At 42.8% G+C, this 72,089-nt stretch overlaps 1 protein-coding gene across 1 annotated transcript; it reads right to left on the bottom strand.

The window, feature by feature from the left end:
* Positions 1-41,484: 41,484 nt before the first annotated feature.
* LOC121445223 (phosphorylase b kinase regulatory subunit alpha, skeletal muscle isoform-like) lies at positions 41,485-71,259 on the bottom strand (the record flags this gene model as incomplete). Its single annotated transcript, XM_041647249.1, has 12 exons — positions 41,485-43,890; positions 44,608-44,808; positions 48,310-48,363; positions 51,260-51,430; positions 57,023-57,073; positions 60,332-60,370; positions 60,659-60,774; positions 63,625-63,726; positions 69,699-69,828; positions 69,954-70,032; positions 70,732-70,811; positions 71,103-71,259. Coding segments are annotated over 12 exons (1,354 nt in total), but the record flags the coding sequence as incomplete, so codon positions are not given.
* Between the last annotated feature and the right edge of the window lie 830 nt (positions 71,260-72,089).

Here is a 72,089-nt window from a genome sequence, read left to right as displayed (position 1 = left end):
CTGACATGATACACACGCACCTGACATGATTCACACGCACCTGACATGATACACACGCACCTGACATGATATACACGCACCAGCATGATACACATGTACCAGCAAGATACACATGCACTTGACATGATACACATGCACTTGACATGATACAAATGCAACAGCATGATACACATGCAGCAGCATGATACACATGCACCTGACATGATACACATGCACCTGACATGATACACATGCACCTGACATGATACACATGCACTTACATGATACAGATGCAGCAGCATGATACACATGCACCTGACATGATCCACATGCACCTGACATGATACACATGCACCTGACATGATACACATGCACTTGACATGATACAGATGCAGCAGCATGATACACATGCACCTGACATGATCCACACGCACCTGACATGATACACACGCACCTGACATGATACACACGCACCTGACATGATACACACGCACCTGACATGATATACACGCACCAGCATGATACACATGTACCAGCAAGATACACATGCACCTGACATGATACACATGCACTTGACATGATACACATGCAGCAGCATGATACACATGCAGCAGCATGATACACATGCAGCAGCATGATACACATGCACCTGACATGATACACATGCACTTGACATGATACACATGCACCTGACATGATACACATGCACTTGACATGATACACACGCACCAGCATGATACACACGCACCTGACATGATACACACGCACCTGACATGATACACACTCACCAGCATGATACACACGCACCTGACATGATACACACGCACCTGACATGATATACCCGCACCAGCATTATACACATGCACCTGACATGATACACACGCACCTGACATGATACACACGCACCTGACATGATATACACGCACCAGCATGATACACATGCGCCTGACATGATACACATGCACCTGACATGATACACATGCACTTGACATGATACACATGCACCCGACATGATACACATGCACCTGACATGATACACATGCACCTGACATGATACATATGCACCAGCATGATACGCACCTGACATGATACACACGCACCTGACATGATACACACGGACCAGCATGATACACATGCACCTGACATGATACACACGCACCTGACAAGATACACACGCACCAGCATGATACACACACACCTGACATGATACACATGCACCTGACATGATAAACACGCACCAGCATGATACACATGCACCTGACATGATACACATGCACTTGACATGATACACATGCACCTGACATGATACACATGCACTTGACATGATACAGATGCAGCAGCATGATACACAGGCACCTGACATGATACACACGCACCTGACATGATACACACGCACCTGACATGATACACATGCACCTGACATGATACACATGCACCTGACACGATACACACGCACCTGACATGATATACACGCACCAGCATGATACACATGTACCAGCAAGATACACATGCACTTGACATGATACATATGCACCTGACATGATACACATGCACTTGACATGATACATATGCGCCAGCATGATACGCACCTGACATGATACACACGCACCTGACATGATACACACGGACCAGCATGATACACATGCACCTGACATGATACACACGCACCTGACAAGATACATATGCACCAGCATGATACGCACCTGACATGATACACACGCACCTGACATGATACACACGGACCAGCATGATACACATGCACCTGACATGATACACACGCACCTGACAAGATACACACGCACCAGCATGATACACACACACCTGACATGATACACATGCACCTGACATGATAAACACGCACCAGCATGATACACATGCACCTGACATGATACACATGCACTTGACATGATACACATGCACCTGACATGATACACATGCACTTGACATGATACAGATGCAGCAGCATGATACACAGGCACCTGACATGATACACACGCACCTGACATGATACACACGCACCTGACATGATTCACATGCACCTGACATGATACACATGCACCTGACACGATACACACGCACCTGACATGATATACACGCACCAGCATGATACACATGTACCAGCAAGATACACATGCACTTGACATGATACATATGCACCTGACATGATACACATGCACTTGACATGATACATATGCGCCAGCATGATACACATGCACCTGACATGATACACACGCACCTGACATGATAAACACGCACCAGCATGATACACATGCACCTGACATGATACACATGCACTTGACATGATACACATGCACCTGACATGATACACATGCACTTGACATGATACAGATGCAGCAGCATGATACACATGCACCTGACATGATACACATGCACCTGACATGATACACATGCACCTGACATGATACACATGCACTTGACATGATACAGATGCAGCAGCATGATACACATGCACCTGACATGATCCACACGCACCTGACATGATACACATGCACCTGACATGATACACACGCACCTGACATGATACACACGCACCTGGCATGATATACACGCACCAGCATGATACACATGTACCAGCAAGATACACATGCAATTGACATGATACACATGCACCTGACATGATACACATGCACTTGACATGATACACATGCAGCAGCATGATACACATGCAGCAGCATGATACACATGCAGCAGCATGATACACATGCACCTGACATGATACACATGCACTTGACATGATACACATGCACCTGACATGATACACATGCACTTGACATGGTACACATGCACCAGCATGATACACACGCACCTGACATGATACACATGCACTTGACATGATACATATGCGCCAGCATGATACACATGCACCTGACATGATACACACGCACCTGACATGATAAACACGCACCAGCATGATACACATGCACCTGACATGATACACATGCACTTGACATGATACACATGCACCTGACATGATACACATGCACTTGACATGATACAGATGCAGCAGCATGATACACATGCACCTGACATGATACACATGCACCTGACATGATACACATGCACCTGACATGATACACATGCACTTGACATGATACAGATGCAGCAGCATGATACACATGCACCTGACATGATCCACACGCACCTGACATGATACACATGCACCTGACATGATACACACGCACCTGACATGATACACACGCACCTGGCATGATATACACGCACCAGCATGATACACATGTACCAGCAAGATACACATGCAATTGACATGATACACATGCACCTGACATGATACACATACACTTGACATGATACAGATGCAGCAGCATGATACACATGCACCTGACATGATCCACACGCACCTGACATGATACACACGCACCTGACATGATTCACACGCACCTGACATGATACACACGCACCTGACATGATATACACGCACCAGCATGATACACATGTACCAGCAAGATACACATGCACTTGACATGATACACATGCACTTGACATGATACAAATGCAACAGCATGATACACATGCAGCAGCATGATACACATGCACCTGACATGATACACATGCACCTGACATGATACACATGCACTTACATGATACAGATGCAGCAGCATGATACACATGCACCTGACATGATCCACATGCACCTGACATGATACACATGCACCTGACATGATACACATGCACTTGACATGATACAGATGCAGCAGCATGATACACATGCACCTGACATGATCCACACGCACCTGACATGATACACACGCACCTGACATGATACACACGCACCTGACATGATACACACGCACCTGACATGATATACACGCACCAGCATGATACACATGTACCAGCAAGATACACATGCACTTGACATGATACACATGCACCTGACATGATACACATGCACTTGACATGATACACATGCAGCAGCATGATACACATGCAGCAGCATGATACACATGCAGCAGCATGATACACATGCACCTGACATGATACACATGCACTTGACATGATACACATGCACCTGACATGATACACATGCACTTGACATGATACACATGCACCAGCATGATACACATGCACCTGACATGATACACACGCACCTGACATGATACACACTCACCAGCATGATACACACGCACCTGACATGATACACACGCACCTGACATGATATACCCGCACCAGCATTATACACATGCATCTGACATGATACACACGCACCTGACATGATACACACGCACCTGACATGATACACACGCACCTGACATGATATACACGCACCAGCATGATACACCTGCCCCTGACATGATACACATGCACTTGACATGATACATATGCACCTAACATGATACAAATGCACTTGACATGATACACATGCAGCAGCATGGTACACATACACCTGACATGATACACACGCACCTGACATGATATACACGCACCAGCATGATACCCATGCACCTGACATGATACACATGCACCTGACATGATACACATGCGCCTGACATGATACACATGCACCTGACATGATACACATGCACTTGACATGATACACATGCACCCGACATGATACACATGCACCTGACATGATACACATGCACCTGACATGATACATATGCACCAGCATGATACGCACCTGACATGATACACACGCACCTGACATGATACACACGGACCAGCATGATACACATGCACCTGACATGATACACACGCACCTGACATGATACATACGCACCAGCATGATACACACACACCTGACATGATACACATGCACCTGACATGATAAACACACACCAGCATGATACACATGCACCTGACATGATACACATGCACTTGACATGATACACATGCACCTGACATGATACACATGCACTTGACATGATACAGATGCAGCAGCATGATACACATGCACCTGACATGATACACATGCACTTGACATGATACACATGCACCTGACATGATACACATGCACTTGACATGATAAAGATGTAGCAGCATGATACACATGCACCTGACATGATCCACACGCACCTGACATGATACACACGCACCTGACATGATACACACGCACCTGACATGATACACACGCACCTGACATGATATACACGCACCAGCATGATACACATGTACCAGCAAGATACACATGCACTTGACATGATACACATGCACCTGACATGATACACATTCACTTGACATGATACACATGCAGCAGCATGATACACATGCAGCAGCATGATACACATGCAGCAGCATGATACACATGCAGCTGACATGATACACATGCACTTGACATGATACATATGCGCCAGCATGATACACATGCACCTGACATGATACACACGCACCTGACATGATAAACACGCACCAGCATGATACACATGCACCTGACATGATACACATGCACTTGACATGATACACATGCACCTGACATGATACACATGCACTTGACATGATACACATGCACCTGACATGATACACATGCACTTGACATGATACAGATGCAGCAGCATGATACACATGCACCTGACATGATACACATGCACCTGACATGATACACATGCACCTGACATGATACACATGCACTTGACATGATACAGATGCAGCAGCATGATACACATGCACCTGACATGATCCACACGCACCTGACATGATACACATGCACCTGACATGATACACACGCACCTGACATGATACACACGCACCTGGCATGATATACACGCACCAGCATGATACACATGTACCAGCAAGATACACATGCAATTGACATGATACACATGCACCTGACATGATACACATGCACTTGACATGATACACATGCAGCAGCATGATACACATGCAGCAGCATGATACACATGCAGCAGCATGATACACATGCACCTGACATGATACACATGCACTTGACATGATACACATGCACCTGACATGATACACATGCACTTGACATGGTACACATGCACCAGCATGATACACACGCACCTGACATGATACACACGCACCTGACATGATACACACGCACCAGCATGATACACACGCACCTGACATGATACACACGCACCTGACATGATATACACGCACCAGCATGATACACATGCACCTGACATGATACACACGCACCTGACATGATACACACGCACCTGACATGATACACACGCACCTGACATGATATACACGCACCAGCATGATACACCTGCCCCTGACATGATACACATGCACTTGAAATGATACACATGCACCTAACATGATACACATGCACTTGACATGATACACATGCAGCAGCATGGTACACATGCACCTGACATGATACACACGCACCTGACATGATATACACGCACCAGCATGATACCCATGCACCTGACATGATACACATGCACTTGACATGATACACATGCACCTGGCATGATACACATGCATTTGACATGATACACATGCAGCAGCATGGTACACATGCACCTGACATGATACACATGCACTTGACTTGATACACATGCACCTGACATGATACACATGCACCTGACATGATACATACGCACCTGACATGATACACATGCACCTGACATGATATACACGCACCAGCATGATACCCATGCACCTGACATGATACACATGCACTTGACATGATACACATGCAGCAGCATGATACACATGCAGCAGCATGATACACATGCAGCAGCATGATACACATGCACCTGACATGATACACATGCACTTGACATGATACAAATGCACCTGACATGATACACATGCACTTGACATGATACACACCCACCAGCATGATACACATGCACCTGACATGATACACACGCACCTGACATGATACACACGCACCAGCATGATACACACGCACCTGACATGATACACACGCACCTGACATGATATACACGCACCAGCATGATACACACGCACCTGACATGATACACACGCACCTGACATGATACACACGCACCAGCATGATACACACGCACCTGACATGATACACACGCACCTGACATGATATACACGCACCAGCATTTTACCCATGCACCTGACATGATACACATGCACCTGACATGATACACATGCACTTGACATGATACCCATGCACCTGACATGATAAACATGCACTTGACATTATACACATGCAGCAGCATGATACACATGCACCTGACATGATACACATGCACTTGACATGATACACATGCACCTGACATGATACACATGCGCCTGACATGATACACATGCACCTGACATGGTACACATGCACTTGACATGATACACATGCACCCGACATGATACACATGCACCTGACATGATACACATGCACCTGAAATGATACATATGCACCAGCATGATACGCACCTGACATGATACACACGCACCTGACTTGATATACACGCACCAGCATGATACACATGCACCTGACATGATACACACGCACCTGACTTGATATACACACACCAGCATGATACACATGCACCTGACATGATACACACGCACCTGACATGATACACATGCACCAGCATGATACACATGCACCTGACATGATACACATGCGCCTGACATGATAAACATGCACCTGACATGATACACATGCACCTGACATGATACACACGCCCCTGACTTGATATAAACACACCAGCATGATACACATGCACCTGACATGATACACACGCACCTGACATGATACACATGCACCAGCATGATACACATGCACCTGACATGATACACATGTGCCTGACATGAGACACATGCACCTGACATGATACACATGCACTTGACATGATACACATGCACCCGACATGATACACATGCACCTGACATGATACACACGCACCTGACATGATAAACACGCACCAGCATGATACACATGCACCTGACATGATACACGTGCACTTGACATGATACACATGCACCTGACATGATACACATACACTTGACATGATACAGATGCAGCAGCATGATACACATGCACCTGACATGATCCACACGCACCTGACATGATACACACGCACCTGACATGATTCACACGCACCTGACATGATACACACGCACCTGACATGATATACACGCACCAGCATAATACACATGTACCAGCAAGATACACATGCACTTGACATGATATACATGCACTTGACATGATACACATGCAACAGCATGATACACATGCAGCAGCATGATACACATGCACCTGACATGATACACATGCACTTGACATGATACACATGCACCTGACATGATACACATGCACTTGACATGATACACATGCACCAGCATGATACACACGCACCTGACATGATACACACGCACCTGACATGATACACACGCACCAGCATGATACACACGCACCTGACATGATACACATGCACCTGACATGATATACACGCACCAGCATGATACACATGCACCTGACATGATACACACGCACCTGACATGATACACACGCACCTGACATGATACACACGCACCGGACATGATATACACGCACCAGCATGATACACCTGCCCCTGACATGATACACATGCACTTGAAATGATACACATGCACCTGACATGATACACATGCACTTGACATGATACACATGCAGCAGCATGATACACATGCACCTGACATGATACACATGCACTTGACATGATACACATGCACCTGACATCATACACATGCACTTGACATGATACGTATGCACCAGCATGATACACACGCACCTGACATGATACACACGCACCTGACATGATACACATGCACCTGACATGATACACATGCACCTGACACGATACACACGCACCTGACATGATATACACGCACCAGCATGATACACATGTACCAGCAAGATACACATGCACTTGACATGATACATATGCACCTGACATGATACACATGCACTTGACATGATACACATGCAGCAGCATGATACACATGCAGCAGCATGATACACATGCAGCAGCATGATACACATGCACCTGACATGATACACATGCACTTGACATGATAAAAATGCACCTGACATGATACACATGCACTTGACATGATACACACCCACCAGCATGATACACATGCACCTGACATGATACACACGCACCTGACACGATACACACGCACCAGCATGATTCACACGCACCTGACATGATACACACGCACCTGACATGATATACACGCACCAGCATGATACACATGCACCTGACATGATACACATGCACTTGACATGATACACATGCACCTGACATGATACACATGCACTTGACATTATACACATGCAGCAGCATGATACACATGCACCGGACATGATACACAGGCACTTGACATGATACACATGCACCAGCATGATACACATGCACTTGACATGATACACATGCACCAGCATGATACACATACACCGGCATTATACACATGCACCGGCATGATACACATGCACCTGACATGATACACATGCGCCTGACATGATACACATGCACCTGACATGGTACACATGCACTTGACATGATACACATGCACCCGACATGATACACATGCACCTGACATGATACACATGCACCTGACATGATACATATGCACCAGCATGATACGCACCTGACAGGATACACACGCACCTGACTTGATATACACGCACCAGCATGATACACATGCACCTGACATGATACACACGCACCTGACTTGATATACACACACCAGCATGATACACATGCACCTGACATGATACACACGCACCCGACATGATACACATGCACCTGACATGATACACATGCACTTGACATGATACACATGCACCTGACATGATACACATGCACTTGACATGATACACATGCACCAGCATGATACACACGCACCTGACATGATACACACGCACCTGACATGATACACACGCACCAGCATGATACACACGCACCTGACATGATACACATGCACCTGACATGATATACACGCACCAGCATGATACACATGCACCTGACATGATACACACGCACCTGACATGATACACACGCACCTGACATGATACACACGCACCGGACATGATATACACGCACCAGCATGATACACCTGCCCCTGACATGATACACATGCACTTGAAATGATACACATGCACCTGACATGATACACATGCACTTGACATGATACACATGCAGCAGCATGATACACATGCACCTGACATGATACACATGCACTTGACATGATACACATGCACCTGACATCATACACATGCACTTGACATGATACGTATGCACCAGCATGATACACACGCACCTGACATGATACACACGCACCTGACATGATACACATGCACCTGACATGATACACATGCACCTGACACGATACACACGCACCTGACATGATATACACGCACCAGCATGATACACATGTACCAGCAAGATACACATGCACTTGACATGATACATATGCACCTGACATGATACACATGCACTTGACATGATACACATGCAGCAGCATGATACACATGCAGCAGCATGATACACATGCAGCAGCATGATACACATGCACCTGACATGATACACATGCACTTGACATGATAAAAATGCACCTGACATGATACACATGCACTTGACATGATACACACCCACCAGCATGATACACATGCACCTGACATGATACACACGCACCTGACACGATACACACGCACCAGCATGATTCACACGCACCTGACATGATACACACGCACCTGACATGATATACACGCACCAGCATGATACACATGCACCTGACATGATACACATGCACTTGACATGATACACATGCACCTGACATGATACACATGCACTTGACATTATACACATGCAGCAGCATGATACACATGCACCGGACATGATACACAGGCACTTGACATGATACACATGCACCAGCATGATACACATGCACTTGACATGATACACATGCACCAGCATGATACACATACACCGGCATTATACAAATGCACCGGCATGATACACATGCACCTGACATGATACACATGCGCCTGACATGATACACATGCACCTGACATGGTACACATGCACTTGACATGATACACATGCACCCGACATGATACACATGCACCTGACATGATACACATGCACCTGACATGATACATATGCACCAGCATGATACGCACCTGACAGGATACACACGCACCTGACTTGATATACACGCACCAGCATGATACACATGCACCTGACATGATACACACGCACCTGACTTGATATACACACACCAGCATGATACACATGCACCTGACATGATACACACGCACCCGACATGATACACATGCACCTGACATGATACACATGCACCTGACATGATACACATGCACTTGACATGATACATATGCACCAGCATGATACACATGCACCTGACATGATACACACGCACCTGACATGATACACACGCACCAGCATGATACACATGCACCTGACATGATACACACGCACCTGACATGATACACATGCACCAGCATGATACACACACACCTGACATGATACACATGCACCTGACATGATAAACACGCACCAGCATGATACACATGCACCTGACATGATACACATGCACTTGACATGATACACATGCACCTGACATGATACACATGCACTTGACATGATACATATGCACCAGCATGATACACATGCACCTGACATGATACACACGCACCTGACATGATACACATGCACCTGACATGATACACATGCACTTGACATGATAAAGATGCAGCAGCACGATACACATGCACCTGACATGATCCACACGCACCTGACATGATATACATGCACTTGACATGATACACATGCAGCAGCCTGATACACATGCAGCAGCATGATACACATGCACCTGACATGATACACATGCACTTGACATGATACAGATGCAGCAGCATGATACACATGCAGCAGCATGATACACATGCACCTGACATGATACACATACACTTGACATGATACAGATGCAGCAGCATGATACACATGCACCTGACATGATCCACACGCACCTGACATGATACACACGCACCTGACATGATTCACACGCACCTGACATGATACACACGCACCTGACATGATATACACGCACCAGCATAATACACATGTACCAGCAAGATACACATGCACTTGACATGATACACATGCACTTGACATGATACACATGCAACAGCATGATACACATGCAGCAGCATGATACACATGCACCTGACATGATACACATGCACTTGACATGATACACATGCACCTATCATGATACACATGCACTTGACATGATACACATGCACCAGCATGATACACACGCACCTGACATGATACACACGCACCTGACATGATACACACGCACCAGCATGATACACACGCACCTGACATGATACACATGCACCTGACATGATATACACGCACCAGCATGATACCCATGCAACTGACATGATACACATGCACTTGACATGATACACATGCAGCAGCATGATACACATGCAGCAGCATGATACACATGCAGCAGCATGATACACATGCACCTGACATGATACACATGCACTTGACATGATACAAATGCACCTGACATGATACACATGCACTTGACATGATACACACCCACCAGCATGATACACATGCACCTGACATGATACACACGCACCTGACATGATACACACGCACCAGCATGATACACACGCACCTGACATGATACACACGCACCTGACATGATATAAACGCACCAGCATGATACACACGCACCTGACATGATACACACGCACCTGACATGATACACACGCACCAGCATGATACACACGCACCTGACATGATACACACGCACCTGACATGATATACACGCACCAGCATTTTACCCATGCACCTGACATGATACACATGCACCTGACATGATACACATGCACTTGACATGATACACATGCACCTGACATGATAAACATGCACTTGACATTATACACATGCAGCAGCATGATACACATGCACCTGACATGATACACATGCACTTGACATGATACACATGCACCTGACATGATACACATGCGCCTGACATGATACACATGCACCTGACATGGTACACATGCACTTGACATGATACACATGCACCCGACATGATACACATGCACCTGACATGATACACATGCACCTGAAATGATACATATGCACCAGCATGATACGCACCTGACATGATACACACGCACCTGACTTGATATACACGCACCAGCATGATACACATGCACCTGACATGATAAACACGCACCTGACTTGATATACACACACCAGCATGATACACATGCACCTGACATGATACACACGCACCTGACATGATACACATGCACCAGCATGATACACATGCACCTGACATGATACACATGCACTTGACATGATACACATGCAACAGCATGATACACATGCAGCAGCATGATACACATGCACCTGACATGATACACATGCACTTGACATGATACACATGCACCTGACATGATACACATGCACTTGACATGATACACATGCACCAGCATGATACACACGCACCTGACATGATACACACGCACCTGACATGATACACACGCACCAGCATGATACACAGGCACCTGACATGATACACATGCACCTGACATGATATACACGCACCAGCATGATACACATGCACCTGACATGATCCACACGCACCTGACATGATACACACGCACCTGACATGATACACACGCACCGGACATGATATACACGCACCAGCATGATACACCTGCCCCTGACATGATACACATGCACTTGAAATGATACACATGCACCTGACATGATACACATGCACTTGACATGATACACATGCAGCAGCATGATACACATGCACCTGACATGATACACATGCACTTGACATGATACACATGCACCTGACATCATACACATGCACTTGACATGATACGTATGCACCAGCATGATACACACGCACCTGACATGATACACACGCACCTGACATGATACACATGCACCTGACATGATACACATGCACCTGACACGATACACACGCACCTGACATGATATACACGCACCAGCATGATACACATGTACCAGCAAGATACACATGCACTTGACATGATACATATGCACCTGACATGATACACATGCACTTGACATGATACACATGCAGCAGCATGATACACATGCAGCAGCATGATACACATGCAGCAGCATGATACACATGCACCTGACATGATACACATGCACTTGACATGATAAAAATGCACCTGACATGATACACATGCACTTGACATGATACACACCCACCAGCATGATACACATGCACCTGACATGATACACATGCACCTGACATGATACACACGCACCAGCATGATTCACACGCACCTGACATGATACACACGCACCTGACATGATATACACGCACCAGCATGATACACATGCACCTGACATGATACACATGCACTTGACATGATACACATGCACCTGACATGATACACATGCACTTGACATTATACACATGCAGCAGCATGATACACATGCACCGGACATGATACACATGCACTTGACATGATACACATGCACCAGCATGATACACATGCACTTGACATGATACACATGCACCAGCATGATACACATACACCGGCATTATACACATGCACCGGCATGATACACATGCACCTGACATGATACACATGCGCCTGACATGATACACATGCACCTGACATGGTACACATGCACTTGACATGATACACATGCACCCGACATGATACACATGCACCTGACATGATACACATGCACCTGACATGATACATATGCACCAGCATGATACGCACCTGACAGGATACACACGCACCTGACTTGATATACATGCACCAGCATGATACACATGCACCTGACATGATACACACGCACCTGACTTGATATACACACACCAGCATGATACACATGCACCTGACATGATACACACGCACCTGACATGATACACATGCACCAGCATGATACACATGCACCTGACATGATACACATGCGCCTGACATGATACACATGCACCTGACATGATACACATGCACTTGACATGATACACATGCACCTGACATGATACACATGCACTTGACATGATACATATGCACCAGCATGATACACATGCACCTGACATGATACACATGCGCCTGACATGATACACATGCACCTGACATGATACACATGCACTTGACATGATACACATGCACCTGACATGATACACATGCACCTGACATGATAAACACGCACCAGCATGATACACATGCACCTGACATGATACACATGCACTTGACATGATACACATGCACCTGACATGATACACATGCACTTGACATGATACAGATGCAGCAGCATGATACACATGCACCTGACATGATACACATGCACTTGACATGATACACATGCACCTGACATGATACACATGCACTTGACATGATAAAGATGCAGCAGCACGATACACATGCACCTGACATGATCCACACGCACCTGACATGATACACACGCACCTGACATGATACACACGCACCTGACATGATACACACGCACCTGACATAATACACACGCACCTGACATGATATACACGCACCAGCATGATACACATGTACCAGCAAGATACACATGCACTTGACATGATACACATGCACCTGACATGATATACATGCACTTGACATGTTACACATGCAGCAGCCTGATACACATGCAGCAGCATGATACACATGCACCTGACATGATACACATGCACTTGACATGATACAGATGCAGCAGCATGATACACATGCAGCAGCATGATACACATGCACCTGACATGATACACATACACTTGACATGATACAGATGCAGCAGCATGATACACATGCACCTGACATGATCCACACGCACCTGACATGATACACACGCACCTGACATGATTCACACGCACCTGACATGATACACACGCACCTGACATGATATACACGCACCAGCATAATACACATGTACCAGCAAGATACACATGCACTTGACATGATACACATGCACTTGACATGATACACATGCAACAGCATGATACACATGCAGCAGCATGATACACATGCACCTGACATGATACACATGCACTTGACATGATACACATGCACCTATCATGATACACATGCACTTGACATGATACACATGCACCAGCATGATACACACGCACCTGACATGATACACACGCACCTGACATGATACACACGCACCAGCATGATACACACGCACCTGACATGATACACATGCACCTGACATGATATACACGCACCAGCATGATACCCATGCACCTGACATGATACACATGCACTTGACATGATACACATGCAGCAGCATGATACACATGCAGCAGCATGATACACATGCAGCAGCATGATACACATGCACCTGACATGATACACATGCACTTGACATGATACAAATGCACCTGACATGATACACATGCACTTGACATGATACACACCCACCAGCATGATACACATGCACCTGACATGATACACACGCACCTGACATGATACACACGCACCAGCATGATACACACGCACCTGACATGATACACACGCACCTGACATGATATACACGCACCAGCATGATACACACGCACCTGACATGATACACACGCACCTGACATGATACACACGCACCAGCATGATACACACGCACCTGACATGATACACACGCACCTGACATGATATACACGCACCAGCATTTTACCCATGCACCTGACATGATACACATGCACCTGACATGATACACATGCACTTGACATGATACACATGCACCTGACATGATAAACATGCACTTGACATTATACACATGCAGCAGCATGATACACATGCACCTGACATGATACACATGCACTTGACATGATACACATGCACCTGACATGATACACATGCGCCTGACATGATACACATGCACCTGACATGGTACACATGCACTTGACATGATACACATGCACCCGACATGATACACATGCACCTGACATGATACACATGCACCTGAAATGATACATATGCACCAGCATGATACGCACCTGACATGATACACACGCACCTGACTTGATATACACGCACCAGCATGATACACATGCACCTAACATGATAAACACGCACCTGACTTGATATACACACACCAGCATGATACACATGCACCTGACATGATACACACGCACCTGACATGATACACATGCACCAGCATGATACACATGCACCTGACATGATACACATGCACTTGACATGATACACATGCAACAGCATGATACACATGCAGCAGCATGATACACATGCACCTGACATGATACACATGCACTTGACATGATACACATGCACCTGACATGATACACATGCACTTGACATGATACACATGCACCAGCATGATACACACGCACCTGACATGATACACACGCACCTGACATGATACACACGCACCAGCATGATACACAGGCACCTGACATGATACACATGCACCTGACATGATATACACGCACCAGCATGATACACATGCACCTGACATGATACACACGCACCTGACATGATACACACGCACCTGACATGATACACACCCACCAGCATGATACACATGCACCTGACATGATACACACGCACCTGACATGATACACACGCACCAGCATGATACACACGCACCTGACATGATACACACGCACCTGACATGATATACACGCAACAGCATGATACACACGCACCTGACATGATACACACGCACCTGACATGATACACACGCACCAGCATGATACACACGCACCTGACATGATACACACGCACCTGACATGATATACACGCACCAGCATTTTACCCATGCACCTGACATGATACACATGCACCTGACATGATACACATGCACTTGACATGATACACATGCACCTGACATGATAAACATGCACTTGACATTATACACATGCAGCAGCATGATACACATGCACCTGACATGATACACATGCACTTGACATGATACACATGCACCTGACATGATACACATGCGCCTGACATGATACACATGCACCTGACATGGTACACATGCACTTGACATGATACACATGCACCCGACATGATACACATGCACCTGACATGATACACATGCACCTGAAATGATACATATGCACCAGCATGATACGCACCTGACATGATACACACGCACCTGACTTGATATACACGCACCAGCATGATACACATGCACCTGACATGATACACACGCACCTGACTTGATATACACACACCAGCATGATACACATGCACCTGACATGATACACACGCACCTGACATGATACACATGCACCAGCATGATACACATGCACCTGACATGATACACATGCGCCTGACATGATAAACATGCACCTGACATGATACACATGCACCTGACATGATACACACGCCCCTGACTTGATATAAACACACCAGCATGATACACATGCACCTGACATGATACACACGCACCTGACATGATACACATGCACCAGCATGATACACATGCACCTGACATGATACACATGTGCCTGACATGAGACACATGCACCTGACATGATACACATGCACTTGACATGATACACATGCACCCGACATGATACACACGCACCTGACATGATAAACACGCACCAGCATGATACACATGCACCTGACATGATACACGTGCACTTGACATGATACACATGCACCTGACATGATACACATACACTTGACATGATACAGATGCAGCAGCATGATACACATGCACCTGACATGATCCACACGCACCTGACATGATACACACGCACCTGACATGATTCACACGCACCTGACATGATACACACGCACCTGACATGATATACACGCTCCAGCATAATACACATGTACCAGCAAGATACACATGCACTTGACATGATACACATGCACTTGACATGATACACATGCAACAGCATGATACACATGCAGCAGCATGATACACATGCACCTGACATGATACACATGCACTTGACATGATACACATGCACCTGACATGATACACATGCACTTGACATGATACACATGCACCAGCATGATACACACGCACCTGACATGATACACACGCACCTGACATGATACACACGCACCAGCATGATACACACGCACCTGACATGATACACATGCACCTGACATGATATACACGCACCAGCATGATACACATGCACCTGACATGATACACACGCACCTGACATGATACACACGCACCTGACATGATACACACGCACCGGACATGATATACACGCACCAGCATGATACACCTGCCCCTGACATGATACACATGCACTTGAAATGATACACATGCACCTGACATGATACACATGCACTTGACATGATACACATGCAGCAGCATGATACACATGCACCTGACATGATACACATGCACTTGACATGATACACATGCACCTGACATCATACACATGCACTTGACATGATACGTATGCACCAGCATGATACACACGCACCTGACATGATACACACGCACCTGACATGATACACATGCACCTGACATGATACACATGCACCTGACACGATACACACGCACCTGACATGATATACACGCACCAGCATGATACACATGTACCAGCAAGATACACATGCACTTGACATGATACATATGCACCTGACATGATACACATGCACTTGACATGATACACATGCAGCAGCATGATACACATGCAGCAGCATGATACACATGCAGCAGCATGATACACATGCACCTGACATGATACACATGCACTTGACATGATAAAAATGCACCTGACATGATACACATGCACTTGACATGATACACACCCACCAGCATGATACACATGCACCTGACATGATACACACGCACCTGACACGATACACACGCACCAGCATGATTCACACGCACCTGACATGATACACACGCACCTGACATGATATACACGCACCAGCATGATACACATGCACCTGACATGATACACATGCACTTGACATGATACACATGCACCTGACATGATACACATGCACTTGACATTATACACATGCAGCAGCATGATACACATGCACCGGACATGATACACAGGCACTTGACATGATACACATGCACCAGCATGATACACATGCACTTGACATGATACACATGCACCAGCATGATACACATACACCGGCATTATACACATGCACCGGCATGATACACATGCACCTGACATGATACACATGCGCCTGACATGATACACATGCACCTGACATGGTACACATGCACTTGACATGATACACATGCACCCGACATGATACACATGCACCTGACATGATACACATGCACCTGACATGATACATATGCACCAGCATGATACGCACCTGACAGGATACACACGCACCTGACTTGATATACACGCACCAGCATGATACACATGCACCTGACATGATACACACGCACCTGACTTGATATACACACACCAGCATGATACACATGCACCTGACATGATACACACGCACCCGACATGATACACATGCACCTGACATGATACACATGCACTTGACATGATACACATGCACCTGACATGATACACATGCACTTGACATGATACACATGCACCAGCATGATACACACGCACCTGACATGATACACACGCACCTGACATGATACACACGCACCAGCATGATACACACGCACCTGACATGATACACATGCACCTGACATGATATACACGCACCAGCATGATACACATGCACCTGACATGATACACACGCACCTGACATGATACACACGCACCTGACATGATACACACGCACCGGACATGATATACACGCACCAGCATGATACACCTGCCCCTGACATGATACACATGCACTTGAAATGATACACATGCACCTGACATGATACACATGCACTTGACATGATACACATGCAGCAGCATGATACACATGCACCTGACATGATACACATGCACTTGACATGATACACATGCACCTGACATCATACACATGCACTTGACATGATACGTATGCACCAGCATGATACACACGCACCTGACATGATACACACGCACCTGACATGATACACATGCACCTGACATGATACACATGCACCTGACACGATACACACGCACCTGACATGATATACACGCACCAGCATGATACACATGTACCAGCAAGATACACATGCACTTGACATGATACATATGCACCTGACATGATACACATGCACTTGACATGATACACATGCAGCAGCATGATACACATGCAGCAGCATGATACACATGCAGCAGCATGATACACATGCACCTGACATGATACACATGCACTTGACATGATAAAAATGCACCTGACATGATACACATGCACTTGACATGATACACACCCACCAGCATGATACACATGCACCTGACATGATACACACGCACCTGACACGATACACACGCACCAGCATGATTCACACGCACCTGACATGATACACACGCACCTGACATGATATACACGCACCAGCATGATACACATGCACCTGACATGATACACATGCACTTGACATGATACACATGCACCTGACATGATACACATGCACTTGACATTATACACATGCAGCAGCATGATACACATGCACCCGACATGATACACATGCACCTGACATGATACACATGCACCTGACATGATACATATGCACCAGCATGATACGCACCTGACAGGATACACACGCACCTGACTTGATATACACGCACCAGCATGATACACATGCACCTGACATGATACACACGCACCTGACTTGATATACACACACCAGCATGATACACATGCACCTGACATGATACACACGCACCCGACATGATACACATGCACCTGACATGATACACATGCACCTGACATGATACACATGCACTTGACATGATACATATGCACCAGCATGATACACATGCACCTGACATGATACACACGCACCTGACATGATACACACGCACCAGCATGATACACATGCACCTGACATGATACACACGCACCTGACATGATACACATGCACCAGCATGATACACACACACCTGACATGATACACATGCACCTGACATGATAAACACGCACCAGCATGATACACATGCACCTGACATGATACACATGCACTTGACATGATACACATGCACCTGACATGATACACATGCACTTGACATGATACATATGCACCAGCATGATACACATGCACCTGACATGATACACACGCACCTGACATGATACACACTCACCAGCATGATACACACGCACCTGACATGATACACACGCACCTGACATAATACACACGCACCTGACATGATATACACGCACCAGCATGATACACATGTACCAGCAAGATACACATGCACTTGACATGATACACATGCACCTGACATGATATACATGCACTTGACATGATACACATGCAGCAGCCTGATACACATGCAGCAGCATGATACACATGCACCTGACATGATACACATGCACTTGACATGATACAGATGCAGCAGCATGATACACATGCAGCAGCATGATACACATGCACCTGACATGATACACATACACTTGACATGATACAGATGCAGCAGCATGATACACATGCACCTGACATGATCCACACGCACCTGACATGATACACACGCACCTGACATGATTCACACGCACCTGACATGATACACACGCACCTGACATGATATACACGCACCAGCATAATACACATGTACCAGCAAGATACACATGCACTTGACATGATACACATGCACTTGACATGATACACATGCAACAGCATGATACACATGCAGCAGCATGATACACATGCACCTGACATGATACACATGCACTTGACATGATACACATGCACCTATCATGATACACATGCACTTGACATGATACACATGCACCAGCATGATACACACGCACCTGACATGATACACACGCACCTGACATGATACACACGCACCAGCATGATACACACGCACCTGACATGATACACATGCACCTGACATGATATACACGCACCAGCATGATACCCATGCAACTGACATGATACACATGCACTTGACATGATACACATGCAGCAGCATGATACACATGCAGCAGCATGATACACATGCAGCAGCATGATACACATGCACCTGACATGATACACATGCACTTGACATGATACAAATGCACCTGACATGATACACATGCACTTGACATGATACACACCCACCAGCATGATACACATGCACCTGACATGATACACACGCACCTGACATGATACACACGCACCAGCATGATACACACGCACCTGACATGATACACACGCACCTGACATGATATAAACGCACCAGCATGATACACACGCACCTGACATGATACACACGCACCTGACATGATACACACGCACCAGCATGATACACACGCACCTGACATGATACACACGCACCTGACATGATATACACGCACCAGCATTTTACCCATGCACCTGACATGATACACATGCACCTGACATGATACACATGCACTTGACATGATACACATGCACCTGACATGATAAACATGCACTTGACATTATACACATGCAGCAGCATGATACACATGCACCTGACATGATACACATGCACTTGACATGATACACATGCACCTGACATGATACACATGCGCCTGACATGATACACATGCACCTGACATGGTACACATGCACTTGACATGATACACATGCACCCGACATGATACACATGCACCTGACATGATACACATGCACCTGAAATGATACATATGCACCAGCATGATACGCACCTGACATGATACACACGCACCTGACTTGATATACAGGCACCAGCATGATACACATGCACCTGACATGATAAACACGCACCTGACTTGATATACACACACCAGCATGATACACATGCACCTGACATGATACACACGCACCTGACATGATACACATGCACCAGCATGATACACATGCACCTGACATGATACACATGCACTTGACATGATACACATGCAACAGCATGATACACATGCAGCAGCATGATACACATGCACCTGACATGATACACATGCACTTGACATGATACACATGCACCTGACATGATACACATGCACTTGACATGATACACATGCACCAGCATGATACACACGCACCTGACATGATACACACGCACCTGACATGATACACACGCACCAGCATGATACACAGGCACCTGACATGATACACATGCACCTGACATGATATACACGCACCAGCATGATACACATGCACCTGACATGATCCACACGCACCTGACATGATACACACGCACCTGACATGATACACACGCACCGGACATGATATACACGCACCAGCATGATACACCTGCCCCTGACATGATACACATGCACTTGAAATGATACACATGCACCTGACATGATACACATGCACTTGACATGATACACATGCAGCAGCATGATACACATGCACCTGACATGATACACATGCACTTGACATGATACACATGCACCTGACATCATACACATGCACTTGACATGATACGTATGCACCAGCATGATACACACGCACCTGACATGATACACACGCACCTGACATGATACACATGCACCTGACATGATACACATGCACCTGACACGATACACACGCACCTGACATGATATACACGCACCAGCATGATACACATGTACCAGCAAGATACACATGCACTTGACATGATACATATGCACCTGACATGATACACATGCACTTGACATGATACACATGCAGCAGCATGATACACATGCAGCAGCATGATACACATGCAGCAGCATGATACACATGCACCTGACATGATACACATGCACTTGACATGATAAAAATGCACCTGACATGATACACATGCACTTGACATGATACACACCCACCAGCATGATACACATGCACCTGACATGATACACATGCACCTGACATGATACACACGCACCAGCATGATTCACACGCACCTGACATGATACACACGCACCTGACATGATATACACGCACCAGCATGATACACATGCACCTGACATGATACACATGCACTTGACATGATACACATGCACCTGACATGATACACATGCACTTGACATTATACACATGCAGCAGCATGATACACATGCACCGGACATGATACACATGCACTTGACATGATACACATGCACCAGCATGATACACATGCACTTGACATGATACACATGCACCAGCATGATACACATACACCGGCATTATACACATGCACCGGCATGATACACATGCACCTGACATGATACACATGCGCCTGACATGATACACATGCACCTGACATGGTACACATGCACTTGACATGATACACATGCACCCGACATGATACACATGCACCTGACATGATACACATGCACCTGACATGATACATATGCACCAGCATGATACGCACCTGACAGGATACACACGCACCTGACTTGATATACATGCACCAGCATGATACACATGCACCTGACATGATACACACGCACCTGACTTGATATACACACACCAGCATGATACACATGCACCTGACATGATACACACGCACCTGACATGATACACATGCACCAGCATGATACACATGCACCTGACATGATACACATGCGCCTGACATGATACACATGCACCTGACATGATACACATGCACTTGACATGATACACATGCACCTGACATGATACACATGCACTTGACATGATACATATGCACCAGCATGATACACATGCACCTGACATGATACACATGCGCCTGACATGATACACATGCACCTGACATGATACACATGCACTTGACATGATACACATGCACCTGACATGATACACATGCACCTGACATGATAAACACGCACCAGCATGATACACATGCACCTGACATGATACACATGCACTTGACATGATACACATGCACCTGACATGATACACATGCACTTGACATGATACAGATGCAGCAGCATGATACACATGCACCTGACATGATACACATGCACTTGACATGATACACATGCACCTGACATGATACACATGCACTTGACATGATAAAGATGCAGCAGCACGATACACATGCACCTGACATGATCCACACGCACCTGACATGATACACACGCACCTGACATGATACACACGCACCTGACATGATACACACGCACCTGACATAATACACACGCACCTGACATGATATACACGCACCAGCATGATACACATGTACCAGCAAGATACACATGCACTTGACATGATACACATGCACCTGACATGATATACATGCACTTGACATGTTACACATGCAGCAGCCTGATACACATGCAGCAGCATGATACACATGCACCTGACATGATACACATGCACTTGACATGATACAGATGCAGCAGCATGATACACATGCAGCAGCATGATACACATGCACCTGACATGATACACATACACTTGACATGATACAGATGCAGCAGCATGATACACATGCACCTGACATGATCCACACGCACCTGACATGATACACACGCACCTGACATGATTCACACGCACCTGACATGATACACACGCACCTGACATGATATACACGCACCAGCATAATACACATGTACCAGCAAGATACACATGCACTTGACATGATACACATGCACTTGACATGATACACATGCAACAGCATGATACACATGCAGCAGCATGATACACATGCACCTGACATGATACACATGCACTTGACATGATACACATGCACCTATCATGATACACATGCACTTGACATGATACACATGCACCAGCATGATACACACGCACCTGACATGATACACACGCACCTGACATGATACACACGCACCAGCATGATACACACGCACCTGACATGATACACATGCACCTGACATGATATACACGCACCAGCATGATACCCATGCACCTGACATGATACACATGCACTTGACATGATACACATGCAGCAGCATGATACACATGCAGCAGCATGATACACATGCAGCAGCATGATACACATGCACCTGACATGATACACATGCACTTGACATGATACAAATGCACCTGACATGATACACATGCACTTGACATGATACACACCCACCAGCATGATACACATGCACCTGACATGATACACACGCACCTGACATGATACACACGCACCAGCATGATACACACGCACCTGACATGATACACACGCACCTGACATGATATACACGCACCAGCATGATACACACGCACCTGACATGATACACACGCACCTGACATGATACACACGCACCAGCATGATACACACGCACCTGACATGATACACACGCACCTGACATGATATACACGCACCAGCATTTTACCCATGCACCTGACATGATACACATGCACCTGACATGATACACATGCACTTGACATGATACACATGCACCTGACATGATAAACATGCACTTGACATTATACACATGCAGCAGCATGATACACATGCACCTGACATGATACACATGCACTTGACATGATACACATGCACCTGACATGATACACATGCGCCTGACATGATACACATGCACCTGACATGGTACACATGCACTTGACATGATACACATGCACCCGACATGATACACATGCACCTGACATGATACACATGCACCTGAAATGATACATATGCACCAGCATGATACGCACCTGACATGATACACACGCACCTGACTTGATATACACGCACCAGCATGATACACATGCACCTAACATGATAAACACGCACCTGACTTGATATACACACACCAGCATGATACACATGCACCTGACATGATACACACGCACCTGACATGATACACATGCACCAGCATGATACACATGCACCTGACATGATACACATGCACTTGACATGATACACATGCAACAGCATGATACACATGCAGCAGCATGATACACATGCACCTGACATGATACACATGCACTTGACATGATACACATGCACCTGACATGATACACATGCACTTGACATGATACACATGCACCAGCATGATACACACGCACCTGACATGATACACACGCACCTGACATGATACACACGCACCAGCATGATACACAGGCACCTGACATGATACACATGCACCTGACATGATATACACGCACCAGCATGATACACATGCACCTGACATGATACACACGCACCTGACATGATACACACGCACCTGACATGATACACACGCACCGGACATGATATACACGCACCAGCATGATACACCTGCCCCTGACATGATACACATGCACTTGAAATGATACACATGCACCTGACATGATACACATGCACTTGACATGATACACATGCAGCAGCATGATACACATGCACCTGACATGATACACATGCACTTGACATGATACACATGCACCTGACATCATACACATGCACTTGACATGATACGTATGCACCAGCATGATACACACGCACCTGACATGATACACACGCACCTGACATGATACACATGCACCTGACATGATACACATGCACCTGACACGATACACACGCACCTGACATGATATACACGCACCAGCATGATACACATGTACCAGCAAGATACACATGCACTTGACATGATACATATGCACCTGACATGATACACATGCACTTGACATGATACACATGCAGCAGCATGATACACATGCACCTGACATGATACACATGCACTTGACATGATAAAAATGCACCTGACATGATACACATGCACTTGACATGATACACACCCACCAGCATGATACACATGCACCTGACATGATACACATGCACCTGACATGATACACACGCACCAGCATGATTCACACGCACCTGACATGATACACACGCACCTGACATGATATACACGCACCAGCATGATACACATGCACCTGACATGATACACATGCACTTGACATGATACACATGCACCTGACATGATACACATGCACTTGACATTATACACATGCAGCAGCATGATACACATGCACCGGACATGATACACATGCACTTGACATGATACACATGCACCAGCATGATACACATGCACTTGACATGATACACATGCACCAGCATGATACACATACACCGGCATTATACACATGCACCGGCATGATACACATGCACCTGACATGATACACATGCGCCTGACATGATACACATGCACCTGACATGGTACACATGCACTTGACATGATACACATGCACCCGACATGATACACATGCACCTGACATGATACACATGCACCTGACATGATACATATGCACCAGCATGTTACGCACCTGACAGGATACACACGCACCTGACTTGATATACATGCACCAGCATGATACACATGCACCTGACATGATACACACGCACCTGACTTGATATACACACACCAGCATGATACACATGCACCTGACATGATACACACGCACCTGACATGATACACATGCACCAGCATGATACACATGCACCTGACATGATACACATGCGCCTGACATGATACACATGCACCTGACATGATACACATGCACTTGACATGATACACATGCACCTGACATGATACACATGCACTTGACATGATACATATGCACCAGCATGATACACATGCACCTGACATGATACACATGCGCCTGACATGATACACATGCACCTGACATGATACACATGCACTTGACATGATACACATGCACCTGACATGATACACATGCACCTGACATGATAAACACGCACCAGCATGATACACATGCACCTGACATGATACACATGCACTTGACATGATACACATGCACCTGACATGATACACATGCACTTGACATGATACAGATGCAGCAGCATGATACACATGCACCTGACATGATACACATGCACTTGACATGATACACATGCACCTGACATGATACACATGCACTTGACATGATAAAGATGCAGCAGCACGATACACATGCACCTGACATGATCCACACGCACCTGACATGATACACACGCACCTGACATGATACACACGCACCTGACATGATACACACGCACCTGACATAATACACACGCACCTGACATGATATACACGCACCAGCATGATACACATGTACCAGCAAGATACACATGCACTTGACATGATACACACGCACCTGACATGATTCACACGCACCTGACATGATACAAACGCACCTGACATGATATACACGCACCAGCATAATACACATGTACCAGCAAGATACACATGCACTTGACATGATACACATGCACTTGACATGATACACATGCAACAGCATGATACACATGCAGCAGCATGATACACATGCACCTGACATGATACACATGCACTTGACATGATACACATGCACCTGACATGATACACATGCACTTGACATGATACACATGCACCAGCATGATACACACGCACCTGACATGATACACACGCACCTGACATGATACACACGCACCAGCATGATACACAGGCACCTGACATGATACACATGCACCTGACATGATATACACGCACCAGCATGATACACATGCACCTGACATGATACACACGCACCTGACATGATACACACGCACCTGACATGATACACACGCAGCGGACATGATATACACGCACCAGCATGATACACCTGCCCCTGACATGATACACATGCACTTGAAATGATACACATGCACCTGACATGATACACATGCACTTGACATGATACACATGCAGCAGCATGATACACATGCACCTGACATGATACACATGCACTTGACATGATACACATGCACCTGACATCATACACATGCACTTGACATGATACGTATGCACCAGCATGATACACACGCACCTGACATGATACACACGCACCTGACATGATACACATGCACCTGACATGATACACATGCACCTGACACGATACACACGCACCTGACATGATATACACGCACCAGCATGATACACATGTACCAGCAAGATACACATGCACTTGACATGATACATATGCACCTGACATGATACACATGCACTTGACATGATACACATGCAGCAGCATGATACACATGCAGCAGCATGATACACATGCAGCAGCATGATACACATGCACCTGACATGATACACATGCACTTGACATGATAAAAATGCACCTGACATGATACACATGCACTTGACATGATACACACCCACCAGCATGATACACATGCACCTGACATGATACACATGCACCTGACATGATACACACGCACCAGCATGATTCACACGCACCTGACATGATACACACGCACCTGACATGATATACACGCACCAGGATGATACACATGCACCTGACATGATACACATGCACTTGACATGATACACATGCACCTGACATGATACACATGCACTTGACATTATACACATGCAGCAGCATGATACACATGCACCGGACATGATACACATGCACTTGACATGATACACATGCACCAGCATGATACACATGCACTTGACATGATACACATGCACCAGCATGATACACATACACCGGCATTATACACATGCACCGGCATGATACACATGCACCTGACATGATACACATGCGCCTGACATGATACACATGCACCTGACATGGTACACATGCACTTGACATGATACACATGCACCCGACATGATACACATGCACCTGACATGATACACATGCACCTGACATGATACATATGCACCAGCATGATACGCACCTGACAGGATACACACGCACCTGACTTGATATACACGCACCAGCATGATACACATGCACCTGACATGATACACACGCACCTGACATGATACACATGCACCAGCATGATACACATGCACCTGACATGATACACATGCGCCTGACATGATACACATGCACCTGACATGATACACATGCACTTGACATGATACACATGCACCTGACATGATACACATGCACTTGACATGATACATATGCACCAGCATGATACACATGCACCTGACATGATACACATGCGCCTGACATGATACACATGCACCTGACATGATACACATGCACTTGACATGATACACATGCACCTGACATGATACACATGCACTTGACATGATACACATGCACCCGACATGATACACATGCACCTGACATGATACACATGCACTTGACATGATACATATGCACCAGCATGATACACATGCACATGACATGATACACACGCACCTGACATGATACACACGCACCAGCATGATACACACGCACCTGACATGATACACACGCACCTGACATGATACACATGCACCAGCATGATACACATGCACATGACATGATACACACGCACCTGACATGATACACACGCACCAGCATGATACACATGCGCCTGACATGATACACATGCACCTGACATGATACACATGCACTTGACATGATACACATGCACCTGATATGATACACATGCGCCTGACATGATACACATGCACCTGACATGATACACATGCACTTGACATGATACACATGCACCTGACATGATACACATGCACTTGACATGATACACATGCACCTGACATGATACACATGCACTTGACATGATACAGATGCAGCAGCATGATACACATGCACCTGACATGATACACATGCACTTGACATGATACACATGCACCTGACATGATACACATGCACTTGACATGATAAAGATGCAGCAGCACGATACACATGCACCTGACATGATCCACACGCACCTGACATGATACACACGCACCTGACATGATACACACGCACCTGACATGATACACACGCACCTGACATAATACACACGCACCTGACATGATATACACGCACCAGCATGATACACATGTACCAGCAAGATACACATGCACTTGACATGATACACATGCACCTGACATGATATACATGCACTTGACATGATACACATGCAGCAGCATGATACACATGCAGCAGCATGATACACATGCACCTGACATGATACACATGCACTTGACATGATACACATGCACCTGACATGATACACATGCACTTGACATGATACACATGCACCAGCATGATACACATGCACCTGACATGATACACATGCACCAGCATGATACACCTGCCCCTGACATGATACACATGCACTTGACATGATACACATGCACCTGACATGATACACATGCACTTGACATGATATACATGCAGCAGCATGATACACATGCACCTGACATGATACACATGCACTTGACATGATACACATGCACCTGACATCATACACATGCACTTGACATGATACGTATGCACCAGCATGATACACACGCACCTGACATGATACACACGCACCTGACATGATACACATGCACCTGACATGATACACACGCACCTGACACGATACACACGCACCTGACATGATATACACGCACCAGCATGATACACATGTACCAGCAAGATACACATGCACTTGACATGATACACATGCACTTGACATGATACACATGCAGCAGCATGATACACATGCAGCAGCATGATACACATGCACCTGACATGATACACACGCACCTGACATGACACACACGCACCAGAATGATACACATGCACCTGACATGATACACATGCGCCTGACATGATACACATGCACCTGACATGGTACACATGCACTTGACATGATACACATGCACCCGACATGATACACATGCACCTGACATGATACACATGCACCTGAAATGATACATATGCACCAGCATGATACGCACCTGACATGATACACACGCACCTGACTTGATATACACGCACCAGCATGATACACATGCACCTGACATGATACACACGCACCTGACTTGATATACACACACCAGCATGATACACATGCACCTGACATGATACACACGCACCTGACATGATACACATGCACCAGCATGATACACATGCACCTGACATGATACACATGCGCCTGACATGATAAACATGCACCTGACATGATACACATGCACCTGACATGATACACACGCACCTGACTTGATATAAACACACCAGCATGATACACATGCACCTGACATGATACACACGCACCTGACATGATACACATGCACCAGCATGATACACATGCACCTGATATGATACACATGTGCCTGACATGATACACATGCACCTGACATGATACACATGCACTTGACATGATACACATGCACCCGACATGATACACATGCACCTGACATGATACACACGCACCTGACATGATAAACACGCACCAGCATGATACACATGCACCTGACATGATACACATGCACTTGACATGATACACATGCACCTGACATGATACACATACACTTGACATGATACAGATGCAGCAGCATGATACACATGCACCTGACATGATCCACACGCACCTGACATGATACACACGCACCTGACATGATTCACACGCACCTGACATGATACACACGCACCTGACATGATATACACGCACCAGCATGATACACATGTACCAGCAAGATACACATGCATTTGACATGATACACATGCACTTGACATGATACAAATGCAACAGCATGATACACATGCAGCAGCATGATACACATGCACCTGACATGATACACAGGCACCTGACATGATACACATGCACCTGACATGATACACATGCACTTACATGATACAGATGCAGCAGCATGATACACATGCACCTGACATGATCCACATGCACCTGACATGATACACATGCACCTGACATGATACACATGCACTTGACATGATACAGATGCAGCAGCATGATACACATGCACCTGACATGATCCACACGCACCTGACATGATACACACGCACCTGACATGATACACACGCACCTGACATGATACACACGCACCTGACATGATATACACGCACCAGCATGATACACATGTACCAGCAAGATACACATGCACTTGACATGATACACATGCACCTGACATGATACACATGCACTTGACATGATACACATGCAGCCGCATGATACACATGCAGCAGCATGATACACATGCAGCAGCATGATACACATGCACCTGACATGATACACATGCACTTGACATGATACACATGCACCTGACATGATACACATGCACTTGACATGATACACATGCACCAGCATGATACACATGCACCTGACATGATACACACGCACCTGACATGATACACACGCACCAGCATGATACACACGCACCTGACATGATACACACGCACCTGACATGATATACCCGCACCAGCATTATACACATGCACCTGACATGATACACACGCACCTGACATGATACACACGCACCTGACATGATACACACGCACCTGACATAATATACACGCACCAGCATGATACACCTCCCCCTGACATGATACACATGCACTTGACATGATACATATGCACCTAACATGATACAAATGCACTTGACATGATACACATGCAGCAGCATGGTACACATACACCTGACATGATACACACGCACCTGACATGATATACACGCACCAGCATGATACCCATGCACCTGACATGATACACATGCACCTGACATGATACACATGCGCCTGACATGATACACATGCACCTGACATGATACACATGCACTTGACATGATACACATGCACCCGACATGATACACATGCACCTGACATGATACACATGCACCTGACATGATACATATGCACCAGCATGATACGCACCTGACATGATACACACGCACCTGACATGATACACACGGACCAGCATGATACACATGCACCTGACATGATACACACGCACCTGACATGATACACACGCACCAGCATGATACACACACACCTGACATGATACACATGCACCTGACATGATAAACACGCACCAGCATGATACACATGCACCTGACATGATACACATGCACTTGACATGATACACATGCACCTGACATGATACACATGCACTTGACATGATACAGATGCAGCAGCATGATACACATGCACCTGACATGATACACATGCACTTGACAAGATACACATGCACCTGACATGATACACATGCACTTGACATGATAAAGATGTAGCAGCATGATACACATGCACCTGACATGATCCACACGCACCTGACATGATCCACACGCACCTGACATGATACACACGCACCTGACATGATACACACGCACCTGACATGATATACACGCACCAGCATGTTACACATGTACCAGCAAGATACACATGCACTTGACATGATACACATGCACCTGACATGATACACATTCACTTGACATGATACACATGCAGCAGCATGATACACATGCAGCAGCATGATACACATGCAGCAGCATGATACACATGCACCTGACATGATACACATGCACTTGACATGATACATATGCGCCAGCATGATACACATGCACCTGACATGATACACACGCACCTGACATGATAAACACGCACCAGCATGATACACATGCACCTGACATGATACACATGCACTTGACATGATACACATGCACCTGACATGATACACATGCACTTGACATGATACAGATGCAGCAGCATGATACACATGCACCTGACATGATACACATGCACCTGACATGATACACATGCACCTGACATGATACACATGCACTTGACATGATACAGATGCAGCAGCATGATACACATGCACCTGACATGATCCACACGCACCTGACATGATACACATGCACCTGACATGATACACACGCACCTGACATGATACACACGCACCTGGCATGATATACACGCACCAGCATGATACACATGTACCAGCAAGATACACATGCAATTGACATGATACACATGCACCTGACATGATACACATGCACTTGACATGATACACATGCAGCAGCATGATACACATGCAGCAGCATGATACACATGCAGCAGCATGATACACATGCACCTGACATGATACACATGCACTTGACATGATACACATGCACCTGACATGATACACATGCACTTGACATGGTACACATGCACCAGCATGATACACACGCACCTGACATGATACACACGCACCTGACATGATACACACGCACCAGCATGATACACACGCACCTGACATGATACACACGCACCTGACATGATATACACGCACCAGCATGATACACATGCACCTGACATGATAAACACGCACCTGACATGATACACACGCACCTGACATGATACACACGCACCTGACATGATATACACGCACCAGCATGATACACCTGCCCCTGACATGATACACATGCACTTGAAATGATACACATGCACCTAACATGATACACATGCACTTGACATGATACACATGCAGCAGCATGGTACACATGCACCTGACATGATACACACGCACCTGACATGATATACACGCACCAGCATGATACCCATGCACCTGACATGATACACATGCACTTGACATGATACACATGCAACTGGCATGATACACAGGCATTTGACATGATACACATGCAGCAGCATGGTACACATGCACCTGACATGATACACATGCACTTGACTTGATACACATGCACCTGACATGATACACATGCACCTGACATGATACATACGCACCTGACATGATACACATGCACCTGACATGATACACACGCACCTGACATGATACACACGCACCTGACATGATACACACGCACCAGCATGATACACACGCACCTGACATGATACACACGCACCTGACATGATATACACGCACCAGCATGATACACATGCACCTGACATGATAAACACGCACCTGACATGATACACACGCACCTGACATGATACACACGCACCTGACATGATATACACGCACCAGCATGATACACCTGCCCCTGACATGATACACATGCACTTGAAATGATACACATGCACCTAACATGATACACATGCACTTGACATGATACACATGCAGCAGCATGGTACACATGCACCTGACATGATACACACGCACCTGACATGATACACACGCACCAGCATGATACACACGCACCTGACATGATACACACCCAGCTGACATGATATACACGCACCAGCATGATACACATGCACCTGACATGATACACATGCACTTGACATGATACACATGCAGCAGCATGATACACATGCACCTGACATGATACACACGCACCTGACATGATACAGACGCACCTGACATGATACACACGCACCTGACATGATACACATGCACCTGACATGATATACACGCACCAGCATGATACACATGTACCAGCAAGATACACATGCACTTGACATGATACACATGCACCTGACATGATACACATGCACTTGACATGATACACATGCAGCAGCATGATACACATGCAGCAGCATGATACACATGCACCTGACATGATACACATGCACTTGACATGATACACATGCACCTGACATGATACACATACACCGGCATTATACACATGCACCGGCATGATACACATGCACCTGACATGATACACATGCGCCTGACATGATACACATGCACTTGACATGATACACATGCACCCGACATGATACACATGCACCTGACATGATACACATGCACCTGACATGATACATATGCACCAGCATGATACGCACCTGACATGATACACACGCACCTGACTTGATATACACGCACCAGCATGATACACATGCACCTGACATGATACACACGCACCTGACTTGATATACACACACCAGCATGATACACATGCACCTGACATGATACACACGCACCTGACATGATACACATGCACCAGCATGATACACATGCAATTGACATGATACACATGTGCCTGACATGATACACATGCACCTGACATGATACACATGCACCTGACATGATACACACGCACCTGACTTGATATACACACACCAGCATGATACACATGCACCTGACATGATACACACGCACCTGACATGATACACATGCACCAGCATGATACACATGCACCTGACATGATACACATGCGCCTGACATGATACACATGCACCTGCATGATACACATGAACTGGCATGATACACATACACTGGCATGATACACATGCACCGGCATGATACACATGCACCTGACATGATACACACGCACCAGCATGATACACACGAACCTGACATGATACACACGCACCTGACATGATATACACGCACCAGCATGATACACATGTACCAGCAAGATACACATGCACCTGACATGATACACATGCACCTGACATGATACACATGCACTTGACAACATACACAAGCAGCCTGATACACATGCAGCAGCATGATACACATGCAGCAGCATGATACACATGCACCTGACATGATACACACGCACCTGACATGATACATATGCACCTGACATGATACACATGCACTTGACATGATACATATGCACCAGCATGATACACACGCACCTGACATGATACACACGCACCTGACATGATATACATGCACCAGAATGATACACATGCACCTGACATGATACACATGCACCTGACATGATACACATGCACCTGACATGATACACACGCACCTGACATGATACACACGCACCAGCATGATACACACGCACCTGACATGATACACACGCACCTGACATGATATACACGCACCAGCATGATACACATGCACCTGACATGATACACATGCACTTGACATGATACACATGCACCTGACATGATACACATGCATTTGACATGATACACATGCAGCAGCATGATACACATGCACCTGACATGATACACATGCACTTGACTTGATACACATGCACCTGACATGATACACATGCACCTGACATGATACATATGCACCTGACATGATACACATGCACCTGACATGATACACACGCACCTGACATGATACACACGCACCTTACATGATACACACGCACCTGACATGATACACACGCACCTGACATGATATACACGCACCAGCATGATACACATGTACCAGCAAGATACACATGCACTTGACATGATACACATGCACCTGACATGATACACATGCACTTGACATGATACACATGCAGCAGCATGATACACATGCAGCAGCATGATACACATGCAGCAGCATGATACACATGCACCTGACATGATACACATGCACTTGACATGATACACATGCACCTGACATGATACACATGCACTTGACATGATACACATGCACCTGACATGATACACATGCACTTGACATGATACATATGCACCAGCATGATACACATGAACCTGACATGATACACACGCACCTGTCATGATACACATGCACCAGCATGATACACACACACCTGACATGATACACACGCACCTGACATGATACACACGCACCAGCATGATACACATGCACCTGACATGATACACATGCACTTGACATGATACACATGCACCAGCATGATACACATGCACTTGACATGATACACATGCACCAGCATGATACACATACACCGGCATTATACACATGCACCGGCATGATACACATGCACCTGACATGATACACATGCGCCTGACATGATACACATGCACCTGACATGATACACATGCACTTGACATGATACACATGCACCGGACATGATACACATGCACCTGACATGATACACATGCACCTGACATGATACATATGCACCAGCATGATACGCACCTGACATGATACACACGCACCTGACTTGATATACACGCACCAGCATGATACACATGCACCTGACATGATACACACGCACCTGACTTGATATACACACACCAGCATGATACACATGCACCTGACATGATACACACGCACCTGACATGATACACATGCACCAGCATGATACACATGCACCTGACATGATACACATGCGCCTGACATGATACACATGCACCTGACATGATACACATGCACTTGACATGATACACATGCACCCGACATGATACACATGCACCTGACATGATACACATGCACCTGACATGATACATATGCACCAGCATGATACGCACCTGACATGATACACACGCACCTGACTTGATATACACGCACCAGCATGATACACATGCACCTGACATGATACACACGCACCTGACTTGATATACACGCACCAGCATGATACACATGCACCTGACATGATACACACGCACCTGACATGATACACATGCACCAGCATGATACACATGCACCAGCATGATACACATGAACTGGCATGATACACATACACAGGCATGATATACATGCACCGGCATGATACACATGCACCTGACATGATTCACATGCACCAGCATGATACACATGCACCTGACATGATACACATGCACCAGCATGATACACATACACCAGCATGATAATACACATGCACCTGACATGCAGACACATATACATACACATGCACACAGTTCTGTGAACCATGACTAAAGGTGACAACTTTTGCCATGCTAGTTGCATCAAATTCTCAGAATGTGGTAAAACTAAACTATCTAATCAGGGGACGTAGAGACGCTGTTTGCCATTGCTGGATTAAGAACTCTCTTGTTACAGAAATGACCAATGAGTACTTTAAACAATATTATGTCAAATACTGATAATAGTTAGAAGAACAAACTATTTTAAGTTCTTTCTAGTAGTTTAGAAATACCACTCATAGAGTTGAAATGAAGTAAAAATCCACTCTATATTTTTAGTAAACTGTGTAAAGCACTAAACCTATGTTGTTTTTTTTTTTTTTACATATGTGCGGTATAATAATGTATGGTCTATAAATGCTCCTCTAATTTGACCCAGTTAATAAGCTTTGAGTATATAATATATCCAAACATTATGTGAAATGGCAATTAATTAGCTTCAATCACAAAAACATATAAAGTTTTGTGCAGTGACACCAGACACAGTAAATTCTTATTCTTTATTCTAACTTCAAAACATAAAGTGCTTGTAAAAAGTTCCATCATGTTTCTTTCTTCATATTAACACTCTTAAAATGAACAAAATACTTAGCCAGGTAGTGGTGGCGCACGCCTTTAATCCCAGCACTCGGGAGGCAGAGGCAGGCGGATCTCTGTGAGTTCGAGACCAGCCTGGTCTACAGAGTGAGTTCCAGGACATGAAGAGCTACATAGAAAAACCCTGTCTCGAAAAAATAAGAACAAAAGAAAAAAAGAACAAAATACCAGTAATGTTTTCTGGAAAGTTACTTTAGAAATTAAATGCCACTGCCTGGGCTTTCCATCAACAGACAAGTCAGAAACTCCAGAGAACTGCAGGCATTGGAGTCAGTTCAAGAAAAGAGGTCCAGGAAGGAGCGGCAGTTCCCACAAGCAGTGCTGGGTGTGTTTCCCGTGACTAGGGTACTTATAGGCTGTGAAGAGACAAACAGGTTGTATGTTCTCCTCAAAAGTGACCGGAAAACCATGCACTCAGAAAGCTATTCACTGTGTGTTCCCATGGCTGTGAGAGGGGAAAGGGGGCCACCCTGCCTTTGCTTCTACCACCCGTTTGCTAGCTCACTGCATTTGGACAGTGTGCCTGGAAGACTGTTCCCGATTCTGTGACTGTTTTGAGTTCACTAGCCCCATCATACTCATTACTGTTCTGGGAGAAAACCCTTAAAACTCTGAGGGAAAGAGGAGTCGAGTAGAAACAAGGAAAACAAAGAAAACCTCTGCTAAGCCAGGCTACCTATACATGGGACCAGAGAATGGGATGGAAGGTATATTTTTGCGATCCTTTGTGTGTCAATCTGAGGCCAGCTGCATAGCTCCCATGCTTTAAAATGTTTCAAGACAGGGTCTCATACTGAGGCTTGCCTGGAGCTTGCTTTGTAGCCCAGGCTGGCTTTGAACTCACGATCCTCCTGCTTCAGCCTCTCAAGTTCTCAGATTAGCAATGAGTATGACCAGGCTTGGTTTGCAATGTTACCCACATGGTTATTCAATCCATTAAATGTAGAGATGGACAGACACACTCAAAATACAATTATTTAACCATTACAAACACACAGAAATATGTATAAGAATAGATATTTGGCCACAGATACCAAGATTAAAGGATATAAGTAGTATAACTGAGAAGTGAAAACAAACATAGGTGAAAGAATTGAAGAACAGATATGGGATAGGAGGGAGATGAGAAGGAGAGATTTGAGTGTGGCGGGGTGTGAATAGGTGAGGTGGAGAACAAAAGAACAGGAAAGAGGTGCTCCGACTGGACTGCTGGGTTTCTCTTTGCTCAAGGCTTCAGTTATTCTCTGTGTTGTATGTGGGCTGTGCTCCAGCAAGGATTAACCTACTTGCCTCTGGTGGTCTCTTGACTCCCTGTGTGTAAAGCACCACCTGCATAACCTCCCCTTTCCCTTCCTCTCTGGAATTGGGCTCCTGGCTCCATTTTTTTCTGGGTTATTCCATGTGTCCTCAAATATGTGCCTGGTAGCATCAGTCCTCATAAAATGTGACTTCAAGTATTAACATAGAAATCCTTAAACTTACATGTGAGCTTACACTTTTTAATATTTCACCACAGAGCAGGCAACATGGGCAGATATAGAAAGGTCAACATCAAAAGGCAATATTTGACAAAGAAACTATTTCACCACTCAAAATGAATCAGCCTTCGAGTGAAGAAGGAAGCCATGATCTGGTGTTGGTGTTTCTTAAGGCACTTAAAATAGACATTTCAAAATTACAGCAGTATAAAATCCAACAATTTAGCATCTACTCTCTTGAAATAATGACCCAATTAAGACCTACCACTCATATACACAAAAAAGAAAGGAAGCCCAGAAATAAGAATAAGGTCTTCAGAATAACTTATTAATACCTGTTCCTCAAAAGGAGTTAGAAAACAAAGCTGGTAACAGTTCTACAGAGTAAAAACACATGCAGACATTTCTGAACCATAAAAGAAGCAAGGATAGTGATTGTAGACCCAGTTGAACCTTTACACTGGAGTGAGTCTCCAAGTGAGGGTTCTTTTCTTCAAAAGTAGTGAGATTATCAGCAAAGTTCTCTCTTCTTGGGAGGGATGGAGAGTGGTCAGGTGTTAACATTTCAGTTCCATGCACAATCAACCAACACAGGGACCAGATGCTGAAAGGATTCCAGCAGCCAGAACCCACAGCCCTCACTGCATGGCACAGAGGCTGTGTGGCAGAAACTCCTGCACGTAGGTAGCAGCTGCCTTGGAGAGGTAGGTCATTGTGCCAAATCTGCCACTGGGTGCGCTGTCATACAGAAGAGTACAGATGCCAGATGCAGGATCCTTTGCCAACATGACGTCATCTGCGCCAAGGGTTTTCTATTTGGTTTTAAAAGATGGGAAAACAGTGGGAAGAAAAGGTTACCAATCCTACCAAGCCAAACTCTGATGAATACACCTCAGAGCTTCCTTCCCATTGCCTATTCTTTGGCTGTATAAGCAGAGGGGGCTTAGGGTTATGAAGGATGGATATGAATTTCTACACATGGCATTTGCCACTAGACTCTAAATTATTTTAATTACTACTTAGAATTTTCTATTATAAAGCACTTTTGAAAATTAAATATCAATAATTGATTAAATGATTTATGTCTGTTAATAACAGAAATAATGTTAACACTTGGAGATAACCCAGTAGAACTACACCGGGACTTCCACCTTCTAGTACTGCTGATTTTGGCTTGTATTCCTCCATATAGTATTTGGTTCTATTTCTTTCTAAACCACCTGAATTCACAAACACTGTAGACATTCTAAATCTCAAGTCTATGTCTAAAATGGTTTATATTTTCTCATATATGGCCTGATAACATCCCAGAACACTTAAAACTAGGACTGTTTAGAAAATTTTGGATACTTTTGTCTTCTTTCACAGTGGGTAAGAGAAGGAAACATTTGTTGTATGTTCTGGGTATCATGTAGCCCAATCTTGTCTTGAACTCACTATGTAGCTGAGGCTGGCCTTGAACTGCCAATCCTCCTGCCTGCAACTCCCAGATGCTGTGACTGCAGTGTGCATCACATTAGGCAGCCTACCTGTTCTTGAAGGAACAAGTCATTGGCAATGTGTACTATTTTTTCCACAGCAATGATGCTTCCGATGCTATGAATTTCAATATCTGCCAGCATGGTAAGGACAAGGATAGCTTCAACCAGAAGCTGGCGGTACTCTGGTTGAGGTACACGATTCAGGACAGACTCCACATGGACAGAGAATTTAATCTCGCCTGGGGTCATCTGTGATAGAAAAAGTGAAAATCAATTTCTAGAAAACCTTTTCTTTGAAAAGCAGTAAAAAGTCCGGTAACTGCAGCCCTTTAATGAAATGGTGTAAATTGGCACAATCTGGTAATGTATAACAAGAGTCATAAAAGTATCAATGCCAAAAAAAAGTATCAATGCCCTCTAACCCAGAATATCATTTATGGGAGTTTGTCCTAAGGAAATAATCCAGAGAAGAAAAAGCTCCATGTGTACTAATGTTTATGGTAGCATCAGTCACACATGTGAAACTTGACATAACCTAAACATGGCAATAAATACATAAATTATGACATACTATAGTAACTTCATGAGGCTTTATGAAGCTATTTATGACACTAAATCTATGACCCAGAGAGAAAGCACTGAAGTCAAACTTGAAATGATATGTGTGTGTGTGTGTGTGTGTGTGTGTGTGTGTGTATAATGAGTAGAATTATGTGAAGTAGCTACAGACTGTTAGAATAAAACGGACCTTAAGAAATGCAGTTATGGGGCTGGAGAGATGACTCAGTGGTTAAGAGAGCACTGATTGCTCTTCCAGAGAGCCTGAGTTCAATTCCATCAACCATTTCAGGTGGCTTACAACTCCATCTGACTTCCACAGGGACCAGGCATGCATGTGGTGCACATACCTACATGCAGGCAAAACCCTCATGCACATTTTAAAAATTTAAAAAATTTTAACTGCAGTTATTTTGGGGTAAAGTAGATGGAGAAATGCTTTTTGGTAAAATTGTATTGTTTATATTCTATAGAAGCAAGTATATTTGGAGTCTAAAGACAGGTTAAAAACTTGTATCAGGAGCAAATGACTTTGCATATCTTGGAAATCTCTAAGCTTGTTTCCTTATCTATAAACTTTCTGAGAAAGACATTCTCTTCTTAGGTGTCTTACAAAATTGAACTGAAAAATCAAATTAAATAATGTGAAAGTTCTTTGAAGACTCCTAAAGGTATTAGGTTTACATTTTTACAATTAATATTTCAACACTGTTTAAATGCACAGAATACACCTGTTTACGCAGGCAGTGTGGCATTCTTTATTACACAAACGGCTTGTATGCAACAGTAGAGGTCTAAGACATTACACTAGCATTCAGTCCTGGCACATCCAGCTGATACTGGCACCACCACCAGTTTTTGAGAATTTTATATTTTCTAAACTTACTAGTCCTAGCTTGTTAGTACAAAATACCAAAACATCTGATAACCAGTGTCTGTGTTTCATGGCAATGTCTTCCAACCATGATTATTTATCAGTGTTAGTCTATAGATTAAAAAATTACAAATGCTCAAGTTTCCTCTCTGGAAACTCTAATTCACTAAGTTGGGAAAGAAAGTTACTCTAATACAGAGGTTCTCAACCTGTGGGTAGTGACCTTGGGGAGGGCTCTGTTGTGGAATATTACTTTAACTATGTGAAGGTGTGTTATATTTGTTTATGCTGCATTTAACAGTGTAAAGATGTATTGCTTTGCCTGCCCAAGGCATCTGATTGGTCTAATAAAAAGCTGAACAGTCAATAGCTAGGCAGAAGAGAGACAGACAGGACTGGCAGGCAGAGAGAATAAGTAGGAGGAGAGATCTAGGCTGGAGAGGGAGAGAGAGGAGGAAGAGAAAGGAGGAAAGAGAGAGAGGGAGGAGGGAGTGGGAGGACGGAGACGGAGGAGGGAAGAAGGAGAGGGAGAGGGAGGATGGAGAAGGGAGAGGGAGGAGGGAGTGGGAGGACGGAGACGGAGGAGGAAAGAAGGAGAGGGAGGATGGAGACGGGAGAGGGAGGAGGGAGTGGGAGGACGGAGATGGAGGAGGAAAGAAGAGGGAGAGGGAGGATAGAGGAGGGAGAGGAAAGTAGGGAAAGAATGAGAATTATGGAGAAAGAGAGGGAGACATCAGGGCCACCCAGTCAGACATCACCAGCCAGCCAGATGCAGAAGCATGGAAAGTAGGGCATACAGAATGAAAGAAAGGTAAAAAGCCCTGAGGCAAAACACAGATGAAGAGAAACAGGTTATTACAAGAGCTAGTGGGACAAGCATAAACTAAGGCTTTAGCATTCATACTTAATAATAAGTCTCCATGCCATGACTTGGGGGCTGGCAGTCCAAGAAAGTCTACTACAGGGGTCACATAACAGATATTTACATTATAATTCATAACTAACAAAATAACAATTATGAAATAGCAACAAAAATGATTTTATGGTTGGGGGTCACCACAACATGAGGAACTGTATTAAAGGGTGGTAGCATTAGGAAGGTTGAGAACCACTGCTCTAAAATATGATTAGATGTCAATATCAGCACAGGTCTACAAGTATCCTATTGGAGAAAGGTTGGGGTGAAATAGATGAGACAATATAGGAAGCCATTCATTCTTATGTTTGTAGCCTTTTTGCCTTCTCCAACTTCCAGTCTCACGTAGAAAAAACTTAGTCACTGCAAAAAGCTATTCTTATTAATAAAACAAATAATTATCCATGTTTATGGTGTGTATGTGTCTGTTATATACATGTATGTAGGTGGGTAAATGTGGAAGCCAGAAGCTGACATGAGATGCTTTTCTTAATTGTTTTCCATCTTTTTTTTTGAGGCAGGGTCTCTCACTGAACCTGGAGTATTCCATTTCAGCTAGACTAACTGGCCAGCAAGCACCTGCAATGCACCTGTCACTACATCTGAGTTGGCATTACAGGCTTGCACAGCCATGCCCATTTTTATTTTACATGGGTGCTGGGGATGCAAACTCAAGTCCTCATGCTCGCTCAGCAAAACTAGAACCATATTATTATTGTCTAATATTCCCATTCCATTTTTACCTCCTTCATGCATTTTATAGTCAATTGACTGCAGCATGAGTAGTAAAAACCCAGAAACAGATACTGGGATTCAAGCTGAAGATCAGAAAAGCAAAGCAGCCAGCCACTAGAGAGATCTTACCTCTACCAAGGCTCAGACAAAGGGGTGATCCTGCAGTGCTCTAGACCACAATGCTCAGACTCCACTGAGTTCCTGTGTCTTCCCCTTTATATTCCTCTCTCTGCCCAGCCATATTGCTCCTTTCTCCACCCCCTTAGTGCTGGGATTAAAGGTGTGCGATCCCAAATGCTGTGTGAGCTCTGTTTCTCTTTTAGATAGATTCAATCTCATATAGCCCAGGGTGACCTTGACACAGAGATCCCTGTGTCTATCTCCCAAGTCCTGGGATTAAAAGTGTGCGCCACTACTGCCTGGCCTGTATGGCTCACTAGTATGACTGCTTTGCCCTCTGATCTTCAGGCAAGCTTTATTTATTAAAACACAAATAATATACCACTATAATTGATTCATAAAAGGATAAGTCTGTTTCTTTGACAACTAACTGATATATTTAGTTTCAATAATATAAATTCAATAAATATCAATTTCATAATTGATAACTGAAATATTTCAGACAGGCGAGCTTTCCATCATGTATATGTAAAGGACAGAATCTTACCTCCCTTGTGGTTGAAGAAGGAAGAACAAAACCTTCCACAGAAAGTCCATGACACTGCAAGGTAGAAAAACATGTTATGACCAGAGATGAAGTAAGAGCTGGGAGGCAAGAAGGAGAGACTTCATATTAATAAGGTTATGATTTGAGCAACCACAGGCCAGCTGGAGGTCCTGTAGTCCATGTGCCCAAGAATGGGTTCATGATTTCTAAGTGCCAAGATTTAGGATGGGACTACCATAGTTCATCCTCTTCTTAGGGTAGTGGAGTGGGCAGGGTCAATCTTTCTGGGATAGACTAGACACCAGATTCAGAGACCACCTAGAAGAGTATCATGCAGGTCCCAGAGTCATTACCAGGAGGCCTTCAAGGCCTGGCAAGATGACTTGACAGATAAAAAGTCCTTGCCAACAGCCAAGCAAGTCCAATAAAAAGAGATTACTCCCATAATCCCAAGCAAGGGAGGAAAGGGAGAACCTACTCCACAAAGTTGTACTCTGACCTTCACATGTATGCTATGGTATGTGCTTCCTACCATAGTGTGCGTACGCACATGCACGATCATGTACACACACACACACACACACACACACACACACACACACTTTTAAGAAAGCAGATAGGCCTTCAAGAGACTGAGGCTGCCGGACATGACTCACAGTAGATATTAATGTACGTGAGCCATTTCTACTTGTTGTAGTTGAGTCCCTTCTTAATGCTCTTATCCTGTCCTATTCTTCCGCCACTTTTTAACATTTTAAATACATTATTTACTGTTTATTACTTATTATAAGTAATATAAGTTTCACAAGAACAGAAATTATTGGCTATTTAGACTTTTCTCATAGGAACACCTACAACAGAGTCTGGAATTCAGTAGGTGCTCAATAAATGCTATTATCATCATTATTATTATTTGAGACGTGGTTACAAGTCACCTAATCTGTCTCAAATTCACTATGTGGCTGAGGTTGACCTTGAACACTGAAGTCCTGCCTTCATTTCCCTAGTGCCTTCAAGTACGTGTGTGAAGCACCATACCTGAATCAACAGATACATTCAAATTCTTTACTCTATTAATCACATACTTTAAATTCCAAAAATGCCGAAACACTATATAAAGCAACCACATATGAGTGACAGGTTTATTGGCTCTTTTGGACAATTACATGCAATATTCCATACTCAAGTAATCTCTGTACAGACAATTAGTAGCTTTGAAACATGTTAGAATTATTGTAACATTCATGCCTGGAAAGGCATGTGTTCTATCTCTTACTTTAAGACCCTAAGTCTGGGGGGCTGGAGAGAGTGGTTAAGAGCACTGACTGCTCTTCCAGAGGACCTGAGTTCAATTCCCAGCAACCACATGATGGCTCACAACCATCCATAATGAGATCTAGTGCCCTCTTCTGGCCTGCAGGCATACATGTAGACAGAACACTGTATACTAAATAAATAAATAAACTTAAAAAAAAAAGACCCTAAGTCTGGGTTTTGATTTTGGTAAAATAAATAAATGAATGAATGAATGAGTATGGTAGTTCACAACTGTAATCCCAGCAGTCAGAAGGTAAAGGCAGGGCATCTGTTCAAGGTCATCCTTGGTTACAATGAGACCAGCCTGAGATATATGAGACTCATCTCAGACGAGAAAAACCAATCTGTATTTGTATAAATGAGACCAATCAATGAACTTAATGGTCTTCCTGGCCGTCTCCTATCACTACCATAATGACGTGATATGCCCTTACAAGTCGTTTATAAAGTATGCTTTAGAAACAGGAACAAATATTAATCACACCAAGAGTTTTATTTAGGCCTGGAGTGGTGGTGCATGCCAGCAATCCTAGGACTCCAGGAAGCTAAGGTGGGAGGATCTTGATTTGGAGGCCAGCCTGGACAATAACAAAGCCCTGTCTCCAAATAAATAAATCAGAGCTGGAGAGTTGGCTCAAAGGTTAAGAGCACTTACTACTTTTGCAGAAGACTCAAGTTCAGTCTCCAGTACCCACATGATGGCTCACAACCAACTTCCTCTAAGTCTAGTTCCAAAGGACCCAATGACATCTTCTGTCCTCTGTTGGTACCACATATGCACACACACATGAATGCATGTATGTATGTATGTGTGTGTATACACACACATATATAAAATGATTAAATATAAAAAATTAACAATAAAACAAGAGTGTTCTTTAACTGCTAGTATCATTGCAGCTTTTTATTACTTTAGTGGTTTTCATCTAAGAAAAAATATCAGTAAGAGCAACTTCTGCAAACTCCCCATATACTTCACTGTTTTGTTTGTTTGTTGTTTTCCTTGTCGAGACAGGATTTCTCGAAGATCAACTTGCCTCTGCCTCCGGAGTATTGGGACTAAAGGCGTGTGCCACCATTCTTGCTTCCACCTACTTTTGGTAGTGACAATGGATATGAACAGCTTAGAGCTGCAAATAACATTTCCACTCTCATAATAACAACAAAGAAAGCGAGCCACAGCATCACATTATTGACTGGCAGCAAATACAGTGCAAAATCTCACAGTGCTCAACTATGACCCCAAACAGAGAGGTTCTGATTTTTAAAACCTTATTCAGAAACAATACCCCCAGGTGATGGTGACTCATACCTTTAATCCCAGCACTCGGGAGGCAGAGACAGGTGAATTTCTGTGAGTTTGAGGTCAGCCTGGTCTACAAGAGGTAGTTCCAGGACAGGTTCTAAAGCTACAGAAAAGCCCTGTCTCAAAAATACCAGAAAGGGGAAAGAAAACAAAAGAAAAAGAAAAAATACTACTGCAACAATAAGAACAATAGAGTAAATTATTAATAATGCCACAGTGATCAATCAATTTTTCCTGTTTTTGTCATGTAATGGTTATGCCACATGTCAGCAAGACAGATTCATGATTTTAAGAGGGGAATAAAGAACAACACTGTGTTACACTCACTTTTTGCAAAATTTTCCATACTTTTTGATAAAATCCGATTGGTACTCTATTTAGTGCTCCATCTAGTCTTCTCCGCCGTTGCCATTGACCTTGACGACTATCTTTAGATGTCTGTTGACCATCCACAGTAAAAAAGGATCCACTACTTGCAGCAATACAGGCTGCAGGTGACTTGGGAGAAGAAAAAAAGTAAATCCAAAGTGATCACTGCCCCTATGATCAAGTATCATAACAGTTATATTTTAAATTGAAAACCTGCACGCTCTAACATATAGCAAAGAGAATAGTAAATACTCTATAAAACGAGAAAGCCAAAGTAACGATGTGACTACAGCTTGCAGGGTTGTAACATTGTATAAACATTTAAAATTATTTCATTTATTTGTTGAGATTATAGTATAATTACTTCATTCCCCCCTTCCATTTTCTCCTTTCAAAGCCTCCCATATGTCCCTCTTTGCTTCCTTTTCAAATTGGTGGCCTCTTTTTAATTGTCATCATATACATATATGTATTCTAAATATAAAATACAACCTGCTCTAGAACTCTCAACACAGGAACCTAAAATGGCTGAGAGACCCTTAAGGAAATGTTCAACATCCTTAGTCATAAGAGAAATGCAAATCAAAACAACTCTGAGATTCCATCTTACGCCTGTAAGAATGACCAAGATCAAAAACACTGATGACAACTTATGCTGGAGAGGTTGTGGGGAAAAGGGAACACTTCTGCATTGCTGGTGGGAATGCAAGCTGGTACAGCCCCTTTGGATATCAGTGTGGCAATTTCTCAGAAAATTAGGAAACAACCTTCCTCAAGACCCAGTAATACCACTTTTGGGTATATACCCAAAGGATGCTCAATCGTGCCACAAGGACATGTGCTCAACTATGTTCATAGCAGCTTTGTTTGTCATAGCCAGAACCAGGAAATAACCTAAATGCCCCTCGACTGAAGAATGGATAAGGAAAGTGTGCCACGTTTACACAATGGAGTACTACACAGCAGAAAAAAATAATGACAGCTTGAATTTTGCAGGCAAATGGATGGATCTAGAAAACATCATTTTGGGTGAGGTAACTCAGACACAGAAAGACAATTATCACATGTACTCACTCCTAAGTGGTTTTTAAACATAAATAGAAAAAAACCCAGCCCACAAATCACAATCCCTTAGAGAACCTAGACAACAATGAGAACCCTAAGAGAGACATACATGGATCTAATCTACATGGGAAGTAGTAAAAGACAAGATCTCCTGAGTAAATTGGGAGCATGGGGACCTTGGAGAGGGTTGCAGGGGAGGGGAGAAGTAAAGGGAGCAGAGAAAAATGCATAGTTCAACAAAATCAATAAAAAATACAACCTATTCAGTCTGTATAATGTTACTCGAATGTATGTTTTTAGGGCTGACCATTTGATAGTGGATAATTAATTGTTGTGCTCTTCCCTGGGGAAATGTACAATCATTTTATAAAGTACTCTGGTGATTCAGAGTAGCAATGATAAAAATACCAATAATACAGGACATTGTCTGTTTATCGGCTTTAATCTAACTTCTATCTGTCTATGACTTTTAACATAAGTCTCTGTATGCTACTTTTCTATTGCTATGATAAAACACTGTGACCATGGCAACTTATAAAAGTAAGCATTTAATTGGGCTCCGGTTCCAGAGGGTTAAGAGTCCACGATGGACGACAGTGAAGGCACTAAAAGTTCCGAGAGCATTAGAAGGGAGAGAAATTGTGTTTGAAACAAATGGTGCTAAATAAGTGGCCATCCACATGCTAAAGAATGAAGCTGCACGCTTTTGCACACCGTATGCAAATATGAGAGCCCAAAGGAATTGTTTGGGGGAAAAAAGACAAAGAGCCCTGAGACAAATAAAACCACAAAAAGGAAAATCAAAACAAGCAAAAGGCGAGTAAGACAAAATCCCCACACCAAACAAAACATTACATCTACAGAAAAATAAAACACCAAAAACTCAAAACCAAAAAATTCATGGAGTACATTTATGTTGCCATGGGGCCTGCCCTTGAGAGTGGTTAAAAATAGAGTCAACAAGGCAGACCAGAACACAGGAATGTTGTTCTGGCAAGTCATTTTTACAGGTCTGGCACTTGGGCTGCAGTGTGGAAATGTGGCCTTTGGGAGGGATTATGTCAACACTGCAGTTTATGTCCAACATCTGCTTTCCTCCTGGGAGTCTGGAGTTTGGGGATATGCCGGACAGAGGCTGTTTTCATGACCAGTCCCAAACAAAGAGCCTGGGTTCTGCGCTGGGTCTTTAGCTATTCTGCTCACAGCACTGCACTTACGCTGTGACAGGGCACTGGAGGGGTTGTAATGCATCCTCTATGGCTCTGCTGTGGGAGCGCTCTAGAATCTTGTGTGGTTTTCCATGGGCTTCACCCAGTGTACCTTTTCTTTTGCTGATTTTGTTTATCCTTTTGATGTACTAATCATACCTTTATGATTATGTGATTAATTCTGTGACTCCTAGTAAATTACTGAGGCTGGAGATGGTCTTAGGGAGTTCCCCCTCCTAATACAATCATAGCCCCAAATGTAAGGGCTAAAGCTATTTTAATAAAATTGTTAAAATATAGTGTATAGTCCAAAACAGCATTAAATTTTTGTGGCATTGATTTAGACAACAATTTCTTAGATGTGAATGACATAAGAAAAAATAGAAAATGGAAGTTAAAACAGAAGACTTTAGTTCTTCAAAGAACATAAATAGAAATGTAAAGGAAATCCACAGAAAGAGAAAATATATGCAAATCACATATTCTATAAGGATGCTGCATTTAGAATATAAAAAGAATCCTTGTAACCCAAAAATGTAAAAAGCCCAATTTAAAATGGTTAAGGAATCAGGGAAATGCAAATTAAAACTACTTTGACATTCTGAGTCACTGGCTAATTGACTATCATTAAGAAAACAGAGTCTGATGATGGTGGTGGCGCACACCTTCAATCCTAGCACTGGAGAGGTAGAGGTAGGTGGATCTCTGTGAGTTCGAGGCTAATCTGGTTTATAAAGTGAGGGCAGCCAGGAATATACAGACAAACCCTGTCTCAAAAAAAAAAAAATGTTCGAACGAATGAATAAATAAATAAATAAATTCTGGCAAGGATCTGGTGGGGGAAGGGGAGCCTTTATTGACTGTAGGTACTTTGGAAATCCTTGTGGCAGCTTCTCAAAAGATGACAAAAGACAACTGCCATTTAACACAGCTATACCATTTCTGAGCATCTAACCAAAGGATTCTACATCCCACCATAAACTTGTACAGTCATGTTTATTGCTAGTCTAGCCACCACAGCAGGGTAACGGGATGAGTGAATAATGAAAATGGAACATACACACAATGGAACTTTACTGCAAAGAAAAATGAATTATGAAAATTTGTAGGAAATATATATGACTGGAAATTATTGAGGTAACCCAAACTCAGAAATACAAATGCTGCATGTCCTCTCTTATATGCGTCTATCCTATCTATCCATTAGTGTTTATATATGTATATATGTGAATGTAAGTACTTTTGTTAGGTATTTTTTTTTCACAGCGACAGGAAACATAACTATACTCTGAGAGAAATGAAAATACACAGATTTGGTTAATTTTGTGTCAACTCAACACAAGATAGAGTCATTCAGGAAGGAGCCTTAATTAAAAAAATGCTTTCATAAAATTAGGCTATAGGAGCCGGGCGATGGTGGCGCACGCCTTTAATCCCAGCACTCGGGAGGCAGAGGCAGGCGGATCTCTGTGAGTTCGAGACCAGCCTGGTCTACAGAGCTAGTTCCAGGACAGGCTCCAAAGCCACAGAGAAACCCTGTCTCGAAAAACCAAAAAAAAAAAAAAAAAATTAGGCTATAGGAAAGCCTATAATGCATTTTCTTAATTAGGGATTGAGGGAGGGCCCAGCCCATTGGGGGTGGTGCGAGCCCTGGGCAGGTGGTCCTCAACTATGTAAGAAAGCAGGGTGAACACTCCATGGGAAGAAAGCCAGTAAGCAGTGCTCTTTCTTCCCTGGCCTCTACAGCAGCTTCTGCTTCCAGGTGCCTGCTGTGTTTGAAATCTTGCCCTAACTTCCCTCAAGGAAGGACTGTGATTGAATTGTGATGCAAATTTAAATAATCCTCTCTAAATCGCTTTTGGGCATGGTGTTTTATCACAGCAATAAATACCCTAAGACACATACCTACCTAAAAATCTGTACATAAAGGTTAATAGCAACACTGTGCATAAAACCATTCAGATACCCATCAACTGATGAGCAAACAGATAAAGAGAATGTGGTGTAACAATACAATGATTATCATTCTGCAATAAAAATGAATAAAATAGCAATATTTATAACAATATAAAGAACCCTGAAAAATTATGCTAAATAAAAGAGGAAATTCATTGGTTAAAGTGATTATTTGACAGATTAGATTCAGAAATAAACACAAAATAAAGGATTATAGAAATACTTTCCAAGAAAATAACTTCTCTTTTTAAATTTCCAAATCCATTAATGCTGTCATCATTAACATGGAAATCACAGAGCTGGCAAACTCCTCCTTATTTAATGCTGGGTATTTGCTTAAAGTTACTCAAAATAGTATTTTCAATAGATCTCTTCTAAATTTCTTCAGTTTGGGAGAAATTAAATCATAACTTGTTATAATTTAAACCAGACAAATGTAGATGATAAAAGTACCTTATATGTACAAGAAAATGTCATAATCAAATTCATTATTTCATAGCTTATGTTCTAATAAAGTAGAAAAAACAAAAATCAAAAAATTTGTTTAGAAAAGAATCTTCCTAAATTGTGCGCTTCGTCGAGTCATTTCCATTTTGTTCAATGCTATATCTCCAGTGTATGACATAAAGTTGGCATTTAGTTCACATTTACTAAGTAAATTACTTCTTAGAGTAACTTTGAAATTTAAAAGTGCATCAGGACCCCTAAAGAGCGGATTAGAACAGACTGCTGGGGCTTAGCCCAGTCTTTCTAGTTCACTATCACTAGGATACAGACCAAAATTTGGTTTTACTTTCTTTTTTGAAAATTAATTATTTTTAATAAAACAATCTTTTCTCATTTTATATACCAATCCCAGTTCCCACTCTCTCCTCTCCTCCAGCTCTTCCACCTTCCCTCCACGCCCCCCCCATCCACTCCTCAGAGAGGGTAAGGCTTCCCATGGGAGTCAACAAAGTCTAGCACATCGTTTTGAGACAGGGTTTTTTCAAATACATTACAAACTGATGTTGATGTTGTCTAGTCCACTGTCTGATGCACACTTTCATCAGTTCAAAGAATGAATATATACATAACAAAACTTTTTAATTGATTATTTTTCTGAAATAAAAAAGAGGTTGGAGTTGAACTCCCTTTCCTACCTTATCAGGAAAGAAATAGACTGCTCCCTTTTATATGGAATTGATCTATAGTCATGTTAGTTCAAGATCAATTTGTTTTCAATTATTGATTTTTTAGTTTTAGATTTATTTTATGTGTATGAATCATACCACAGGAGTACCTGAAAGTTAAAGATGGCTGTGAACCACCATGGGGTTCTGAGAATGGAACCCAGGACTTCTGCAAGAGCAACATGTGTTCTTAACCACTGAGCCATTCCTTCAGTCCCTAATTTGTTTTTTTGTATATACTCAAATACTTTCTTATGATCCATATAACAGCATATCAAAGCACTTGTGGATGTAACATGACATAACAAAAGATTAGTTACCAGAAAGGACGGTGACATCAAATCTACACCAGAGGGATGACCACCACTGGTCTATAAAAGAAATTGAGAAAATAAAAAATTTAAAGAGAGAGGCAAGGCAATAATTATTTGTTTAAAAAATTATTAATATTATTAAACTACAGACAATTTAAGTAATTATCCAGCATGTTATAAAAGAGCCAATAAAATATGTTTACTTCAAATGCCATGGCAAAGAATAAAATAAGTAAAAACTACCCTGAAATATCTTCACCTATAAATTAAGAGTACTGGGAATTGGCAGAAAAAAAAATACAAAATACCAGATGGGCAGGTAAGGATGAAAAACAATGCTATAAAATAAGAAAGTAATGACAATCTAGTCTCTCTGTCCTCTATATTATCGCCCTAACAATTTGGGCCCCTTTGAAGGCCTATAGGTAGTAAATATGTAGGAGAAAACCCTCAAGTAGCTGGAAAGGTCAAGTTTACCATCATTTTCATCTAGCTGGCATCACGGACTTTTGAGTTCCAATCACATAAAGAATTTATAATAATACTGGACATCTATAAAAACTATAATGTGAGCTGGGTGTGATGTTACATGCCCTTAATTCTAAAACTTTGGAGGCAGAGGTAGGAAGCCAGCCTGGTCTACAGAGTTTATTCCAGGACAGCCAGGCTACATAGAGAGACCTTGTCACAAGAAAACAAAACAAACCCCCAAACTATTGTCACTGTCAACCCAAACTAGGATCACTAACTAATCACATCGATGAAGAACTTTTCAGCACTAAAGCTGACCTTTCCACTCTCAAATAGGAAAAAATTCAGGTAATTAAAATTTCCTGGCAAAAACTGTAACATGAACACTTGTTAAAAACAGAGTAGCTCCTTTTTTCTTTTAAGCTATTTTTGATATTTTTATTTTATGAGTATGAATGTATTTCACATACATGTATGTCTGTGTACCACATGCATACAGTGCCCATAGAGGCCAGAAAAAGGTGCCAGCTTCTCGGAGGCTGGAGTAACAGACTGTAAGATACTATATGGGTGTTGGGAATTGAACCCAGGTTCTCTGGATGAGCAGCCAGTGCTCCTAACTACTGAGCCATCTCTCCAGACCATCTTCTTATTACAATCGTTCCTTGTATAAAATATGAACGCCAGAGGATATTTAAGAAAAGTACTCAAGTTTTCTTCAAAAGTAGGCTTCAAGCACTGGCATATTCTCCTGAATGACTTCAGGGCCCCCTTTTAAAAGAAACAAAATATCTGTTTTGCCTCTTCTATCCAGGATATTTTTAATGTGTAGGCTGCTATAATTCCACTTTGAAAGCAGAAGGGGTTTTAAGTCTTTCTTAAGAAGTGCTATTAATAAGTACAGAAATAATCTCTGCAAGTATAGTCTTTAGGTCATAGGCCCTAGGAGAGAACTTACTACCGTCATCCGTCTAAATGGACATAGCATCAGACTACCCCCTAAGTGCTCATGTTCATTCCAAGATTAGTGCAAGAAGCTTCTTTTTACAGTAGGTGGTGGTTAATATAGAGACCCACATCTGGGTCTCATGAAGAGAATAAGAGACTGTGGAGTGCTCAGCCCTGAATGGGACATCTATATTATATATACACTCTCAAGACTCAGGGATCACTGCAGAAGAGAGAGTGGAAAGATTAAAGAACACCGTGGAACAGTGCTTTCCAGAACTGGCACAGCTGTTGCACACATGAACTCATACCATGCATAAAATCAAGTCTGCCAAAATCTAAGCGTGGAAAGGGAGGGGCTCAGAAACTCCACTCTCAGATGGGCTATCGGGAGTTGATGGCTGCTGGGGGAAGAAACATCAGTTCCCTTTATGGATGGGGCCCCTAAAAGGCTGCTCATGCTTCAGTAGACAGCCATACAACCCCCCGCCCCACTAGCAGTACTCAGTGGACTCAATGGGTTTGAAAAACATAGTACATGAAGTTGTGAGAGGAGAGTGGAGGGGCACATGGAGAAGGTGGAAGGGAAGGACTGAGGATCAGACTTGATCAAATGTACTTACTATATGCACGTGCAAAATTCTCAAATGGTAAAAAAGTAGCGCTACTAGAAGGGATTAAATTAGCACCTTCTCAACTTGGACATCTTAAAATACTATGATTTCCCAGAATTTTAAAAGCTATTAGGTATTTCTTTGACTAATGCACTAAGTCATTCAGTGTTTCCTACAGTGAAAGGCCATATCGTTTGGTGACTCCTATTGATTCCTAGTCCTGTGCAGCTGTTCCTCCTCTTCATATGTATGTATCATTTAATGGTTCTCTCCTATAGTAGTTAGAAAGCCTATTTTGTGTTAAAATCTCATAAAACCATCCTGTCATTTATTTTTATGGTGTTTGGGATGAAACCCAGGGCTTTGCACATGTTAACCCCGCCAAAAGAGATTAAAAACAAAGCCTTCATCTAATCTGGTATCCTCTCTAGTACCTTTTTTTTTGAGACATTGTTTCTCTGTGTAGCCCAGGCTGTCCTGGAACTCTCTCTTTGTAGGCCAGACTGGCCTTGAACTCAAGAGATTCACCTGCCTCTGCCTCCTGACTACTTGGGGTAAAGGCGTGCACCACCTGTAACTAATATATTTTTAAAATTTATGTGTATGCATGTTTTACCTGCATGTACATATTGTAGTATTATGTGTTCCTGATGCCTATAGAGCCAGAAGAGGACACCTGATATTTTGAACTACAGTTAATGACAGGTGTGAGCCACCATGGATGTACTGAGAACTGAACCTGGCAGCAAGTATTCTTACCCACTAAGACATCTTTCTGGCCCCCATTTTTAAAAAGATTTATTTGTGTTTTATGCATATGAGTATTTTGTCTGTATATACATTTGTGTACCATGTGCATGCAGTGGAAGACAGCACCAAAACTCCTGGAACTGGAGTTACAGACTGTTGCGAGCCAGTATGTGGGTGCTAAGAAAGAAAACCAGGTTCTCTGCAAGAGCAACCAGTGCTCCTAATTGCTGATCTATTTCTCCAACTAGCTATTCTTAAAAGCAGGAAGTCTATCACTTTTATAAAGAAAATACATTATAAATTACACATTACTTGTAATAAGGGAACCCAGGGTTTCTTGTTATCTGTTGCCAGCGACAATTCCTCCAAAAATTAAGTCATTTGATCCAGAAAAAGGGGAAAGCTATCTAGAAATAGTAGCTATGAGGGAGATTCCATGGCTTGTTATTACTTGTGGAAAGCTCATAATCATGCATGCTATATGGAATTGAAGGCTGCTTGAAATATGTTTAAAAAGTCTTTGTCGTTTCACCTGACTCTCAGTAGAGACAGACAGTCTACGAAATTCCACCTGAAAAATAAATGGTTCAAGTTACACCGAGGATATGAAACTAAATAAATTATTCTAACAAAGTTTGATTCTAAAATAATGTTTTGGTTTTGATTTTGTTTTTGGACAGCCTCTCCAGGATTCTGGACAGGCCTCCATCTTGCTTTCTAGCTGAGGCTGTCGCACCTTGACCTCTTGCTCCTCCAACTTCTATGCCCTGCATGTGGGGTTATAGGCATGCACCATCACACCCAGCTAAGAATATTATTAATTATGATTACATCAATATTTTTTCAGGTTATATATTACCTGCTTTATCTCACTTTTTAACTGCATGATTCCAGTTCGTTCTGTTTTTGTTGCTCCAACAGCACCGATCTCATGGATGGAAATAGCAGGACTCACATTTGAATCAATGGGACGAACTGTACAGAATGAGAGATAAAAAAGAACCTGTCTAATTTTCTCTGCCATGTTAAAAAGACTTACATGTGCATCTTTCTTTTGTTTTTAACCTAAAAAATCCTAGTGCAACCTTGCTGTTTCAGTGTAGTTCTTGGACCAGTACCATTAGCACCACAGGTCCCATATCCGGCCTACTAATTCAGAGTCTGCATTTTAGAAATACTTCCTGCCTGAGGAATATTATTTTCTAACTTAAAAATTTTATTTTCATTATTCTTATTTGTGTGTTGTATTTGTGTGTGTGCACGCATGCACATGCATGTATATACATAAATGTATGCCACATATGTGCAGAAGAGGGAGTTGGATTCCGTGGCTGGAGTTAAAGGCAGCTGTGAGCTGCTGTACACAAGTGTTGGGAACTGAACTTGGATCCTCTAGATGAGCAGTAAGTACTTGTAGCCACTGTGCTGTCTCTTCAGCTCCTATACTTTCTAACTTTTGTGGCGAGTGGAGGAACTCCTAAGTGAACGTGTGCTGTTGACACTGGCATGGCAAGTATTTCAATACCTTAGCCCCATGGGTGTGAAGTGTTAAAGCATTCCCCAGGTGAGGTTTAGAGGGACAGAAAAGTCCTCCTTGGTGATCTGAATGTGACTATCGATAGTGTTTGCAGAAAATGTCCACCTTAGTTTTTTTTTTCCCAGATGTTTACAGCCTTAAGACTGTTCCTATGGAGATTTAGCTAGACCCGCCTCCTTGTTCAGTTGTATGCAATAACCACACCTCTCGATTCAACTGTATATAGTAAATATAATGAGCTTTGGGGATGCTGTGGTTTCTCCGTCAGAGTCCAATCCACTGCTTTCGGCTTTTCTGTGTCTGTGTGTCTGTACATATTTGTCTTTTCTTCACTACCTCATCACCCCAGTCAGATATGTCCCTGGTAGCCATGCAAGGACACAACAGACTTCAAAAACAAAACATGCTGAAGTCTGGCCATCCTGTCTTGAAAAAATAACTCAACATTAATGATTAAATATAGGAGATGATAATCCTTTTTTTTTTTGTTTGTTTGTTTTTGGTTTTTTGAGACAGGGTTTCTCTGTGGCTTTGGAGCCTGTCCTGGAACTAGCTCTATAGACCAGGCTGGTCTCGACTCACAGAGATCCGCCTGCCTCTGCCTCCTGAGTGCTGGGATTAAAGGCGTGCACCACCACCGCCCGGTTTATGGCTCAGCCGTTAAAGGCTAGGCTCACAACCAAAAATGATAATCCTTTTTTTTTAAAAAAAAAACTTTGTTAGGTTCTTGTTATCCTTCTTTAAAAGAATAATGCTTCAAAAACCCAAAGTACACACTGGTTTTGATTTAGTACCTACAGCATGTACTAAAGCAAAGCTTGTACCCTCAGTGATATATAAAATTAAAACCTGTTAATAAAAATGTAAAAAGTGCATATGAAGATTAGCTTGTAAAAGACTCTTAGAGATATTAGAATTTAAGGTTGAAAGGATATAGTGGATATGTTGCGACTGCAAACATACACGTACATTATCAGTTTTACTGAATTACTGCCAATTTGAATATAAAAAAGATTAAGAATGGATTTTTAGTTGTCTTCCTGACTTACGATAATGAAAGGTAATTTAATACATAGTTAAAAAGAAACACGAGGGATGGCCCAGCAGGTGCAAGCACTCGCTACAAAGTCTGATGACCTGAGTTCAATTCGTGGGACATACATGGTGGAAGGAGAGAACCGACTCCTGCAAGTTGTCCTCTGGCCTCCATACATGTGCTGTGGCACCCCTCCCCCAATACACACAGACAGACAATAAATAAGCAAGCGCAAATAAAAATTTTAATGAAACATGACAGCTATTAGTTTACTTAGTTGTCATATCATTTAAGGAAAAAGAAGTTACACATATGCTTGTATTTCCAAATCTTCTGTAAAAAGTGTGTGTGTGTGTGTGTGTGTGTGTGTGTGAGAGAGAGAGAGAGAGAGAGAGAGAGCGAGAGAGAGAGAGAGAGAGAGAGAGAGAGAGAGAGAGAGAGAGAGAGAGAGCGCAAACATGTTGCTCATGGTGTGCATGTGGAGGGCAGAGTAGAACCTTAAGTGTTGGACCCTGACTTCAACCTTGTTTCAGACAGAGCCTCTCCTATTCAATGATACATATGCCAGGCTAGCTGGCCACAAGCTTCTGAGATTCTCCTGTCTCTGCCTCCCATCTCCCCTGGTTAGCTTTGTTTTGTTAATTTAACAGAAACTGGAGTCATCTGAGAGGAGGGAACCTCAATTGAAATAATGCTTTCAACAGACTGTCTATTGGGCATTTTCCTGATTAGTGATGTAAGAAGGCCCAGGATATTGTGGAAAGGTGGTATAAAGAACTGACTAAGTGAGCCATGAGGAGCAAGTCAGTGAGTATCATTCCTCCATGGCCTCCACTTCAGTTCCTGAAGTGCATGGAAGCCAAATAAACGTATTCTTCTGCAAGTTGCTTTTGGTCATGGTGTTTACCACACTGCTATAGGCAGACTAGGATAAGGGTGAGCTAGGATTACAGACACAAGCTACTGAGCCCAGCTTTTGGAGAAGTGATAGATCCAAACTCAGATCATCAAGTGTGTGTGGCAAGCACTTTACCCATTGAGCCATTTCCCCAGTCCAAAATCTTTTCTTAAATTGAATTTGTCTTTTAGTTTGCAAATCTTGTTCCAAAAGATAGCTTTGCTTTTAAATGTTTTATCCATTTAAGTTTTATTTATTTGGGAGCCAAGATACCCTCTGTTAGAAGGAAAACATCCTAAAATGGAAAATTAAAATGAAGTACCCTGAAGTGTAAATTCAGCGCTTGGGTCTTACCACTTCGTTCCACTCCAAACTCTTTGCCACTGAGGATGTGGTGCAGGAGGTTCTTCATGGCAGAAGGACTCAGATTCATCAGGCCCTCTGTGGCTTCTTCAGCTAATGAACAGAAATGCATGCAGAGGAATTCTAGTTTGCCCACCATATCCTCCTTACTTCCCATTCTCTCCTTGAAACAGGATCTCAATATGCAACCTAGGGTAATTTTTTTTTTCCTCAAGACATAGTTTCTCTGTATGTCATAGTTCTCTGTATATCCTAGCTGTCCTGGAACTCACTTTCTAGACCAGGTGACCTTGAACTCACAGAGATCTTCCTGCCTCCGTCTCCTAAGTGCTGGGAATAAAGGTGTGCTCCACCACTGCCTGGCCCAACTGAGGCTAGTATTAAACTTGTCATCCTCCTGCCTCAGTCTATAACGTGATAGAATTGCAGGCACATGTGACCACACTTGGTCTCTCACTTGGATGTGCCCTTTCCTCTCCTCTTAGATGGGGATTAGACCCTCTATTTCCTTTAATAGGATTTCTAAGTCACTCACTTTAGAAGATGCAGTTACAGAATAAATTTCTAACAACATAAATTGGCTATTCATACAGCACCACATTTTAATTATTTAAGAACTGACTACCTAGATTTTAGATTAGGTTGCCCACTAATTTCTTCTTCATCATATTACAACATTTCTGGGAAACGCCATACAGTTTTTATATGAGGGTGAGAAGAATGAAGGCTATCAAGAGGAATGGAAGACATTCAGAGAAAAGCAATGAATGTATATGCACACACAGTTAAACTGAAAATTTCTCAGTGTATATGGTTAAAAGAGAACAGAGGTGAGTTGGTGAATTTACTAAGAATACTGAAAATAACTTGAATGTGTTCTTCAACATTATTCATTTACAAGGAGCATACTACATATGGGTCATTATTTTAAGCAATGTAAGTACAAGCAGGTATAATACATAGTACCTAACTTTGAGAGGCTGACTATTAATTTTGGAGGGATAGAACAACATGTAAACTAGAGAAACAATAAAAACAACAAAATATTGTATATACAGGTTAACTGAGAAATATAACCAGTGATTGTTTGGAATTCAGAGAAGACACCAATCTGCAAGAATAGAAATTGATAAAATTTTTGGCCTCAAACTCAAGAGATCTGCCTGCCTCTACTTCCCAAGTGTTGGGAATAAAGGCATACGCCACCACCACCCAACCCTCCTCTGTTTTTTTTTCTTTTCTTTCTTTATGTTTTTTTGTTTGTTTATTTGAGATAGGTTTCTCTGTGGTCCTGGAACTTGCTCTGTAGACCAGGTAAGCCTTGAACTCACAGATATCCATCTACCTCTGCCTCCTGAGTGCTGGGATTAAAGGTGTGTACCAACACTATCTCACTTCTTTTAAACTCAATTACATGGTCTTCAAGCATGAACTTAATAATTGGCAAAGGTTATGTAGCACTATCAAGGTTAGATAAACCTGTTTGACAAGTCTGTTGTATAACTTCCTTGGCCCCCAATTATTTTTCTAACTAAAATTGTTATCTTGGCAAATCTATAAATAATTTTCAAGTCTTGTTTGTTGTGGAGTATTTGTTTGCACTGTGAAGATATGTCTTTGCCAAGGTGCCTCATGATTATTTTAATAAAGAGCTGAATGGCTAATAGCTAGGCAGGAAGAGGTTAGGCAGGACTTCCAGTGACAGAGAGGACTCTGGAAAGAATAAAGGCAGAGTCGCCAGCCAGATAATGGAGGAAGCAGGATGAACAGTAAGAAGATGAGGTAATCTTGTGGAAGAACACAGATTTAAAAATATTATTTAATTTAAGTTATAAGAAGTAGTTAGGAACAAACCTAAGATAAGTAAAGGGAACACTCCTGCATTGCTGGTGGGAGTTCAAGCTGGTACAGCCCCTTTGGATGTCATTGTGGTGATTTCTCAGAAAGTTAGGAAACAACCTTCCTCAGGACCCAGTAATACCACTTGTGAGTATACATCCAAAGGATGCTCAATTGTGTCACAAGGACATGTGCTCAACTATGTTCATAGCAGCTTTGTTTGTCATAGCCAGAACCAGGAAACAACCTAAATGCCCCTCGACTGAAGAATAGATAAGGAAAATATGGTACATTTACATAATAGAGTACTACATAGCAGAAAAAAATAACAACAGCTTGAATTTTACAGGCAAATGGATGGAGCTAGAAAACAGCATTGTGAGTGAGGTAACCAACACCCAGAAAGACAAATATAATATGTACTCACTCATAAGTGGCTTTTAGACATAAAGCAAAGGAAACCATCCTACAAATCACAATCCCAGAGAACCTAGACAACAATGAGGACCCCCAAGAGAGACATAAATGGATCTAATCTACATGGGAAGTAGAAAAAGACAAGATCTCCTGAGTAAATTGGGAGCATGGGGACCTTGGAGAGGGTTGCAGGGCAGAAGAGAGGCAGGGAGGAGAGTAGAAAAAAATATACAGCTCAATAAAAATCAATAATATTAAAAATTAGCCACTTAAGAATGGGAAACATTATAATAAGGGAGTTTGTACCTTATATGGTGCTTTGATAATTTTGATTTTTTAAAAGGCTAATTAACAGAGAATGGCTGCTGCTGAGAGACACTGGATTCTGAAAGAGACTGCTAAATTAAACCAGCCTATATACTTTAGGGATGTCTTGGCTTTATAATGAAAGCTAGGAAATGTGTTGCATTGTGGGAGAGGTTGTGCTTTGTTTCCACAGGAAATGCAAAGCCTAAACGTCTTCAAAATTATAATGATCAGGTTTGATGTGGGAGACCTCCTGAGGATCTTGGCTGTAGACATGCCAGAGGAAGCCAGGAAAGACTACAGGACAGATGACATATATGCTGATCCCTTGTCATGGAACAGCTCTGGGACTGGATGAGACATGATATATCTTGTTGGCTACAGAGTCCTCAAGACTCATTATTACATGCCATACTTTCATATAGACAGATATTTCTATAGCAATTTGGTTATATAGTCCAAATGCACTTATAAAGTTGACAAATGCTTTTTTACCTGCTCACACATAAAATAAAAAAATAATCTTTAGCTGACTTGTACACACCGCACATTCCATACTTATATTAATGCAGATATGTATGTTACCTTTAAAAGTTTGTGTGTTTTCAGAACAAAAAGACCAGATACCAATGAAGACAAGTAGCCCTGGTGATTCAGGCTCTCCGAATGCTTCTGTTACAGTTCTGTTACAAAGTTCTGCATCCAGAACAACCAGATCTCAGCTGCTAGCTGAGATGGTCCAGCATCACAGACTACTCCAGCTGGGACTTCAAATAAGTTCTATCTACACTTTCCCATCACACAGAGACAAAATAAAAATTATACAGCTAGCTCTTTCAGGACTTGACCATTATCCAAATTTTTCTCAGGGTGTCCTAAAGATGCCATCACCCCCAGACAACAGGAAGCAGTCTAGAGAACATGACACTCCCATTCTCAAGAGGTGGGGTGGGCGATTTTTTGGTTGTTGGGTGGGCTATGGATGTGTGTCATTATTTAGGGGACTTTTCTGCAAGGTGTTACTTGTCATGCTCAGGGAAAAAACTAAACAAAGTAGGTTAGATTAAGAGATTTTTTTCTTGAAAAAGTGGGGAAGGAACATTAATCTCAAATATTGCTATGGAGTTTTGTATGTTGATACAAATTCATGTTCCTACACTTGTTTAATGTATTGAACCTATGTAGCTCATTTATACATGTAACATAAAAAGCAGGCAGTGGTGACACATGCCTTTAATCCCAGGACTTGAGAGGCAGATCTCTGTGAGTTTGAGGCCAGCCTGGTCTACAGAGCAAGTTCCAGGACAGCAAGGGATGTTACATAGAGAAACTCTGTCTCAAAAAACCAAAAAAAAAAATGTAACATAAAGTTCTAGTCCTTAAAAACTATTTAGGATAATAAAAGATATACAGGATAGTAGTTAGTCATCTATACAATCAAGTTAATGGTCATGTTAGGTATGTTTTCAAGGTCAATCAGAGAAATATTTCAAATAGGTAGATGGTCTTCAAACACCTCAAAGATGTACAGATTATGACATTTAAAAATGTTTTGATAACATAAGGCTTTTCATGACAATGAGACATATCTGCTCCTGGCAACACCAATCTACTTCATTAAAGAATGATGGACACTGAAGAACCTTCATGTGGAGTTTACTTTTACTGTGGCAAAGATAGCCACTGGGCAAGAAATTGCCCTTGCCTTGATTGCTGATATGTATACTGTCCAAATTGGATAAGCAGGGCGCAAAAGAAGGTGACTGCTGAACTTTGCCAAGATAAGGTAGGATAGTCTGCTTCATAGAAAAGTCTGTCAGATGTTCTAGGCCCATAGGCCAAAGATGGATGCCCCAAAGTTACAGAGGAACCTTGGGTTGACTGTCCAAGCAGCTAGGTATTTCTGTTGTTTCTTAGGTTTAGAAGTTGCTTTCTCTGTACTTCCTGTTTTTTCAGGTAATATTATATCCTTTCAGTGGTTGAGGATTAGATAGTTATAGTTACAGTTTTCCATAGTTATAAAAGGAAGTAAATCAGGTACAAGACTTTGAATTTACCAAGATAAGATAGATAATAGAGTAGTTTCTCTGGATTTGCCAGATACAAATAAACTCGATGTTGTGAATGTAATTCGTACCTGATTCTTATTGTATATAGTTTTATTGTGTTAGAGATAACTTTCCTTTTTATTTAGAAAAAACCAGAAATGTTTCAGAATATTTGTTTACACTGTGAAGATGTGCCTTCTGATTGGTTTAATAAAGAGCTGAATGGCCAATAGCTAGTTAAGAAGAGGTTAGCCAGGACTTCTAGGGACAGAGAGGACTCTGGGAAAATGAAAGGCAGAGCTACCAGCCAGACACAGAGGAAACAGGATGGACAGTGAGGAAATGAGGTAATGAACCTCGTGGAAGAATGTAGAATAAAAAAAAAAATACGGGTTAATTTAAGTTATAAAGGGTAGTTAGGAACAAGTCTAAGCTAAGGCCAAACTTTCATAATAAAAAGTCTCTGGGTCTTTACATGCAGACTGGCAATCTTGATGAGAAAGTACTACTACATTTGTTAGATAAGTGTTAATAAAATACTTCCTTACTTGATCATGATCCTGACAGACCATTAATACTCTGATATACCACTCAGTGACTCACACTGATGTCCAGAAGCTTCCTTCTTTCCATCAGACCCCAACACAGAATACCAGTCTCTAAAGCCCTTGAGGCATCAGGAAGAAATCAGGTAAAAGAACTTGGTTAAGAAGAATGTGGAATGCAGAGTCTACAAGAAGTGGCATTTTGAAGTTGCCATCTTTTTGCTCACTTAGTTACTAAGAAACACAAGAACAAGACAGTCTTACACAGTTTTTGAGCTATGGATTGTTATAAAATATTATTTTAAGATGTGTTACATTTGTTTATGCTGTGGAAATTTGTTTTAATGATGCAAAGTTGTGTTGCATTCTTTTATGTTGTATTTGTTTTAACTCTGTGAAGATGTGGTTCTTTGCCTGTCTAAAACACCTGACGGGCTAATAAAGAGCTGAATGGCCAATATCAAGGCAGCAGAAAGGACAGGCGGGGCTGGCAGGCAGAGAGAATAAATAGGAGGAGAAATCTGGGAGGGGAGAAGAAGGAGCAACTTAGAACAAGGAGAGGAGGACATCAGGGGCCAGCCACCTAACTACACAGCAAGACATAGAGAAAGATGTAAAGAAAAGCACACAGAAACAGAGAAAGATAAAAGCCTGGAGGCAAAAGATAGAGGGGATGATTTAAATTTAGAAAAGCTGGCTAGAAACAAGCCAAGCTAAGGCCAGTGTGATTTATTTGGTAGCTGAGTGGCAGGCCCTCTGCCAAAAAAAAAAAAAATAGTAATAAAAAGAGTAAATAATCAACAACAATGGATCAATAAAATGTTCTTCCTTCCCGTCCTGATTTCAACCTTCATGGATCTGCCCTAGAAGTGAATTCCACTTACAATTAGTTACTGAATTAAATGAATACCTGAGCATCGAAGAGAGTGAGCCAGTTCTGTTGCCATAACTTGGATGATCAGACCAATTCGAAGTCGGAACATTTCAGCAAAGAGGCCAGGCTGAGTTCTCATGTACATGGCAAGATATACCATTATTTCCTGTGTACAGAATGGATATAAACAAAAGTTAGAGTGTCACAATGTCTGTTTTGCAAGTTGTCAGGTCAATTAAAAACAAATACTGAAACATCAATTGCCAGGTTAGGCTTTTTAATGCTGCCCACCTGTGTAAGGATTGAAATACTCATGTCTCCTTCACTGGCTTCGTCTATTAGCTTAGTGAGTGCCTCATATGGTAGAGGTCTAAGGAAGAAAACAGTGAATGAAGTCCAAAGTCTACCATCATTTAGCCTAAATATATTTTAAAAATTAAAACCTCAGTGCAAGTCCAAACCCCTGCCACAACAGCTTACCAAGTGTAGTTCTTTCACAGCAAAACTCCCACGCCCTGCCTCTGAGGCACACTCTTGCCATATTAACAGAACTTTCATTTAAAACTCACCCCTCGATGTCTTTCCAGACCAGTGTTTCACTGTTAATCTTTACCATGTGACAAATAAGCATAATGGCTACAAAGAAAGAAGCTGATGGTGGTGTTCCTGCAGCCGTGCACTCGGGGTGCTTTGTGAGTGCCCATTTCCCCTTTCAACTTTAACCTTCACACCTTTGATTCCTTCTTCAGCAGCATAGAGGTGCATATAACAGCCCAATGCTCTAGCCATATACTTTCTTCTATTTCTTTTTCAGATTGTGGTTGCCTTTTATGTTGTCAACTCCCAATGTTCTGTGCTTTGTGTGTTTTTAGAATGAGTAGAATTAAGGGATTTAGAAAAATCAATAAGTTTTCTCTTTTCATTTGCTTGTATCCCATCATTTTCCTGTTCTGCAGCTCTGTATATATAAGGTGTATACAAATTAGGACAAGAGAATTGTGGCAAGTTCACCCAATTTCTTAAAGGCTCAGCGAAACCTTATAAAAAGCCAACCACATGCCCCACTCACGCAGAGATTGTCTTCTCGCGAGGTTCTGGAGGAAGTCCTACCGTCAGGTGTTTCTGGTATGAGAGAAGGTCTGTGCAGGCCTATGAAGAGGGAGCAGAGCTTACTTACCCTTTCCAAAATTTTCAGATTTCCAAACATTCACAAATAAAAAGCTGAGTATCAGAAACTTTACGTGCAATTGAAAACAATTAGAAGTTGCAGTTGTTTAAAAAACAATTAGGAAAATCAAGGTATCCCTCTGCAGTGCAAAGGCTTGAACCGAGGATTCCAGGAAAAGTAAGCACTACCCTACCTTTGTGCTATGCTCCCAGCATGGAGTTTTAAAGTATTCCCCACTTAGATTTTGAGTAATTTCAAGAACTTATTAGTACCTCATCAAGTGCTTCCACCTTCTTCCTTAAGATCCCAGAGATGTATCGGATCAGACCCCAGTGCCGAATTTCACCAACTTTGCCATATAGTTCGCTAAGAAGCTCCCTGACAGTAGCACCTCCTTCTTCATACAATTCAGTGTCCCAGTCAGGTCCTCTGGAATTTTAAAAATGGGAGTACATTAAAAATGAGAAAAATATTTTCTTTTACTGTTATAATGGATATGCCTGTTTTGGCCTTTTTTTTTTAGTAAAAAACTATTTATTAAAAACACTTATAAAACCATAAGAGTCAATCTCCCAATCTTGAAATTAAATGTCTAAGACACCAATTTTATAATTTAGCTATGCTTTGACACAATGCATTCTTTTACCCACATCTCAAGCTTCAACATCACTGAAAAAGGTTTAAGTTCTGAAAGCACACTGTATTATTTTATGAACATTAGAATTGGTTTGTGTTGAAAGGAGACAGATATGTGATTATTATACAATTACTGTTACACAAATCAATTTAGAGATATAGAAAGTTATCTGAAATTGGGAATTTAGTATATGATGAATGTAGATTACTTATTAAATGATGTTAAAAGCATCAAGTAGCTTTCTGGAAAAAGTTGGATCAGTGCCTGAAAGTGTATCTTACAATTCTAAATGTGTGAAGACATAAATATTAAAATGATAAAAAAAACTTAAGGGAAATTAGCTCATAATGCTGGAAGGAAAAGGATTTTCTAGCTATGAAACATCAGCAGAAGCCACAAAACTTGAGTTCAGTAATTTTATACATACAAAACAGTAAAGAGTTCTTACTGAAGACAGTATGCAAAGTGCAGGACAAATTACAAAAGAGGAAAAATAATTGTAATTCATAGGCCAATTCAGCTAAAAACAAATAAAGAAATTAAAATAGATAAAGTAAACAACAACAAAGGAAAATAAACACTGGTATCCCATAAATATAGAAGAAGGCAGTCAACTTCACAT

Source organism: Microtus oregoni, unplaced genomic scaffold, assembly GCF_018167655.1.
Source record: "Microtus oregoni isolate MIOR12 unplaced genomic scaffold, Mior012 000167F_ref0000252, whole genome shotgun sequence".
NCBI classification, from domain to species: domain Eukaryota; kingdom Metazoa; phylum Chordata; class Mammalia; order Rodentia; family Cricetidae; genus Microtus; species Microtus oregoni.
This window is presented reverse-complemented; position numbering and strand designations above follow the sequence as displayed.